The 72,089-nt window shown below is 34.9% G+C and overlaps 2 protein-coding genes across 2 annotated transcripts; one reads left to right on the top strand and one right to left on the bottom strand.

Annotated features, from left to right (window-relative positions):
- The first annotated feature begins 16,788 nt into the window (after nucleotides 1-16,788).
- LOC137402188 (medium-chain acyl-CoA ligase ACSF2, mitochondrial-like) lies at nucleotides 16,789-52,090 on the top strand. Its single transcript, XM_068088670.1, has 15 exons — nucleotides 16,789-16,914; nucleotides 19,457-19,619; nucleotides 22,992-23,120; nucleotides 24,762-24,934; nucleotides 25,230-25,277; nucleotides 29,935-30,052; nucleotides 33,837-33,932; nucleotides 36,566-36,714; nucleotides 39,252-39,343; nucleotides 40,320-40,396; nucleotides 41,406-41,513; nucleotides 42,835-42,983; nucleotides 46,897-47,045; nucleotides 49,152-49,255; nucleotides 50,944-52,090. The coding sequence occupies exons 1-15, from the start codon at nucleotides 16,802-16,804 to the stop codon at nucleotides 51,076-51,078; spliced, it is 1,803 nt and encodes a 600-aa protein (XP_067944771.1). The 5' UTR covers nucleotides 16,789-16,801; the 3' UTR covers nucleotides 51,079-52,090.
- LOC137401876 (probable serine/threonine-protein kinase clkA) lies at nucleotides 43,150-43,656 on the bottom strand (the record flags this gene model as incomplete). Its single annotated transcript, XM_068088350.1, has 1 exon — nucleotides 43,150-43,656. A coding segment is annotated over one exon (507 nt), but the record flags the coding sequence as incomplete, so codon positions are not given.
- Nucleotides 52,091-72,089: the final 19,999 nt, after the last annotated feature.

Below are 72,089 nucleotides of genomic sequence, written 5' to 3'. Positions count from 1 at the left end.
TTCTCTTTTAACTGTTAGTCAAACATATTTGGTCGACCGTGAAAACTACCAACAGCATGATAGAGGTCATTTATTAGCTGAGTTTCACTTTGCAGTTTAGTGTTGAGTTTATTGAGATGCAGCATCCTATCCACAAATCAAAGTCATCGAAAAATTGAGCATCATGAAACTCATGCAGCTGTTTCTCTTGCTTCTATAGAATTCTATTATCTCAGTTTGCATTTTGAAGGCTCAGAGTAACATCTTTCCCTTTGATAACTAAGGTACATGAGAAAAATATGGAACATCTTCAAATTCTGATTTGATATCATTGAGAAACTGGGGAAACTGACGATATCTCAACCCTTTCTGCGGCAGATAGATGACAACATCTTTGATAACACAACATGATTAAGTTGCATTACCTCATCAGCCAAGTTTAGCGGATGTATAATGTAGTGGAACTGTAAGGGAAGTGGATTAATCCTATCTTTGTAGACCTCCTCCAGCTGCACACTGCCGAAAACATTGACACGGCCAATCATGTCAAGGTCTTCATTTGTTGCTAAGGAACCTAATTTGCTGAGACCAAGATTTTTCAGTTCTCCCACTTGTCGTATTTTGGCAAACACATCTTTTCCTGTTGTACAACCATGTATGTTGCACATAGCGAGCAAATCTTCAGTAATACTGAGCTCTTTGTCTACTTCATGAATAAACACAGCTAACTGAGCAGTATCTGTTCCATCTGTCATTATATCTACTGCAATGGAATATGCTGTAAACCTAGCAATTTATCTTGTAGCTGTCGTTACACATCCCGGTTCAAAACTTCAGTTTGAGGAGCTACTGTACGATGAGAAAAGGGTATACCTTAAAAAGTTTCCTTAATATTTCTATCAGAGCATATAACATCAGCTGAATCTTCAATGCACTCTTTGATTAACTTCCCGAGGAGATTAACTGTTAGAGGAGATTACCCATGCAAAAAAGAGATTTCATTTTGCTACAGGACAAGAGCAGGGTTAACCTATCAGTATGCATTATTACATCAAAAGGAGAAGCAACTTCTTTATCTTTATGATGCCAGATTGACAATCAATTTTTGAGTAATCAGATTAAAAAATACATTCAATTTTTTCTATCTTTAGCCAGCAACAAAAAGGCCACATTGAAGCGGCCTTTAGGCCACAGTGGCCTAAAGGCTGCACGTTGCCCTTGCCTAGTCTAGTGCATGTGTAAGTGTAAGTGTAAGTCTAGTGCATGTGTAAGATAAATTACATGAGTCAAGTAAGCTGAAAAAAAAACATTCGCCAAGTTTTCCAAATCTCCTATAGCAAATTTGTTTACTGTGATGACATCTGTCAAAGATAGACATGTCTTCTATGAAATTAGATAAACCTTAGATTGAGATTATATAATCTTCTATGAGATTAGATAAACCTACCTGGAGTAGGTCTTTTTTTATCTGATGTTTTTCCCAAATAGTGCCAGGGTCTGGAATTTCCCAATTCTCAGGGTCTGAAATTTCCTAGAAGTATAAAAACATGTTTACACACCATGAATGACTTTATCAAGTGTTAGTTGGTTGAAAACATATAGTAGGGTGCTGAAAAGAGAAACTATGTAAATTAAATAAGCCATAAAGTACTTATTAAGTCGATCGTAACTGCTGTAGGAGTTATCTGATCACTATGTTGGTCCCTTTTAAAGTTAGTAGACTCACCTTCACTATATCCTCTTCTGAGATCTTTGAATCACCACTCTTGGTAGTTTTCTAAAATTTGGCAGATTGAACATACAAGCTGCACATACATACATTACATGCAAGAAATGGTCAGAAGTTGCCATGCTGCCAACGCATACAAGAAAACAGTTTGCAGAAAGTGTGTTAAATATTTAAAGAAAGTTTATAAATTTGAATTTAGCTGTGACCTTCATGGAATATTTTCGACATCTAAGAACTTTTGCAAACGCTGAAGTCTAAATCATTCTAACCACCTGACCATAGGTGTCACGTTTTGTCAACAGACACAGGTGAGTAGCTGCTGGCAGTGTTACTATAATTATATTAATGCATTTAAGTATACCTATTTATTCAGATGGATCTAAGTAGGATTACTATACTAGTTAATATAAGTAGTTATAACATATCATGTACTTGAGATGTTGATGGTAACTACTCAAGAGTTAGATGTCTATTGGTGGCTGTTAATTATGATTGAAATGGCTTAAACTTGGGAAATAATATGGTATCAACGATTATAAATTGAAAGCAAACAAATCTAGAGCCAATTTGCAGAGTTCTGCTAAAGCTAGAGAATCGCTACTATAAGTATGTTTTACAGAATTTAGCTTGCCTTCTCCCTGAATGACTGATGTATTGTGTGGTAGAGTCCGTAGTACTCATCAGGAAAGTTTTCAAACTGGTTCATGAACTTTTTCACCAGCTCCAACTCTTTCCTTTCATCCTTAGCTTTAGAAGGAAATACAACCATGAAGGTCAACTCCAATGTACTTGACTTCCCTCTTAGGCAGCTTAATAATGACTTGCTTTGAAAGCTGACTTGTACTCTGAGAAACTTCTCTTTTACCTCACGTAAGATCTTTAGAACTTGGAGACTTGCTTCATCAGACAGCGGGTCTTTGAGCTCTGCTAAAGCAGCTTCAATCTTCTCTTTGGTGAGGACTTTAGTCAACAGCATCTCTCTCACTTGTTCGCAGATTAGGCTTAAATCAGGAAATGGTCCAAGCAACGACAAAAAACCAAATAACTCTACCACAGCCACTGCAGATCCACCTCTGACCTCACGAGCTTTAGCCGCAAAATTGTTGAGAATCTCGTGAATGCTATTATGTATTTCTGTAGCATCATGCATTACCCTGTTGAAGTGTTGCTGTGTTTTTCTTATTAGGTTTGTGATTGGCTCAAACAAATCAATGTCAAAGTATTCATCATCCCGCGACCGATCCATCTACATGCACATTGTTGCTATTTGTTAATAATAAGATTTCTATCAGATTTGATATGATTTTACAGCCAAAAAGAAGCCCATTAGACAACCCAATTTTTAATAAAAAGGATTTAAAGCCTAGTTATGAGCGGGTCACAGAAATTAATCTACCAACCCTTCTTTATAAAATAAACAGCAGGGAAATTTTCACACGCTAACACCAATTTATGGCTTTGGGCTTTTGTACAGTAGTTTGCAAGTCAAAATAATTTCTAGTTGAATATCGTAAAATATCGTTTTTATGGTATTTAATATTAAGAACTAATACCATAAAAACGATTTTTACGATATTCAACTAGAAATTATTTTGACTTGCAAACTACTGTACAAAAGCTCAAAGCCATAAATTGGTGTTACGTGTGAAAATTTCCCTGCTGTTTATTTTATAAAGAAGGGTTGGTAGATTTTATATTCATTTGAATATATATTTTCATTTATATTCATTAAATTTTATATTCATTATCATAAAAGGGTATTTTGATATCATGCATTTATACCATATTAAAAAAAGTATAATATTAAGAACTTACTTTTTTTAATATGGTATAAATGCATGATATCAAAATACCCTTTTATGATAATGAATATAAAATTAAAACTGCTGAGATAAATAATAAAATATTTTATATAAGTATTTTTTATGTGAAATAAAAGTATTGTGAACTAATACATCTTAACACCATTGCTATACACGGCTTTAAAGCATAGCATATTAACATATATACATTTTAATAAAATAGTTTTTCAACACAAATTATTCTTTGTTGTGACTTTGAGTCACAAATGTTCTCGTTGTAAATTATTGTAAAGGTTTAGTTGTATTTTAAATGATTCGTTAAGCAGAGTATTTAGTTGTATTTAGCAGAGTATTTAGTTGTATTTAGCAGAGTATTTAGTTGTATTTAGCAGAGTATTTAGTTGTATTTAGCAGAGTATTTAGTTGTATTTAGCAGAGTATTTAGTTGTATTTAGCAGAGTATTTAGTTGTATTTAGCAGAGTATTTAGTTGTATTTAGCAGAGTATTTAGTTGTATTTAGCAGAGTATTTAGTTGTATTTAGCAGAGTATTTAGTTGTATTTAGCAGAGTATTTAGTATTTAGTCCTTTAAAAATTACAGCTGTGTGAGTCAAAAAGTTTATTATAGCAGCAACTTTACTCATATGATCTGCAACAGAAATGAGTAACGAGAAAGTATAGAAACTAATTGGGTCTTTGTCTTTGTTAAGATCACAAATCTAACAGATGTGTTCACTATTTAGCTAAAACTGGTTTTCATGTAGATGTGGCCAATAATAAAGCAAAGAAAATAAGTTATATTTAGAAAACTATAGACAGCTTTAAATGAACTTACTTTTCGATCAGCCAAATAATTTTCAACCATCTTTATCACATCTTTCAAAATATCTCTCCTGTCTTTATACCTTCTGACCATGTCAACTGCTGCATCCAAGTCAGCAGCTAGGACAACTGGTTCCGCAATCTGACACAATAATAATAATGTATAAGTTTGATACTTGACCCAAAATATTAAGTTTGAGTTATTCGCCTCTGAATATTATTAAAAAAATATTTATTTTGGTTTTGCATCACCATTTACCAAGTTTTTCAAATCGTGAAGATATGAAAAAAAGTTAAACAAAAAACCAAATATCACACAAAATGCTTTGATAACAATGAAACCGATTGAAGGGGTGTTCTCAGCATTTCAAGGTTCATATCAGACGCAAAAATGTACAAGTTTGGATGCAGACTTGTAATCAAACAACTAGTGACGAGTATAAAAGTATTCTTACAACAACAAATTATCATAGCTCAATTTATTCACCTACTCGAATTAATCATGCATAAATGTACGTAGGCATAGATTATATTTGCGTAAACTTTAGCTGGAAATAATTTTCATCAGGAACCATTACTGTTTGCATATCATGCCATCTTCCAATTTTTGTTTTAATTAAAGATATCACTAAAAAAGTTCCAAAAACTTTCGATATTTGAGAAACCTCACACAGTTTAATGAAAACAATTTTTTGGCAGAATGCTGTACCACAAATTGGCACAAACCTGTTTACCCTCATAATGATGTAATCACCATGACTAATGAATTTTCAAGCAAGTTTTTCTCTATATGTGATAAGCATGCCCTTTAAAAATTATCTAGCATTTTTTTGAAGACATAAATTTAAAAAAATTATTGTTAATTGATGAAACGTTATTGATGGTGAGAAAAAAAGTCCCTATTGAAACAATCTTCAAGTTTCCTGTTACATTTAAAATTGAAACAAAAATTCAAAACCTTTTAAAACTTAGTAAACAAAGGACCACGTAATGTAAAACCCAAATTGAAAAAATTACTATAGTCAGCCGAGAGTGATAAAACATACTGGCCAACTTTAAATCAGCAGTTAGGTAAATCAATAGTCTGTAATGGCACTCCACAACCAATTGTACAAAACAACACAGAAATTCAGGACTCACAAGAAGTAGCCAATTGCTTTAACCTATATTTTTTATGTATAGGGGCTGCATTAGCTCAAGCCTTCAACAAAACTTCAACTTTAGCCAGCTGCAGGACAGCATAGCAGTATATCAATTACCAACAGGCCTAAACTAAAGTTTAGCAGTGTCAATAAAAATTATGTCGAATGTTTGTTGAAAAACTGAATGTAAATGAAGCCACAAGCTTAGATTCAATTTGAGCAAAGCTAGTGAACATTGCAGAACCCGCTTTAGTTTATTCTTTAGCTTATATTTTAAATAATACCTCACAACTAGATATATTCTCAGATAGCCTTCAAATTGCGAAAGTAAAACTTTTGTTTAAAAAGGATTCATCAAAGTTTTTTATCAAGTTACTGATCAACAATTATATAGCCAGTTTTTAATAAAGTTCTTTTAGAAAATTGCTAATATGAAAATATTTAGAAAATAACAACATAAAAATGTGGTTTCAGAAAAAATTAAAGCTCTAGTCAAGCATTTGTCAGCTCTATGCTTACAAATCTTTATTTGTAAGCATAGAGCTGACAAATAAAGCTTTACCTGCAATAGAGCTGACAAATAAAGCTTTACCTGCAATAGAGCTGACAAATAAAGCTTTACCTGCAATAGAGCTGACAAATAAAGCTTTACCTGCAATAGAGCTGACAAATAAAGCTTTACCTGCAATAGAGCTGACAAATAAAGCTTTACCTGCAATAGAGCTGACAAATAAAGCTTTACCTGCAATAGAGCTGACAAATAAAGCTTTACCTGCAATAGAGCTGACAAATAAAGCTTTACCTGCAATAGAGCTGACAAATAAAGCTTTACCTGCAATAGAGCTGACAAATAAAGCTTTACCTGCAATAGAGCTGACAAATAAAGCTTTACCTGCAATAGAGCTGACAAATAAAGCTTTACCTGCAATAGAGCTGACAAATAAAGCTTTACCTGCAATAGAGCTGACAAATAAAGCTTTACCTGCAATAGAGCTGACAAATAAAGCTTTACCTGCAATAGAGCTGACAAATAAAGCTTTACCTGCAATGCACCGAGGAAAAGCAGTACTAGGAATATTTCTTGATTTTAGCGAGGCATTTGGCACTATAGATAATCAGATACTTCATCATAAATTAAAATCAATGTACTTTTCAATGTCTTCTATTCACTGAATAAAAAAAAACTACTTAATATATAGAAAACAGGAATCGTTTATAGCAAACTCTAAATCTAGCTTCTCAAGTATAAATTGTTGAGTTCTTCAGAGTTCTATCTAAAATCAAACTTTATTCTTCATAATCTATATATTAGTTATTATTATTTTTATTATAATTATTCTCATGTTGTCTATAAATCATGTGAAATTGATTATTCTGTGTTCTGAAACAACCTTTTTTAGTTGATCTAATTTTTACAGATCTCATTAATAATGATCTAAAAATAATTGAACAATGATTTAAAACAAATAAATTAACTATAAACATGAACAGGACAAAGTTCAACGTAATGAAAAAATATCAAAATGAATTTTAATTAAAAAAGCCAATAAAATCACTTGATCTAAAGTCTCTAGAGACATATTTCTTCAAATTTTTAGAAATTCATTTGGACAGATACTTGGTATGGGATACAGATACTAATAAGTTAATTAAGCAGGTCAGGGCTATGTCAAGACTGACAAGAAAATGCTCCAAACTTTTAACCAAATGTGTTATGAAACTAAAATACAACACATTTATTAACTTTGAAATTACTTAATGTGTGTAGTCATAAAGAAATGTTCATTTTGTTATTTAAAAAAATAAATATTACTAAAGCGTCTGATGCGCATAATACTTAATAAACTACCACCAACTTTATCTCCTTGATAGCGCATTCAAAATTTTATTCAAATGACTATAAAGTAAAAATGATCCTCACTACAAAACTAAATTTTTAAAAACCAATCTACCGATACAAATTTTTTTTATTGCTTCCTGTCAAAAATAATGGAATATGTAGTTCAATCACAATGTTGCAGTCTTCAAATAAACTTCCAAAAAGTTTCAAATTTTTAAAAGCTTTAAACAAAATGTCAGTAGCCACCTGTTAAGCTTAGATTAATCAAAACTGGCCTACTATTCAAATTTCGATGAAAATTCTAAATATTTCTACCTACATTAGAGGCCAAAATATGCCAACTTCTGTAAACCCAGACCTAGACTGCAGTGCTACTATGCATGTGGGCCTTATCATATGTTAATATGTAGAAATTAGGCTTTCATTTATGCCTTTAATTTTATCAATATTGTAACTATATTTATTCTCTGCTTAATATGATGAAATTAAGCAAATTGATGATTGATCTTCTACTAATTGATGAATTAAATCATCTATGAGCATGCACGCGTGCGCACACACATATGAATATGAATACTTAATATTATATTTCTACTAATACATCAAATAAAATACCTGTGCACTAACACGCGTGCACACACATCAAAAGAGTTCATCTCAGTAGCTTTTTTAGATGATTAAAATCTCATATATGAATATATTATTGTATTAAGAAAACAAACGAATCAACATTGTTAATCTACTAAATACAAATTAAAATGACAAACATTCTACTGGTATTTAGCACTGGTAAACTCAAAGTCTGGAGCTGCAATAAAGTTTATGGTAATATTGGAGAGTATTTAGTACCTAGTTGTTACTAATCTCCTTGCATTACCTTTAGATTAAAGTGATACCATACTATAGGGCCTTTAGATTAAAATGATACCATACCATAGGGCCTTTAGATTAAAGTGATACTACACCGTAGGGCCTTTAGATTAAAATGATAACATACCATAGGGCCTTTAGATTAAAATGATACCATACCATAGGGCTTTTAGATTAAAATGATACCATGCCATAGGGCCTTTAGATTAAAATGATACCATACCATGGGGCCTTTAGATTAAAATGATACCATACCATAGGGCCTTTAGATTAAAATGATACTATACCATAGGGCCTTTAGATTAAAATGATACTATACCATAGGGCCTTTAGATTAAAGTGATACTATACCGTAGGGCCTTTAGATTAAAATGATACCATACCATGGGGCCTTTAGATTAAAATGATACCATACCATAGGGCCTTTAGATTAAAATGATACTATACCATAGGGCCTTTAGATTAAAATGATACTATACCATAGGGCCTTTAGATTAAAGTGATACTATACCGTAGGGCCTTTAGATTAAAATGATACCATACCATGGGGCCTTTAGATTAAAATGATACCATACCATAGGGCCTTTAGATTAAAATGATACCATGCCATAGGGCCTTTAGATTAAAATGATACTATACCATAGGGCCTTTAGATTAAAGTGATACTATACCGTAGGGCCTTTAGATTAAAATGATACCATACCATGGGGCCTTTAGATTAAAATGATACCATACCATAGGGCCTTTAAATTAAAATGATACCATGCCATAGGGCCTTTAGATTAAAATGATAACATACCATAGGGCCTTTAGATTAAAGGGATATCATACCATAGGGCCTTTAGATTAAAATGATACCATAGGGCCTTTAGATTAAAATGATACCATACCATAGGGCCTTTAGATTAAAGTGATACTACACCGTAGGGCCTTTAGATTAAAATGATAACATACCATAGGGCCTTTAGATTAAAATGATACCATACCATAGGGCCTTTAGATTAAAATGATACCATGCCATAGGGCCTTTAGATTAAAATGATAACATACCATAGGGCCTTTAGATTAAAGGGATACTATACCGTAGGTCCCTTGTCAATGTCTCCATAGTCAACTTGACATTGATGATCATCTCGTATCTGAAAATACTAAAACAAAGTTAACGATTATGGTTATGGTAAAATGAGAAAAACTATTTTAGAATATACCAAAAATATATTGCCAAAACAGTTTGTCTACAATTCAGATGCAGCTGTCAGTTGAGGCTAATAACACTTTTGAGCTAAAAAGATACAGAAGGGAAATTGTTCATTTTTTATAGCATAGATTTGGTCAAGATTACTCACATTTTAACATCATAATAGGAACACCATACACTCTCAGTAATTACCTGCTATTATCATGTTAGTATTCAGTGTGGTAACTATACAGTGCTAGGTTTTGACATAAGGTTTAAAAACAATAACAGAAGAAAATAGCTTGCATTACTTTTTCTTCAAAACAAGTTTCAACTTGTTCCGAAATCGGTTACTTTATTGATAAATCGACTACTAACCTCATAAATCAGTCATTGAATTCATAAATTGGTTGCTATATATATGTAAATTTGTAACTATAATCTTAAGTTGGCTGCTGCATTCATAAATAGGTCAATATAATTATAAATTGTTCACTATAATAATAAATAGGTCACACTATCCATAAATAGGTCATTCTATCTATAAATTAATCATTTAAAAAATATAAACTGAAAGTCTTTAATAAACTAAACACACTGCTACCATTCACTGCTTACTTTATAACTACTAATCATATTTACCATTTGTTCCTCTCCTTCACCTTCTGGTTCCTCGAGCATTGCTCCTGGAGAAAACTGGAAAATATATTAAATCGTTTACAATCCTGAGCTAACTCGTGAAAACTTAGAAACAAGGGTGAACAATAGACAACTTCTATCACGCTAAACGATTTGTTTTGCCATTAGATATATTTGGGCTAGGAAAAAGTGTCTGTTTTTTGTGGACCTAAGTTTGCATTATCAAAAGCACACAAAAAATCTCTCATTGCTATTTTTCATTCCTGACTAGATGACATTATCATTTTGATCCATAAAATATAAACATAATATCAAGCAGAGAATTTTTTTAAATTGTAGCCAAGGCCAGACAACTTCTGGAATATCAAATAATTTGCCTTTTGTTGCGAGCATCTAGGCTACTTTTTCATATATCTGGTTGTATATTTGTTTGGCTCTAGATTTTGCTTGTTTTAGAAAAGTAAGTAAACATGCAAGCTTTTCTTCAGACTATATTATATCATCCTTTTTTTCTGTTTCCTGAACCTTGACCCTGAAAATTCATTGTAAAATGGGGTCGTTTCCCACAAGGTTAAGTGATAGCTCAAGCTATTAATGCATTATTTGTAACAAATTACATTACCAACTTGGTTTACAATTATCAAATTCTTTGTTCAAGAAAACAGAGCAGGTTTTGATAAGTTTTCGATTGTTGCCTCTGAAGCTGAACAGATTTTTAGAAACAATCTTAAAAATTCTTTATAATTTTTGGGGCAACTTATCCCTTGCAAAATTTATAAAACAAGACAAAGAAGCGCCTAACCATCTTTCGTATAACTATATAACCACCAATTAAAAACTAATGCAAAATGTATACAACATAATTTTTCAGTATTTGTGTAATGTGCTTTAACTTGGAGCTTAGGTACAGAAGATTTATATCACCAGAAAATAACAAACTTAGAGACTACCAATTTACATGAGTAAGTATAACGGTTGGTAATCATATTTTACAGTGAGTTATTATTACCATGAATATGCATGAGCCTATAAAATACCTGGTATGATGCATTAGAAATTATGATGAGCCAAAACCTCTGGAATTTCCTTATAAAGTAAATTAGGAAAATAGCCGCATCAGAAGACAAAAAATCCTTAATCTTTGCATGAAGTCATGTAGCGTAATGTGAGTGCAAGACCATGATTACAATGGCCAAATCATGAAGACTATAAATACAGTCACACTATTATTAATAGTACCTTTTACTTTATTGGATGACGGCATATTTGGATCAGCAGTGTTTATTGAATAAAATCTCTTTCTATACAAATTATTAGATCAACTGAAGAGTAACTTTGTGAAGGTCTGTGGTCACTTTCTAACACCTGCCACAGTTTAATATATCCATAGGGCGTTTATTAGGACAAAGCTGCTAAACAACATCATAACCCCTGTTAATACATAATAATTTGCCTTGTGTTTGTAATCTATCAATGACTAATAATTTGATAACAATAGATTAAGTTAGGGTAGAGTGAGGTTTGTAAAAACAATACAATTTTTTGCATTACATAAGCTTGCTGATAACATAACAAGCCAACTGAAAACATTTAAAGGTGTTCATGATATAAAGAATTAGGCAAGCAAGGAGATTAAAAACAGCAAAGTTTGACTATTTTTAATAAAATGCCTCATCATCTTCGACCAGTCAACTTCCGTATCTAGCAAACAACACGAAATGCCAAAAAGTTCACTGGAAAGCCAGGAAAAAAAATCAGCCTATCAGCAAGTTTGAAGCATTTGAACTATCTTTTTGCACATACTCATCTGCCCGTATGCGCGTCATATGCAGTTTTTATTTGCACAGCCAAAGAGAGATAACTACTGGCTATTATTCAAGAGCATTAAACATCAACAGGAAACATAGGCAAGAGGCTACTTACACTGAACTTGATGAAGCAATTTTAAAGTGCTTAAAAGATTGAGTTGTTACGCTGTTATCAATGTATCAAATCTGAAAGCTAAAGGCGAGGAGTCGTTTGCTTTATACTAACTGGAAATGTTCTGGGTGGTGGCTGAACAGATGGGAAAAAGCCTGCAGGGTTCCTTTTTCTGGTTCCATTTTAACAACCATGAACGCCATACCAAATTTCTATGCTATTACTTCTGATACCTTGATTAGCACTTTGCTTAAAGGTTGACTTGCAACAAAATTCACATTACATTTATTTGGTATCAAAAAATTCACCATGTCTTACTCTGTGGTGTTGTAGGTGTCAAATATGTGATAATGGGATTAAAAGCTCTTAAAATCTCAAAAATGAACAGCCATCACGAAAATGCCGTAGGTTGATATTCCTTTTTAAAACGGCTCAAATGGGAGGTAGATGATCACTATGGCTTCTGTTTACATTTTCATGCAACATCATTCGTTGAAATATTTTCACAAATAATTATACTTCACGCATTCAATAAAACCATGTCTATTGTCATTACGGATCTATTTCCTCATCGTTGTAATGCTGCCACTTTGAGCACTGATATCTCAAGAACCTACCATAAAAATTGGTTTAAATTTTTAACCTTAACTCGAAGGAGTACATATCATTGTCTGATAAACATGACGAGCCTGTTAGTCACCTGTGATAGCACATGATCAGATCACGGCTAGATGATTTGACTAGGCCGAAACGAAACTAAAATAGCGAGATTTATATACGATAAGGGCATTCGGGTAGAAGTGTATGACAAACACTTCGGGAACCCGAAGTGTTTGTCATAAACTAGTGCTATGAAACGTTTTATATTGAGTCTTTTATTGGTCTTTCATTTTACGTGATAACAGCACGGGTCCAAACAATAACCAAGTTGAGTTGAGTACGTCATCAAAATAAAGAGATTCCAAACAACGGCGGTTTCGTGATGGCTGCGATTAACTGTTCGTTTGTGAGCTTTTAAAAGCTTGTAATCACATTTCCACATATTTTGCACCTACAAAACAGTAGAGTAAGACATGGTGAACCTTTTGATATCATATAACTGTAACGTGAATTTTGTTGCAAGTCAACGTTTAAGCACAAAATTTTTTTTATACTACAAACTGTTTTGTTTCACACCGCATTCTTGAACAATCAGCTCAAACCAGCTATAAAACCATGCAATGCTTGCATTGAATACGAGACGTACATCCCAACTTAAAAAAATCAAGTTTAAATAATACTTGATAAAATCTTTTACCGAAGCACCATAAATTATTACATTGAAAGCAGGTAAGATGATTAAAATAAAAATGATTTAATAAATCAGAGATCCTCAAATTAATTTTAAAGTTCTACAGTATTGCTATAATATATTGATATATATATATGATATATTGATTATTGAAAGCCAACAAGGGAGAGCAGAGCTAGGATTATTTATTTAGAGTTATCACTGTGCACTAATAAAAAGTTAGAAAGCCTAAGTCTCAGCTATCATAAACCTAACTTAACAAGTGATACAACTAATTTAAGTCGTTCAGCATTCCTTTTGCTCTTTGTAATTCTTTAACAAAGGTCATCAGAGATACTCTGTAAATAGGAGAGATCCAAAGCTCTAAATTTTGTTATACTTTTCCAGAAGGGGTTTGGTCTAATCTCTCGGAACGATAAGTTTGTTATACTACTTTAGGAGTAGTTTTAAAAAAGCCTGATGGCTTTGATCGACCGTAAAATAAGCGAAAATATTTATCATTATTTCTTTTTTTAACTTTAAATGAGTTAAACACAGGGATAATAAACAACTATTTAGAGCTTGTTTTTATGACTGACTGCATTTCTATTAACATATTATATTCGCTTAACAAAATAAATCTCACTCATTTAAAAAATAAATTTTTCTATCAAGCCCATTGACAAATCTCTAATACTCTGGTTAAGCTTAATCAGAATTATTTTTAGCGAAATTTAGGCCATTAGTAGGAAGTTACCCAGGAAATCTTCACAGTTTTCTATCAAGTCCATGTATATATCTGTACATCGCTCTAATACTTTAGTTCAAGTTAGCCAGGATTACTTCTAGCTGAAAGTAGGCTGCTAGTTGAGAGTTTCATTTGAATAAAAGAGCTTACGTGTACTTATGGTCAGCTGAGAGTAATTTCAATCAATGAATATTCACCTATACTTACCCAAATTTATTCATGTGTTATTTTGACCAGAATTGGAGTATATCCTGTTTGAGGCTTGGCTTTAGGGGTTTGATCACTTGTATTAACTCCTGGAAACCAAGCAGTAAACAATGAAGCTGCAGTAACCTAGTAGCAGTAACCTATAATGACAACTTTTCATATTTATTAAATACACTTTATCAGCTCAGAAATAGTTGAGTTAACTCAGTATATAATGCCATTAATATGAGATTCTTCATAGCAGGTGGTTTCGATAATCTATAATCAGAATATTCCACATTTACCAAAGGTGTCAATTTATAAGTCCGAACTGTCAAAACCCTCAAACCTGACGTCTCAAAACCCAACCACTACCAACAAAGTTAGCTTTGAATCAACCAATAATTTCAAACCATTCTGATATTACCTACATATCTAACATGTTGCCATTATTCATTGAAAGCTTAAAACAACATGAAATTTATTGAAAGCATTGTGAGCTTTGTGAGCTTCTCTGACCAGAATAGACCACGATCTGTTAGTTTATTATTCATTTTTTTTGTATTTTATTTAAGGGAAATTATCCAAGGAGGATGATAAAGCGTAAATTCGCTAGCCAGCTGTCAATGATACATAAAAAGCGCTCTCAGTCCAACGAGTGAATTGAAAGTGTTAGAAGTGCTGCATCACAGGAGCGACCAGTTAACATGGTTGCACGCAAAATACTTCCTGGTGCATACATGACACCCAACCTGCTGAGAAAACTACAGCTTGATATGGAATGCTTAATATAACAATCAATCAGCTGATAGTGTTAGCTCTGAAATTTTCTAAAAATTTATGTGGGATTTACATTTATTATCATATGTCCTAAAAAGACGTGCAGCGAACTTGTAGGCAATCCGCTTTATCATGAAGTTTTCTCTTATACTAGTTGAGCACATGTGTAAATGTTAAGAGACATTCTCAGACAGTTTGAGAAAGTAGTTTTTTGTGAGGTAAAACACAATGCAATCTTTTTTTGAGGGTATAATTTATAGTTATATGTTTTGAATTTGCTTTCAAGAGTTCATAGGCCAAAGGTCAGATGGACCAGAGCCTTCAATATCTTGAAAAGGTAAGACGTTTAAGTCATCGTAAATAGTCACAGCATGTTTTGGCTGACAAAGCACAGCCCTCGGTCAAAGTAGCACATTTTATAAAACACAACTAGAGACTGAAAGAACTATCTGTTTTGTAAGATCTTTTCTTAATACTTTTTTAATGTAAGAGGCTAGATTTTTGTTTGCAAGTTTGCCTTTGCTCAGTTTTTTTTCATTGTGTGCATGTCGTATGCCTCACAATGATCTCCATTTAGAAACACCCGGATGGAGAAATTAATTGGCGTAGTTCACAGAATTTATACCTGGTTTGTTATAGGTTTGCTGTGTGTCACTGGTCATACAACAAGCATGCCTTGTGAATGAATATCATAGAATAGCATATTTATGATTTAGTGCAGTACTTGTGAGAAGTGGTACTACCGGAGATGTATAACTCTCGAGACAACAAATATCATCACTTTTTTACTAACAAATAAACTGATGATTATTTCTGTAGCATCATATTGACAAGGACAGGTGCTTGAAGTAGATGTTTGGATTTCATTTGGCAGATTTTTCATCATTTTCTCTAATCTATACTGTTATGCTGGTCTTCTTGTTAAAACAAGTTACATATATTTGATTTTATATACCCACAAATAACAAGTATTCATTGTGTTTTATGTCTACTGTAGATAGTGATGGCATACTCTGTGTTGTACATGCACACTTATTATGAACAGGTACCACATACTTTGTGTTGTAGATCTAAAGTCAATTATCATACATGTAAGTATCACCTACTTTGTGTTGAATACATAAAGTAAACACACATCACATACCCTGTTTTGTTGTAAACCTACAGTTAATAATCAGTATGACATAGTCTTTTTGTGGGAAGGAAATATGGTAGGGTTACAAAAATGGTTACAAAATTTTGCTTTTGTGTGTTGAAACAAAATTGTGAACAGTTATCACATTGGTACTTTGTATTGTTGTACACCTACTACTGTTTAGTACTAAGTTACTAAATACTGTAATTAATATTACATACACACTACACAGTAGTTTTGTGTTACAAAATAAAGGGCACACTTTTACTTTTTAGAATCCTGTTAAACTTATTGTTTAGCCCAGTGCAAGGAGCCAGGCACACATTATTGGTTTGATTTTCAAACAATTTTTTTCTAAAATTAAATTTCATCGTAGCAAGAATAGTGTTGCTATAACGAAACAACAATCAGTTAACACCATAAAGAAGGTTAGTAACAGTGAATTTATATTCAGCTTGCGTTTTGCGATTAAGCGCTTACAGGTATCTATGACAACAATGAGAAGCAGTGAGTCAACTAAGGAACCGTGTTAGTACGCCTAACGGGACGCTAACGGGACTTTAAAAAACTTTTTCCGATAGAACTGTACTATATATCCCAATATCTCGATAGAATAGTCAATGCGAGGGGACTCGTAAAATCCATAAAGTTATTATGTGTTTTCTCTGAACATAAAACAAATTCATTAAAACAAAGAACTCGAGCCATCCAGGCACGTCCGGCTACCTTCTACCCGTGTGAGAGTTGCGTGTAAAGTTTGCTATGTCTTCGGTTACTCGCCGTTCGTTTGCTCTTTTTCCAACACCTTTTCGACTGCAGACAAGTAATTGCTCAGGATTTTCGAGAAAACTCTCCGTTTTTCATACGCAGCGAAGGTGATAACGAATAATTCACTTCGAAATATTTGCCACTGTATTTTTTAACCAGAAAAACTAGTACGATTCAAAATGATAGAAGCATTTTCTTAACCCTTTCAGTCCTAATTATTTTCTAGTTGACCGCCTGCCATGCCTAATTAAATTTTCACATTCGTTATTTAATAAAGATGTTGTATTAGATTGTGCATAAATAATGTTGTGATCAAGATAATTTAACATGTTTTTTTGCAACTTGTTTGTAGCATTCTTAGCTGCAATTTGGTACCAATATATACACATCAGGTTAACTTATATGAGATGTTATTGATGAGATTCAAATCGATATACTTTTTGGAAATCGAACAGTCTATGTTTAGTTGCTACTACCAGTCAATTTCTTTGTTGATAACACTTCAATAACATATTAGAATGGCAGGAAAATGTGTTAGGAGCAGGTTGCAAAACGATTTTTGGAGTTTTAACTAATAAAACTAAAGTTATCAGCCTATATGCAATATCATGTCATAATAAAGCTTCCCATTCATACCTCAATCGATTGGTCCATTATGGCTATATATGATGAATACATTCTATATCTATAGACAACATTTACATTCTAATGACTGCAAACAACAATTTTTACAATTATGATAATACGACACACGAAATGCAAGATACTTGAGTACAAAACTGATTTTATCTAGAAATGCAAGAAAATGACTAAAAAGAAGTTACAGCATAACGATAATAAAAATAATTATAAAAAAAAGGCATGATTTTCATGTTTTAAACCTCTTGCATGTCAATATCTAAAAGTAAATGCACTTACGATGTCATTTGTATCTACTAAAACTGAAAAAATGTATCAGCTAAAATTTTTTTCGAAATGAAAAATATAATAGGTATAATTCAATAATTCTGCTGTGGTACATTTGAAACTTACCTTGTGCTGCTAATAAATTATCATTCTGTTGTAATGAGTCGTTTTTATAGCGAAATTCTTCACCAGAACTTATAACTACGTTGGATTAGCTCAGAAATCAAGCTCGGCTTTCGGTAAATGTATTCAAAATGGCGACCTTCAGAGTTGAAGAAGTTTAAATCTATTACGGGATTTGTCTAGTAAAATGTTTTTATTCAACCACATTTCTGGTATCGAAATAAACATCAAACTGTTATCTTTCGAAATAAAGCTTTAAAGGTTGACTTGCAACAAAGTTCACATTACAGTTATTTGGTATCAAAAGATTCACCATGTCTTACTCTGTTGTGTTGTAAGTGCCAAATATGTGGAAATGTGATTACAAACTCTTAAAAGCTCAAAAACAAAAAGCCGCTGTAGATTGGAATCTCTTTATTTCGATGACGTAACCACGAAATTTGGTTATCGTCTTGTCACGTATGTTCTCACGTGAATTGAAAGGCCAATGAAAAGCTCAGTATAAAACTTATCGTAGTACTAGTTTATGATAAACACTTTGGGCTTTACCGAAGACCCCGTATCAAATATAGATGCTCGCTACTTTACAGTTTTGTTACGGCATTATTCAATCGTCAAGTCGTAATCTGATCATGTGACCCAATACTTTGCAAATAATTTTTGCAGCACTTTTCGATTATCACAGATGATCTACAGGTCGTCATGATCATCAGACAATGATATGTACTCCTTCGAGCTAAAGTTAAAAAGTTTAACGATTTTTTACGGTAAGTTATAAGATATCAGTGCTAAAAGTGACAGCATTACAATGACGATAAAAGAGACGCGTAAGAACAATAGACATAGTTTTATTGAATGCGTGAAGTATATTTGTGAAAGTATTTTGACGAATAAGGTTGCAAACAAGTGTAAACAGAAACCATCTTTCACAACTACATCACATTTGAGCCGTTTTAAAAAGGGAATCCAAACTACGGCGGTCTCGTGTTGCTGCGATTTTCTGTTCGTTTTTAAGCTTTTAAGAGCTTGTAATCACCTTTCCACATATTTTGCACCTGCAACACAACAGAGTAAGACATGGTGAATCTTTTTCATATCAAATAACTGTAATGTAAATTTTGTTGCAAGTCAACCTTTAAAAAAACGATATACATAAAATGAATATCAATAAAGTTACTCAGCTTGTGTCCCGATATAGTTGCGTTAAGGCCCAAGTGAACAGAACTTCTTCTGAGATAGTCGGCATCAGAAGTGAAAGGGTTTAATGTGCAAAATATATTATTGAATGTAATTATGCATCGACTGTTACATACAGGAGATTCCAAGTTGTTTTGAATATATACTTCACGGTGAGAGAAAATGTTTGAAATGGCCATTTCCCTCTTGGTTAACGCATTAAAGCTTGGCTGACTACTTTGGTTATAGTATTCATTTTTAGTAGCGCTTCGATTGAATCGTGTGTATTTTTGGGGTGTGTATGCAGAAATTGATATGAACACAAGCAGTTAACATATCAATTTTTATGACCTAATTGTGATTACTAGCTAGCTCTATACTACTTTTTTGTATAAAAAGTTGGAAATGTTGTAAAGTTATAAAGCGATGAATTAAATATTTCAGCTATATACGACCCAGCTATGAATGTAGCAAGAGTGCACATGCTTTAAATGGCTCCACGATTGGTGCAATGTTACAACAACAGGTGGAGCGGCAGCCGGATCGTGATATGCTTGTCTGTCGCGAGGACAACGTCCGATTGACTTATCAAGCGTTCAAGGAAAAGGTTTGTTGAACGCATTCCGTCTCTCTTTTTAATGGACTGTGATTTATTTAAATACATTTTCTTCGATATGTTTTCAATTCCTATTAGACAAGGTTTCAAATGCTCTGACAGTGACATAAAGGATAAAGCTAGCAATAATTAGAACGGTTTTATAAAATCAGCTGACTCATCTACTAAAATGCCTACTTTTTCAGTCAGACCTTTGCTTGATTAGGCTTCTTAGATCCGGGCTCCTTTTAAAAACACTATATTAAACATCTTGAGAAGCTACAAAATAAAGCATTACGCTTTATTTTCGACATGAAAAGACAGATAAGCATTACAAAACTGAGAGAAGATACTGGTAATGGGTTTCTGAGGGAGAGGAGAAAACAGGGAAGGTATTGGGCCACCTTTCTAGTGTGATAGCATAGGTTATAATACTCATCAAAGAACGAACACTTTTACAGTTATACCTCGATTTTTGAGCTTAATGCATTCTTTGACTGAACTTGTATTTCAATTTACACATATCTCGAGGCACTATGTCCTATATAAAATAATTAAATACAAATTAATTCGTTACCGCACTATAAAAAAAAACAGAATATTATGGTGGAAAGACGTATTTTCACTGTTGTAATTAAGTACATACGCCTAAAAGTAACAAATACCTATTTGGTGAAATATGCGATAAAAAGTACGAACACTACTGTAAGTTATTACTTTTGAGACAGATGTAGTGGCTAACGGCGGTCTGAAAGACTTATCAGCGATTCGTTCGGTACATTAAACCTTTGTGACATAATTTAAGCAAAACCTAAATAAGCTTAACCTTAGCTCACTAAATACCCGAATGAAGCTAATTTTTAATCTTACTAAACTTACTTCAATTTGGACGCCTCCATTTTTTATTATCCGTTTCCGATTTGGTGGTTTTTGTCTTGTGTTTGCCATAACTGTTCACTGACCTTTCGAAAAGTTTTTTCTAACTGATTCGAGGAGAAAGACAGCGATGCTGTTCTCGAAAGCGATATCTCGCGTACTTGGCCATATAGTGATCATCAAGAGCTGGCTTGTTAGCTCGCATCTCAAAAATGACTCATATCTCGAAGAAGAAACTTTGCTCAAAATCCTGCTCATATTTCAATTTTCTCGTTAGTTGAGCTCTCGTATGTTGAGGTATGGCTGCACACTATATATAAAACTCAATGTGGTTTTATCAGAACTTTTTGGCCTCATATACTAAAGGAATTGTGATCTTAAAAAAAAGATTTTACATTCGGCGATAAAGTTAGAGACAGTAAAAAACAAACACTTCTAAACAAAGTTCTTATTTTGAACTGCTTACTTAGTTACTAAGATATTGTGTCCCTGCACGCTATTACGCAGTCGCTAATGACAGTCCTAGTGGGAACATCCAATAGTAATAAGCTACAGAGATCTTTGTTTTTTTATAACTAAAGTGGCTTTTTCAACTTGGCTTTCCCTTATCAAAGTTTCTGATAATCGCATATTAAATCCAAAGCTTGCAACATGTTGTCAAATGTATCTTGATGTCTCAGTGATAGCAAGGAATACAGTAGTTGCCTTTGCTAATGATAAACCATCTACTCTTTCTGAAAAGCATTGCCATATCAAAAAAATGTTACCATTATTTAAACGCTGTATTATGTTTTCTCATGGTTCTATTGTTGGTGAATGAAAGGTATAAACTGAGGAGACAGCAAGACATGTACAGTTATTTTCATTAAACTGTCAAATCAATCTTGAGCAGTTGACAAGTATCCAATAAGTTTTGGTATTTTTTATAATTGCTGTGAAAGCTGTTCTGTTCAGATTTATAAAACAATTCATTGCAAACATGCTAATTCTTTCTTGGCAGATCAGTTGCCAGTTCCTACACTGAGTTCATCAGTTCCTTATACTAATGTCATCGGTTCTGTGTCAGCAAGCACCCAGCTAACAAATAACTTTCAGGTTCAATATAACTTGATAAAGGTGTTATGATACCTTGATATAAATACTGAAATCATGTTATGTGTCATTTTGAGTCGGAAATAAGTTGTTTATTGTTGTTTGATATTTATTGTTTGGTGATTGCTAGTTGCCTAATATAATTTTATTGATTGCTGGTTGATTGGCCTTGAGTGTTTGCTAATTTTTGATTGCTATTGGTAGTTTCCACTTGGTTGTTGCTACTTTCCGATTGCCACTTGAGGGTTGCCAATTGTTGATTGTTAACTGCTGATTGCTAACTGCTGATTGCTAATTGTTGATTGCTAATTGTTGATTGCTAATTGTTGACTGCTAATTGCTTATTGCTAATTGTTGATTGATAATTGCTGATTCCTAATTGTTGATTGCTAATTGTTGATTGCGGATTGCTAATCGTTGATTGCTAATTGTTGATTGCTAATTGTTGATTGCTAATTGTTGATTGCTAATTGTTGACTGCTAATTGCTGATTGCTAATTGTTGATTGATAATTGCTGATTGCTAATTGTTGATTGCTAATTGTTGATTGCTAATTGTTGATTGCTAATTGTTGATTGATAATTGTTGATTGCTAATTGTTGATTGCTAATTGTTGACTGCTAATTGTTGATTGATAATTGTTGATTGCTAATTGCTGATTGCTAATTGTTGATTGATAATTGTTGATTGCTAATTGTTGATTGATAATTGTTGACTGTTAATTGCTGATTGCTAATTGTTGACTGCTAATTGTTGATGGCTAATTGTTGACTGCTAATTGCTGATTGCTAATTGTTGATTGATAATTGCTGATTGCTAATTGTTGATTGCTAATTGTTGACTGCTAATTGCTGATTGCTAATTGTTGATTGCTAATTGTTGACTGCTAATTGTTGACTGCTAATTGTTGATGGCTAATTGTAGACTGCTAATTGCTGATTGCTAATTGTTTATTGATAATTGCTGATTGCTAATTGTTGATTTGCTAATTGTTGCTTACTACTACTATTATTAGTTACTATTGGTTGTTGCTATCGTTTTTTGTTATTCACTTTTCCTACTTACTGATTTCACCTGTTTTCTATTTGGTGATTGCTAATTGCTGGTTGTTACTTAGTGGTTGTTACTTGATGACTGCTTGTCGCTGATTGCTAGCTAGTGATTGCTATTTCATGGTTGCTACCTGATAATTTCAGCAAGAAATTATTTTTCTTTCTGAAATTTTCTTTCAGCAAGAAAGAAGAATACCAGTTTACTCATTAGTATTCGAGTATTCGTGCCTTTCAATACCATTTTTCTTAGATCACTGAAGTAGTTCAAGTGTAAATTTTAGCTGCTTGGCATCAATTATAGCCTGACTTCCTCTTTTCCCTGTTTGAGCTGCACTATTTACTATCATCATTCTTTATCTTTTAGATGGACGACCTGGCTGCAGGTTTGATAGCCTTAGGTGTCAAGCCAGGTGACAGGGTGGGCATTTGGAGTCCGAACCGCAGTGAGTGGGTGCTAACACAATTTGCAACTGCTGCCATAGGAGCCATTCTGGTAAGGATACGAGTGGGCTAAGAGTTGCTATCTCATATTAATCCTTTTGCAATATTTGTTTACCCAGATGGAGATAAAGGGAAAGAACTTTGTTAAAGCTAATCCATTTCATGACTGCTTTGACTCTGTGCTAGCTATTAAGTTCAACTCGTTGAATTCCAGAATAAAGGTAATGATAACACCATTGATAATCTGCACAGTAGCCGCTCCTATAACGTAAATTCCAGATAACGTGAAGATTATGTGAAGTTTTTACTTCGTAGTAAACAAAAATTCCATATAAAATGAATGTTGTATAAGTTCGGGGGGATAACTTCAATTTCGATTTTAATGTTAATCTATTTCGCCACACTTGCGAGAGAAAAAATGACGCGCGTATAGTGCTATATATATTATATATATACAACTTCCATGACATTTTAGTTCGTCGTGATCTGTCGTCAGATGCGTCGAAAAAACGGAGAATAGGTAGCTGCACATTTGTTTATAAATACATAGAGGTTATCAATTGGTGCGGTGGTAACAGTGTTGGCCCACCAATCTAAATGTCTGAAGTTGGAGTATCTTTGAGAGTTATTTTATATCCTAACCTTGACCCTTGGGCGAAAGATAGATGATGAACAGTTAGTATCGCTTTTTATAGCAAAATTATTTTGTTGTTTTGCTTTGTTGTAGACATATAAAATATTTGTTATTAGTTTTACTTTGCAGTATATACCTTGCTGTTTAGAAAAAATAAGCGAAAGGTTGTAAATGAATGTCAAAGATGTCAGCTCCCTAACAACTTATTGTAAAATTACCGCAATCATGGTCTATAAAACCAGTGAGACTGATAGCGATTATTTGATTTTAGCAGTACTTAATAAGATTGCTGTTAGCTATAGTATATGTGCGAACTTGTTTTACTCAGAAAATAATCAAGTTCTTACTCAATTTATTGTTGTTGCTGTTGTTGTCAAAAACATACAAGTTGTTACTGTTGTTGTCAAGAACATACAAGTCGTTACTGTTGTTGTCAAGAACATACAAGTTGTTACTGTTGTCAAGAACATACAAGTTGTTACTGTTGTTGTCAAGAACGTACAAGTCGTTACTGTTGCTGTCAAGAACATACAAGTTGTTACTGTTGTCAAGAACATACAAGTTGTTACTGTTGTTGTCAAGAACATACAAGTTGTTACTGTTGTTGTCAAAAACATACTACGGGTTGTTATTGACAGTTGAGCAAGTGACTGGAAAAGAGCTCATTCTGTAATATTTGTAGCCTTTTTATGGCATCAACAGATGTAAAATTTTATGTTAATTACTTTAGTATCAAAATATTTTTCTTATACTTTGTAATTTACACGTTATGACAACTTATACGGGCCATTGTCAAACATTATGTTTTACCAAATATTTAATTATGCCTAGTAAAAAAAAATTAATTTTGTAATTTTACATTTGGTGCGACAGACTTGTTCAGAAGCTCAATATAATTTTGGTCATGGACGGCAATGGACTGAGCTGATAAACCCTTTGAAACATTAGCCGACAAGCCCGACATCATATGTTCATTTAAAGCTCACCAAACATTCGTAGTACAGTAGATTTAGTCCGCTGTGTGGTTAGGTTGTTGGTCTATTCTGTTGGTCTGTGTAGGTGACCATCAACCCTGCATACAGGGTGCATGAGCTGGAATATGCTCTTAACAAGGTGGGGGTGACAACTCTGATCATGGCCGAGTCATTCAAAACCCAAGACTACTACAATATGGTGTTTGAACTCTGTCCTGAGCTCTCAACTTGCTCACCAGGAAAGCTCAAGAGTCAGAGGTAGACCCTTCTGCCATTCCCTTGTGTAAAATGGAGAACATCTAGTGCATCGAAACACTTTTTGTTATGGGTATCTGTTCAACATGCTTAGCAATGACAGCTTGTAGCAGGTAGATTGTATAAATGTCTGTTTTGAAAAATCTTGGGTGCGTTTATTTTGACTGTTTATATTATTGAATATAGACAATATTTGTGTTTTAAATGGTGAAAAGTGAATGCACATTCCAAGCAATAGTACTAAATCACTATTTCTGTGTTTATTTTGAGGTTACCTATTGGTATTGACTGTTTATAGGTTACCCACTCTACAGACAGTTGTTGTTATGGGCGACACAAAAAAGCAGTGAGTTCTCTTTTGTCATTTCTAAAGCTGATGTATCGTTAACTTTATTGAACGTCTATTTATATATATATATATATATATATATCAGTGATAGGCATGTCATAACTGATCTGAAGGGTAGTTTTGACTGTTAATGTGTATATTAAGGTATATATAATATGCATTGAATGTGTAATATATGTATATATATCATATACATTCAATATATGTGTGTGCAAATATGTTCGTGTGCGTGCAGGTGCATGTATGCGTGCATGCATGTCATGTTCATACATGTATATCTACATGTATAATAGCAACCTGTCAACTCAAATTGTTCAGTGATGCAATATCTGGCTGGTTTACCTAGGTATGTATTCTGTCAAGATTTTAAAGTTTCAGAAGCGCTGGCACAGCTGCTCTCATTGACCTTATCTGGATGTTCCCGCTAGTGCAATGGCTTATTGAGGCTATACCCATAGGCTTCTGTACACGAAACTTGCGACCTTATTATTCCACTCGGTGCGCACATTGCCTGCTCACTGCTCGTATCCACTAATCATTTGTTGGATGGTCTCTGGTGCATGCTTGCACAGTCTGCGTCTAGGACCACTAAAAGTTGTCGTCAGTTTGCTTGTTGGATTTTCCATTTCACCTTATTACGCTTGCTGAGTACCTCGTTGCTCGCACTGCAAATGCATTTATTACCATGATATGGTTCCTGGCATTTAGCTGGTTTCCTAGGATATGACTGTTAGATATGACTGTTATAAGAAACAGTCATATTCGCCGAATGTGACTGTTTCTTATATTTGGTAATAACATCATGGCGCGCTTCGGGTTCATCGGTAATATGATTTTGTGCAATTTCAAATTATTTATACATATTTTACCTGTCTCTAGGTCCTTTCAAGAGGATTAGCCTTCCAAGTTCTTCAAAGTTTGTTCCAATGTCCTTGCCTTAGACCTGGGTGTAGTAATGAATTAATGTCCATTTTCTTCTTGGCATACAACTTTATGTCATCCATTTAAAATGGGTGGTTTATCTTGGTACCCTTCTTAAACTGGGACCCATATTGGTTCTTCCCATATATTGCTTAAAGGTTGACTTGCAACAAAATTCACATTACCGTTATTTGATATCAAAAGATTCACTATGTCTTACTCTGTTGTGTTGTAGGTGCAAATATTTGGGAATGTGATTACAAGCTCTTAAAAGCTCAAAAACGAACAGTTAATCGCAGCCACACGAGACCGTCGTAGTTTGGATTCTCTTTCCAAAACGGCTCAAATATGACGTAGCTGTGGTAGATGGTTTCTGTTTACACTTTCATGCAACCTTATTCGTCGAAATATTTTCACAAGTATACTTCACACACTCAATAAAACCATGTCTATTGTTCTTACGCGTCTGTTTTATCGTCATTGTAATGCTGTCACTTTTAGCAGTGATATCTTATAACTTACCGTAAAAATTCATTTAATTTTTTAACCTTAACTCGAAGGAGTACGTATCATTGTTTGATAATCATGACGAGCCTGTTGGTCACCTGTGATATTTGAAAAGTGCTGCAGAAATTATTTGTGAAGTATTGGGTCACGTGATCAGATTACGACTTGACGATTAGTTCAAGCCGAAACAAAACTGTAAAGTAGCGAGCATCTATATTTGATACGGGGTCTTCGGTAAAACCCAAAGTGTTTGTCATAAACTAGTGCTACGATAAGTTTATATAGAGCTTTTTATTTGCCTTTCAATTCACGTGATAACATCACGTGACAACACAATATCCAAACTGTCATGGCTATGTCAGAGAAATAAACGGATTCCAATATACGGCGGCTTTTCGTTTTTGAGCTTTTAAGAGCTTGTAATCACATTTCCATATATTTGGCATCTACAACACAACAGAGCAAGACATGGTGAATCTTTTGATACCAAATAACTGTAATGTGAATTTTGTTGCAAGTCAACCTTTAAAGTTTTTAGGCCTATGTGGCGATGTGGAGTCAGCTTGATAGATATCACATTTGATTTGGTTACTCACCGGTTTCTTTTCCTTAGCCTCCAATGGGTCGTCATCATATTGATGAGCGCCATAAGGGCAGTGCGGGCATTGTACAGCCTTATGCACACAAATATTCAACTATGGGCATGGAGTCATGTCTTTTTTTAGTCAATCCAAGCTATAAAGAAATTGGTATGCTTTGTTCCGCTGTTTCCCAAATCTACTCTTGTTTGGCTCATTTGGTGAGTCCGATTTCTTTCTGAGCACTTGTCATATGTAGACTCATGCATTATTGGAGCTTGCCTGCAATTATCCTCGGAGGAGTTGCCAGATGGTGAGAAAGCATGTTATTACTCGGTGGTTCTCGTGACTCCGTTGCTGCTTTCAGTCTTTCATCAGAAATACAGTTTGCCTTTTTGTCAGTCATTTTGGATTAACATCTTTTTCATCACACATTCTCTCCGCTTTGCCATTTTAGTGTGCACAGATTCAGTTTTTTCTACAAGAAAATTTGAATCACATCCGGTTCAGTTGCTGCCCAGTTCATCATACCATGAACTCTACACTTAATGTTCATGTCGATGATGGTGAGTCCTTGCTGGGACACATTTGTTAGCAGCTTTCTTTGAGCTTTTTCAGCCAACCTGCAGCAGTAATATGATATCCTTTCAAAACTTGAAGGTGCTGAATTTGGGAGGATATGCCATTATCATCGGCAGTTAACCTTTGAACTTGGAATATACTCTTATTGGCTTATAAATGAACAGTTTATAAATTAATTAGAACGTTAAATAAATTCATTATTTTATCTTGGTCTTCGGTGTACCGCTTCAGTTACGCTAAGAGTGTTATTAGCTTCTGTTTGGCAAGGGTCTTGTTCAGAAGAGGACGCGATCTTGGACCTCACAGTCAAGAGCTACACCCATACTAATTATACTATTTTTTCTAAGTATAAATGGATTTAGATAATTTGTGTTAGGTTTAAATCTCTAAAGGATTTCTTAGCAGATTACCTACAGTGATGATACGAATTGTTATTGATATGTGTATGTTTGCATGTGTGCTCGATCACGCTCTGACCAGTTATGAGAGTTTTTATGACGGTAGATTCGGTACTTTATGGGTCCACACCTATGAGACAACTATATGGTTTACTCACTATGTGGTTAATGTTTTTAAGTTCTATGTTGACATTATAATTGCTTCACTCTATGTTTTTTGTTGTACAAGTTATCATGCAGATCACTCTACAGTTAGTCTTTTCAGATACATCTATGGGTTAAGTGAGGTTTTTATGTGTGTAGGTCACTTTATTGTCATAGGTGTTGACTCACTTTGATAACTCTAGAATCATCGCAATATGTAAATACTCTATAAAGAAACAGTTAAAAGAGATCAAGTATAAACTCTAGTCAATAGATGTTTCATTCCTTCTACATGTTATTTTCATTGTCTTATTCACTCAGAGGTCATTCTATGCCCTTATTTAACTGTTCTCCCCTTTATCCACTATTTACAGACTTTGCTGCCTAGTAAGTCCTGCTTGTTGTTTGCTACTATTCAGTTTGGGTATGTTTAGTGTGGTTGCTGCTCACCATGGTGTACTCCCAATCACCCTTAACAGGCATCCAAATGTAACCGTGTTGTTTGTACGTTCCCTGTTCTGAACCGTAACTATGATTCAAAAACATTTATATTAAACTAATAATTATTCATTTTCATTCATACACATTTTTTTCCACCGTACTACACTAGGTTTCTCTTCATAAGTATCAAGTGAGAATTTAGTCAGTTATTGGAAAAAAATAGTGTATAACGAAATGAAAACTCGTGCTTGTTTGCATTGTGACCGAAATAAATTTCTACAATTTTTTTTGCAAGTTTACCTATGTTGTTACTAAGGCTTACCAAATACAGCGTCTTTTGTTTCCACTTATCATTTAATATTCTACTAGTTATATGGTTGCAATTACTAAGTTTGCGGACTTTCCAATAAAATTCACACGATAGGAAACTGTACTTCATAGCAAAACCAGTTTTCCATTGTCTGACACCACCCATTTGTTGGTCTAGCACCGCCGATTTGTTGGTCTGGCACCGCCCATTTGTTGGTCTGGCACCGCCCAATTTCTTGCCAAATTGGAGGTTTATATAGTTATTCATATCTAAACATTGCCAAGGTATTCTGTTGTGGTGCAATATGTGATTTATTACAATATAGCACCAGTTCGAATTTTTCATAAATCAGTAACGCATATCATTGATTTATTAGTTGCTATTGTTTAATTAATTTTTTTAGAATATTCTTTTATATATACATTGTACTTTGTATAGATATGAATTACGTACTGCTATACAGTTATGTTATACATAGATTATGTTAGGATTTATCCTTCCCTGAACTATAAGAGCAGCAATTCACCTATGTACCTAGTCGATAATTTAAGTTTAATTGGCTAACACATATCAACCATGGAACGAGTTCCTAATTTTAGCTTAGGAGACTAACACGTATTAATCATGTGTCAGGGTGAATATAGATGTCTAACTTCTAACCTATAAGTCCTCCCTTTTGTTCTAACCCGTCATTGTTACATATACACTGTATATTTTTATAATCCTAAATGTGTAATTTATGCGCTACTGTGATGGACTCATTGTTGTTGTAGGGGATCATTTTCATTCGATGATGTTTGTCGTCTAAGCACCAAGGAACTCCGGCTAGAAATTGAGAACGTAGAAAAGAAGCTCAACTTTGATCAGCCAATCAACATCCAGTTTACCTCAGTAGGTTATTTTTTGGAGATAATAAAGCTTGTTTCCAATTTCCAGTTTTTTGTTTTTTTTACTTTTTATTACTCAGTATTTTTGTTAAATATAAAGTAACTTTAATTGGTAATTGATTCTTTGCTCGGAAATTTGTTGTTTCCGCTTTTAATTTCTACGCTTCCAGGTCGAACTTGCTCTATAGATTTCTAGGAGTTTTAAGTATTCTAAAGCTAAGCTGTTTAAAGATGTAGTTGCGTCAAAAATGAAATTAGGACCCATAAAAGGCTAAAACATCAGCTACAATTTGATGCCATTTTTGTCTTTGTAGACCAACCCTGTCCAGAGATATATGCGTTTGAATGAGGCCCTCTTTTAAAAAGCTCACGTTCCAGCGGGTGGCTATTTCGTGACGTCACAAGCTTGTTATCTGAAACGAAACCACAAGCGATAAATATGAGGTCGATTCGTTAGCCAATCATGCGTGCGAAATTTTTATATAGGCCGTAATAAATGTTATCACTCGTAAAACGCGTTGTCTGTGATCTCGAAGATTCTCCCAATTAGATCTCATTACTCGTTACTGATTCAACGCGTTTCAACAATTACTAAGTTATACATAGTTTTAAAATGGCTTCAAGTTCGAGCGACCGCTACTCAGAGTTATCTGAGCAACTTTTAGTAAAAGATTAGAGTAGACAGCCTATGGCCAAAGCTGACAGGCGTCAGCAGCGTTTTGCTGCAGAAGAAGACAGAATGGAGGTAAATTAACTTAGTCTTCTATACTTTAGTAAATGTAATATTTTTTATAGTCATAAATACATATACTAATTAATAAAATGATAATTCTTTGCTATCTCCAATCATCGTTTCATAGCTTATCTGCCGTTTTACTTAGCTGTAATATTTTTTTCGAATTTCTTTTGGTAAATTAGAGTCATGATTACAAATTATTTTCACTCGTAGGAAGTGGGTAAAATCGATTGATCATTGCAAATCTTTAATTTCCAGAACCAAAGCTTCGAATCGTTGGCTTGGCGTACTTGTGCCTTTATTAAATGTTTATTCGTTTTTAAAATTACACTCGCAATCTATTTAACTCCCAATTTGGAAGCTGTCAATAGATACGCTTTAGAATGACATATTTATTGCATTTTTTACTGATTACAGAATGTTTATGTCGTCCCACCAGCCGAAGAAGCTTTGTCAGTGTGGAAACTGCCATAAAGTGGAAAGAGAGACTTGAATGCGTGCTGCATAAGCCATGATGTTTTGTTTGAGTTTGTTGCAGTAGATGAATTTGTCTTATTGTATCAGCTAATACTATCTGAGTGGCCACGACTTGATGAATATTTTTAATAAAAGTTTTATGCCGAGATGAAAATATTTTTGCTTGTAAAAATTATATAATAAAATAATATTGTTGAAGATAATGCAAAACATGATTTGCAGAATATTGTAGTGTATCGGATTTGGTATATGGGTGTCCGCAGAACTGGAGAATGTGAGTTCAAATCCAGTTTGCAGCAGACTTCTCATTCTTAAAACTCTATCCCTGTCTATATTCTTTTCAAAGAGGTGGCTTGCTTATTTCACTTATCTAGTATTCGGTAAGAATACTACTAGCAAGAAACGAGTACGTAGGCAATAGGTAATAGGCGACATAATGTGGGCGGGGCTTATGGGAGGCTGTATATCGTTTGTATGGGTAGATGCAGAACTGTGCTGATACAAAGACCGCGTTCTACAAAAGTGACTTGACAGAATTACTGTAGACCGGTAGAATTGGTAGTCGGTACCCAAATGTTTACACAACATTTGGAGAAAGTGAGTAGAACAAATTTTCAATTTTCGTTATTTGAGGCCTTTTAAACATTCATAATAATGCATCTGTAGCAGGATTTAAAATTTTATTCTAGCCAACATGAGCAAATACAAAATAAGATATATGCCAATAGAGCCGCGTAAAACTAGACTTTTATCGCAAATAGCCGATGTGAATACGAGAGATAGAGACAGGTTGCCAAACGCGTGACATCATTTTTGGCGAGGCTGGGCACGTTTTTGTGGCCTGAGCGTTTTTACGGCGATCAGATTTTTTTGGTTTTAATCTTCAAATATCTTGGCAATGCGATCGCGTAACACAACAAACAACATATCAACTGATAGAGAAAAAAAAATGCTTTCTTTTAAGATCAACTTAAATTTTGACGCAACTACATCTTTAAGACGTCTTTTCTTTAGATATTCACCATAGGCTACATAGACGCATAGATAGTACATAGATATACATGCCTACAATCTATATATATACATATTGTATATATATATATATATACATACAATATGTATATATATAGATTGTAGGCAATACATACATGTAGATGCACAATTGTTGATAATGACAGTAATACAGTCAGAGGTCAGTATATTAAGTTACTGACCTCTTAAAAACTAAAAAGACTAACAGTTAAAGAACTGCTCGTTTTTGAGCCTTTAAGAGCTTGTAATCACAGTTCCACATATTTTGCACTTACAACACAGCAGAGTAAGACATGGTGAATCTTTTGGTATCAAATAACTGTAATGTGAATTTTGTTGCAAGTAAACTTTTAAGGTTAACTTTTGCAGTTTGCGTACTTCGCTTGAAAAAAATATACATAAAAAATTAACAATTAACGAAAATTGATGGAAAAAATAAAGTGCAATACATAAAATACATAACATATTTTTTGGACTATTAATCACACCCCTATATAAGCTGCATCTGCTCTATTTAAAAATTGATAATAAAACATTACATAGGCAGCACTTTTTGTATAGGCGCACCTTTTGTATAGGCCGCAGGACTTATAACAGTACTTTTTAACGCGGCAGCAACTTTGCTTGTTAAAACCAAACAGTGCCTTCAGGCACTTGTGTATTAATCGCCGCTTTTTAACTGTTCAGTTTTTTCTTTCACTGCTAGAGGTGCTATTCTCGTTAGTGCTATTGTAGCAGTGAAAGGAAAAACCACAGAATAATTGCAGCCTCTAAATAAGCTGCATGGCTCAAAACGTCTGAAAAAAGTAACGGCTGATAGTTCAAAAAATACGGTAGATCTCTCTCATACTCTGGCCCAGTGACATCTTCAGTGACGGCTGCTAGCGCTGTCGTTGCGCTAGCAGCCCATCATAATCAAGCAGCCGTCACGGTTTACTATTTTTCTGTTATGTTAGGTATCAAAGTGCATGCGTTTGTGACGAACGCCCTTCACCACGCTTCTTAACCCCCACAACTCTTTAAATGTCTAAGGAAAAAAGAAATAACTTATGATCAATAAAAATGTGACTTTATTAGGTGTGAGTTTTATAGTTTCTATTTTATAGATTTTCACTAATTGTGGGAGTGTCGGTCTAAAGAAATCACGAAAAGTGGGGATTACTGTGTATTAAGTTCATAGCAGATCATGTTGTCAGTAACTGTATGTTGAATCTTAATTCTGATTTTTCCAATCAAAAGAGGCAAAGTTGGCATGGTCCTACTACTTGCAGCTGCTTTCCAGAACACCTATGAAACACTCCTTTGATTACTAGGTTTTATTCATGGTTCAAACGGTTAATTATAAAGTACATCAACTATAAGTTTGAATTAGGCACACAAGTTTTCACCGATCTTGGAAGAGGGCATTTCATTCCCTGTTGTTTCAAACTAACATGATATCCTGCAGGAAGATTCATCATTCATATTAGCTTTTCAATATCATACCTGTTGTAGGCATTTTCGTGTCTCTAGCCTAAAATCTTTTGCCTGTTTATGTTTGTAGGGTACGACGGGTAACCCTAAGGCAGCCACCCTCACACACCATAACATTTTGAATAATGCTAGCTTTGTCGGTCACAGAATGGGCTATGATCAAGAGGTAGGTTTTAAAGTCACTCTAATTTTTTTAGTTATAATTGACTAGCATTACTTACCCAACTTGGCCTGAATTTTTTTTTCCTGTTCTGTCAAATAGCTTGTAGCATGCGTGTAGAGTTTCAACACTAACTGTTGCATTACTGTCATGACAGCAATCCATGAATGCGTTCATTGAGGACAATTATCTTTAATGCATGCAGAGGCATTTTCATTAGTTGCTAATCAGTAGGGTATTAATTAGGCTGGTTCCTAGGAACCAGACAGAGTTTTAAACCAAATATTTTTAGTGAACCGGCAGAAGGCTGGGGGCATATACCGTAGTTGTGAAGTTTGGTTGACAATCAGACAGAAAATGTGGCAGACACAGCGTTTACTCAGACTAACACAGACATAATGGGATTTATTAATAGAGATTATTTACTAGTCTATTTTTAACATTTGTTCAACCTTGACCTTTGTAACTAACCAAAGGTACGGTGAGTAGTGCGCTGTGTTAGCTTGACGTTTGTAATGTCCTTTAATAAAAATATTTCATGGAATTTAATTTGCTGTAGAAGCTTAGTTGTCTATCATGTATACGCTGCCCTCTTCGGGCTGGTAGGTTGCTCTGCCTGTTAAATAGTGTCTAGGGTGTTTCTGATTATCCGCTTTGTTAGAATGTAAACGATATTTGGTGTTCATAAAATTGGTGCAACTACCTTTTTATGATCCTTCATGCTTTCATTTGGTTATACTAATTATGAAATTACACAACATTTTAGTAAGTTTTATGCGAAAGTATCGGCATATTCCTATCAGTTGCAATTATTTTTGATGTTGGAAGTGATCTGAATGACAAGATGTTTTGGAATTAAAATTGACAAAACTTCATCGTGGTAAAATGCCCTGAAAAAATATGACGTGCCAAAATGACGTCACTGGCTGCTAAAGCTGCTATAGTTGATATCATCTGTTTCAAGTTACAGTGATACGCATCTCTATCAATGTCGGTCTCTTTGCAACTATAGCCGTCTAATCAAACTTTCACTTGATCCGACCATTTTAACCTTGATCAACTTTTTCGACTTTAATCTTAAAAAATCCTGACAGTCAGATCACCTCAAACATAAAAAGGAATCACAAATGATAGAAAAACACTGATGGTTTCTAGTAAGATCTACTAAAACTTGGTGCAAACTCATCTTTGATTCCCCAATTCAGTTCCATCTAAACATTTTGTGAAAGGATGAAAATCCATATAAATTGTCCGGTGGAATTCTGTCAGGACACAAAAGAATTTTCGGTCAGCTATTGACTGCGGTGCATCGCACAATTATGTTGATTATGTATCGTGTGGTACTCCTGTCTCTGTATTTGTTTTTTCCTGGCCTTGCTGACCAGACACACAAAATTAGCATCATATTGGAAATATTTAACGGAAATACTTTAATAAATACTTAATATATTAAATGTTTATTTAATATATTAAATATTTAGAATTTAGACATTTAATATTTTTTGCTGTGGATATCAATATTCTCCATAAAGTGCCAGCAAACTTCAGGTTGGAACTTGATATCAACTAACCCATTAGCCTCAGTTTTTATTTCTCTGTTTATCGTAGCATTTGATCACCCAGCAAATAGATGACTATTAATCAGTCATTTGCCATTGCAAAAAATGCTCTCAAGTTTTAAAGCAGAGACACTGTGTAAATTAAATGGTATTGCAAACACTCTGGCCTCCTAAAGTCTGTAATATATTTCTGAAGGTAAACTTGCCAAAAGTTAGTAGGATTATAGAGTCATACCTGGATATGCGAGTGTCCCAACATATGAGAAACTCGAGATACAAGCAAACTTTCAAGCAGTATTTCGCCTTGAGATAATTTAGATATACGAGCAGGCGATTTTCGATGCGGCTGCTAGATGACTAGTATACTTCGGTTGCTTCGGAGAGCAACATCGCTCAGTCTTTTTTGTCAGATCAGTTTGAAAATGTTTTAAAAAGGCCGGCTTTAAAAAGTGATAGTGAAAGTCAAGGAAAAAGTTTCAAGCCAGCAGATAACAAAGAATGAAAATAAAGACAAAAGTAGAATTAAGTTTAGTGTAAAAGTAAAAATTATTTTCAAGTGTGTGTTTAGTAAACTAAATTCAAGTAAATTAAATTTAAAGTTTATGTTGTATTACGCAGCATCAGAAAAATGTGATGTACCAAATGTGTTGACGTGAAGTCTCTCACACTTCCTTTAGCCTTTATGTCTGTCTTGGATGTAAGAACTCCATGCAGTTCTGGACGTAATAATGTGGCATTTTATTGCAGATCATGGCCGCTGAATAGATATTTGTTACTTTGGAAGCATATGTAGTGAATTAAAACAGTTAAAAACTTGTTTTTCGATGGTAATATCCTGTTTTAGGTGTTTTTTTCATAGGTTAGGAATAGATTAATTTGTGTTTAGTTATTTAAATAGGAAATATTGCCTTGAGTTCCGAGAAAATTAACATACGACCTTTCTTCCAGATTTGCATTAAGCTCATATCTCGAGGTATGACTATAAAGAGCTCTCCGGACTGACTGAATTTTGTACCTTTTTGACAGGAAATCTACTTCCACCCCTGACTTGTTCTTAATTTATGTGTCCAATGTTTTCAGCACGCCACCATCTGCATACCAGTTCCTCTTTACCACTGCTTTGGAATGGTCTGCGGAGTCATGACAACTCCTGTGTTTGGGTCAACTTGCGTCTTACCTTCCAAAGCTTTTAATCCTGTGGCCAGCTTGGAAGCAGTTCAGGCGGAGAGGTAGGTGGCTTAGGTGATATAACTTTGTGGATGTCTCTATGACTGGATGGGTAATAGAGAGTGATCAATTTTATGACTGACTGTTTATATTTTATGACAAGACAAGTATGTTAATTAATATCAAATTCATATTGACCTTGGGTGTTTGTGTAACAATAATCTCAGGGGTTCTGTGCAAAGAATTCTAAATACATAACTAATGTAACAAAGATATGACGTGTTTAACCCTTTGAACCCAGCCTTTTTGGTCAATGCATGTCAATAACCCTAAGCAATCTCTCCAACGATCCAAAGTTTTTAAACTTTAATTAAATATATTTAAACGTGCTCATAATACAATGATATTTGGTAAACCACTAGTAAATGTCCCACATCCCCCATTAGTAAATAACCCACATCAAATGTCATCAAACCGAAAAAAATAGTACTTTACCATTATTTGGGTTAAAACTATAAAAGTTCGACGATTTAAAAAAAACTCAGAAAAAACATTTACAGCAGCATCATATCCATTGAACACATGTTCATCATCATTTCATGAGTGAAAATATACTGGAAAATTATAGTTAGTATCATAAAACTCTTCATTTGCATCAGAATCATTTATGACCTACCAACAAATGGGTCATATCAATTTTTTCGCGATTTCGCTCTAATAAAATTTGTTATTAAAACGAAAGAAGTAGGTAAAGACATTTGAAAACTTACAAATGGAAGTGAAATTTCTGGTCTAACATCCTGTGCAAGAATTGATTTGATGGAAACAGCTTTTGTAAACAAAGCCATGTGAATGCCGGAATTCTGGCTGTTAGGGGTTTTGACACACCTTCCGCAATGCTGGAAAACCGGCCATTGGGGCTCAAATGGTTAAAGGTTGACTTGCAACAAAATTCACATTACAGTTATTTGGTATCAAAATATTCACCATGTCTTACTCTGTTGTGTTGTAGGTGCCAAATACGTGGAAATGTGATTACAAGCTCTTAAAAGCTCAAAAACGAAAAGCCGCCATAGATTGGAATCTCTTTATTTATTTGACGTATTCATTACAGTTTGGTTATCGTCTTGTCACGTGATGTCCTCACGTGAATTGAAAGGCCAATAAAAAGCTCAATATAAAACTTATTGTAGCACTAGTTTATGACAAACACTTCGGGTTTTACGGAAGACCCATATCAAATCTAGATGCTCGCTATTTTACAGTTTTGTTTCGGCTTGGACTAATCGTCAAGTCGTAATCTGATCATGTGACCCAATACTTCGAAAATAATTTTTGCAGCACTTTTCGATTATCACAGGTAACCAACAGGCTCGTCATGATTATCAGACAATGATATATACTCTTTCGAGCTAAGGTTACAAAGTTTAACGAATTTTAACGGTAAGTTATAAGATATCAGTGCTAAAAGTGACAGCATTACAATGACGATAAAACAGACGCGTAAGAACAATAGACATGGTTTTATTGAATGCGTGAAGTATATTTGTGAAAATATTTTGACGAATGAGATTGCATGAAAGTGTAAACCGAAACCATCCTGTAACAAGTACGTCCCATTTCAGCCATTTTGGAAAGCGAATCCAAACTACAGCGGTCTCGTGTGGCTGCGATTAACTGTTCGTTTTTCAGCTTTTAAGAGCTTGTAATCACATTCCCACATATTTTGCACCTACAACACAACCGAGTAAGACATGGTGAATCTTTTCATATCAAATAACTGTAATGTGAATTTTATTGCAAGTCAACCTTTAAGTTTTAGATTTTTGGTCTACTTACGATTCCTTTTGGTAATAATAACCTTGGCAGATTTGATCAGTTGGTAGACAGGATAAAGTAATGTTCCAGTTCCTGGAAGTGAACCATCACCCCATTAGGGCGCTTCAGCTGGTACAAATTACATGTATAACAGTATATTTTGTTGAGGATGGGTTGCTTACTTTTTTTGTACACTGAGCGAATAACTCCTTAAAGATAAACTTACGCAAAATTTTAGTAGATTTTAGCGAAAGAAATCGGTATTTTATAATTTAGGATAGTTTTTGACCTTTCAGGTGTTTACTGCCAGAATGTTTCAAGATTAAAATCGACAAAACTTGATCGTGGTTTAAACACTCGGAAAAAATTTGTGCTTAAAGGATGTCACTGGCTGCGATGCTCCTGTCTCTCTCGTTAGTCAGAGGCAGCATTACGCAAATACCAAAGCATTGAGTCATAAGCTCCTTTTGACTTCAAGTATGCACCTGCTCCTATTGTGCGTCACTGACAGCATAGCCTCAGGTCTTCACTGTCCAATATTAAAAAGGCCTATCTGCTGGTCTTAAGTGAAGTCACAGCTTCCTAAGAGCTGAAATCACAAATAGGTGCATGGACATACTGTACAACCTCTCGGGTAGAACCTTCGCATCAACAAGCACGTTCAAACGTATTGTATTGATGGGCCATTTAAAAAGTGTTGAACTATAGAGAATAGTTAAGTATAGCCAGAGCTTTTTCAGATCTCTAATGTTTATTATTAGCATGAGGTTTCTCTTGGCAGATGCAACACCCTATACGGGACACCTACTATGTTCATCGACATGCTGCATGTACCAAACTTTGACACTTATGACAAGTCATCATTAGAAAAAGGTTTGTCTACCCTTGGCTGTTGTCATTGGAAGTTACTTGCCTTGTAGTCAAGTCTTCCGTAGTTGTCCTTCCGTAGCCTTCCCTCCGTCCATCACTGCTGTACAGGCAGTATTTTTCAATATGACTAACTACTTCACTTATCAGGGAAGGGGTTGCCGAAAGACTAACATTTTGTAGATGTCTGTAGCCAAGTGTTTATTGTTAGTGTGGAGTACAGTTGTTAACACTTTAAAGCCTTACTCTGAGACCATTTAGGAAAATCATTTCTCACCTGATTCTATGCCGAAGTAAACTCTACTGCGTAATTGTGCTTTGTTGTTCTGAACTTTTGGTTCATGTAGGACTACCATTAGTAAACCACCAACATTTTGGTGTTTTTGTGTAAAATGTTTTTTTTGTATAATTTCAAAGTTTTAAGTCATTTGGATCATTAGTTAAAGAGACATCCTTGAGATACCAGGGGTTCGTATTACTGACTGAGAAATGAAAAATGGTTACTGACTAGACATACTGATTGAAATTCTTAGTAATGAAGGATACAAAGTTGAGAATGTTAAAAAGTTTTTCTTCTCAGCGCCAAGAGATTTACACTAAAGGTGTTGGTTTTCTATTCATAACAAATATGCACTCTGACTTGGTCTAGTGCAATCTTTACATTTTTTCAGTTACGTCTAAAAGATCACCTCTTTGAACTAGTGTGAGAAAACCTTTTTTAATTTGATTTTTTTTAATGTTATAAGCCTGTAGCTGTAAAACAGTATTCAGGCCAACAGGAGTTATGCTATCCTGAGTGCTTTCACTGTTGATGGAAAGATGTTAATGTGGTCTATGAAGGGGGTCCTGATTCTATATTACGAGAATAAGCTTCAAAGTATTAAGTGACTCCATATATACAGTACAGTATATTCTTCTTAACTGATTGACTAAGTCTGGTCTCAGATAAATGATGACTACTATATGTAACATTTCCTTGTAGGTATTATGGCTGGCGCTCCTTGTCCTGTAGAGGTCATGAAGGATGTTATTTCTAAGCTAAATATTCCAAAGGCTTGTGTAAGTTTTGTCGTGTTGCTTTAGAACAGGTGTAAACAGGTGTGAGCAGGTGTTACCAACTTCTAAACTTGAGTGCACTAACTTCTCATATGTTTTATACCAAAACTAAATTGAGATCTGATTCCCTTGTCTCTTAGATTTTACTTTGTTGTGTTTTGGTGCATTCTTACATGTAGTGCCCATCTTTATGAAAAAGAATAAATTGAAAAATTGGGTTTTCGTCTTAAATCAGATAATGTGGAACATTCTACCATTTTTGTTTAAAAATTATAAAATATGATCAGTTGGTAGTTGCACTTGCTTGAAAAATTCTCCAAAATATGACAGTTTCTTAACAAACACAAATTTCCAGCTTTGCACCAGAGCACCATGGTTGAAAAATACTGGTACCGCTTAATACTTGCCAATCAAAACCAATAATTGGAATTGCTTAAACAGTAAAAAGTACTTCTAAATACTATAATAGCCGCAGTAATACTGATAACAGCAGAAATAAAAAGCTGTGAAACACTCAAAATATTTTTGAAATTGGACTGGACTGTCTTTTGCGAATCATTACTCTGTGGTTGAAATTGGCCAAAATAGGTCAGTTGGTAGGGCTGCCATTTATGACATTCCCTTTGACCATATGATTATATAAGGTAATATTACCATATAAGACAATATTGCCATATAAGGCTATGTTGTTGTACAAAGCTCTATGAGTAATTAAGGCTACAGTGAAGCATATAAGGATACATATAAGGGTCTACTTACGAAATTATTTCATTCCGGGAGCCATTTCGTAAGTAGAAAATTGTGTAAGTAAAAACTGAATTTACCATACAAATGCCCTAATCTGTTCTAAGTCAGCGCAAAACTTGGATATAACATTTGTATAAATTATAACTACACGTAATGATGCTATATTCCCATATAAGACAGACCTAAGTATATTATCTAGTGTTATATTTCCATATAAGACAGACCTGAGTATATCAGCTGTTATTACATGACTTGCATAATTTAGGTTGCGTACGGTTCAACAGAGACCAGTCCAGTGTCTTTCCTATCCTTCCCAGACACTCCTTTAGAGAAAAGATGTGACTCCATAGGCTATGTCCTGGACCATACCGAGGTAAGTAACACCACTCGTGCCATCTTCACTCTCTATGAATTTCTGAATGATTTACGTTTGAACTGTGTGTCTGTTTGTCTCAGCCTGTCCGCAGAGCTGGTATAGACATCCGTAAGTATTATTACACTTATCTGTTCCTTAAAGTGCAACTCTGTTCTGGTGAACATCTCCGCACGCTTTTCTTTCACGTTTCTATAATGATGAGTTGAGCTTAGCTTGTATTGCTTGGTGGTTGGTGTTAAAATACAGTTGGTTTGTGGTTGGTGTTGAAATACAATCATTCCTTGAGGTTATCTGATCCAGGAGAATATGTCTTTCAAAGCTTCACAAAGAATGCATATTTTTGTCATATTTTATACTTGTGCCGCAGCTGTCTAAGTCTTTAACATTTTGAAGCCCTATCATGTATACACGAGCAGGTCCTCTGTTCCGGGATTGTGTTGACAACTTTCAATTGACTGTGAAAGTGCTTAGGATAGCACAACTCCTTTTTAACTGAATATACTTTTGAAGCTCCAAACTTGTAAAACTGAATGAAAAAAGCAAATCAAATATAGTAAATAGTTATTTTCATACTCTTTCAAAGAAATGCGCTTTTGAAGGGGACTGTAGAAGCATAATGGTTGATGTACACCGAGTCTGGTAGAGTGGGTATATTTGCTATGAATAGAAAAACAAATTGTTTGGTGTAAAGCTCTTGTGAGGAGAAGCTTTCTAGCTTTGTTTATTTTATCATTCATTACTAAGGAGATCGATCAGTGTTTTTAGATACTAATGTTCCATCAGCAGCCATTTTCACATTTCTTGGTTAGTTAAAAGTACTCTCAGTATTTCGGGAATATTTCACGAAATAATTGTTCAATTGGCTTGGAATTCCGCGATACCACTGAAAATGTATACCGCAAAAAACGACTTAAATTTCAAAATCCTACATAGAACCAAAGTATGAAAAAGCATCCAAACTACAAAGCAGAGTTTAGTCGACTGAAGGATCAGGTGGAATAACATAACTCCAAATTATCCCACATTCAAGTTTCAAACTGTTTACAAGTTTCAGCTTTACAATTTTTATTTAACAATAAAATTGCAACAGATTAAACTGAGTGTGGAGCTTTTCAACCAATAGAGTTGTCTAACACCTTTTAATGTCAGCCAAAATTTAAGTTCATTAGACGGAAGGATCTGGAACATTTTGTTTGAAAAGAATTCATATCAACTAGAATATTTTGTTGCATATTCTTTAGGGAAGTAATTGGTATAAAAACTTTGGCTTAGGTGATTGACGCATGTCCTTTTTGAACTCGTCTCCGGATGATTACAGGCTAAAATAGTAGATGAATCAGGTCATGTTGTGCCCCGGGGTGAAAATGGAGAGTTGTGTACTCGTGGTTATTCTACGATGTTGGGTTATTGGGAGGACAAAGCTAAAACAGATGCTGCTATTTCACCCACTCGTTGGTATCACAGCGGGTAAGGCTTCATTGTTGTTTACTTGATTATTGTACGCTTGAATGTTGTACACTTGATTGTTGTACTCTTGATTGTTGTACGCTTGATTGTTGTACGCTTGATTGTTGTACGCTTGATTGTTGTACGCTTGATTGTTGTACGCTTGATTGTTGTACGCTTGATTGTTTTACGCTTGATTGTTGTATACTTGATTGTTGTATACTTGATTGCTGTACGCTTGATGGTTGTACTCTTGATTGTTGTACGCTTGATTGTTGTATACTTGGTTGTTGTATACTTGATTGTTGTACGCTTGATTGTTGTACGCTTGATTGTTGTACGCTTGATTGTTGTATGCTTGATTGTTGTACGCTTGATTGTTGTACGCTTGATTGTTGTACGCATGATTGTTGTACGCTTGATTGTTGTATGCTTGATTGCTGTACGCTTGATTGTTGTGCGCTTGATTGTTGTATACTTGGTTGTTGTATACTTGATTGTTGTACGCTTGATTGTTGTACGCTTGATTGTTGTACGCTTGATTGTTGTACGCTTGATTGTTGTACGCTTGATTGTTGTACGCTTGATTGTTGTACGCTTGATTGTTGTACGCATGATTGTTGTACGCTTGATTGTTGTACGCATGATTGTTGTACGCATGATTGTGGTACGCTTGATTGTTGTACGCTTGATTGTTTTACGCTTGATCGTTGTATACTTGATTGTTGTGCACTTGATTGTTGTATACTTGATTGTTGTATACATAATTGTTGTATGCTTGGTTGCTGTACGCTTGATTGTTGTACGCTTGATTGTTGTACGCTTGATTGTTGTATACTTGGTTGTTGTATACTTGATTGTTGTACGCTTGATTGTTGTACGCTTGATTGTTGTACGCTTGATTGTTGTACGCTTGATTGTTGTACGCTTGATTGTTGTATACTTGATTGTTGTACGCTTGATTGTTGTATACTTGATTGCTGTACACTTGATTTAGCTACAAGTGATTTGCTCATACAGTGCAACTTTGGTTGGTTTTTGACCACGATCCATTCCAAAAGCCTGTTTGACAATTTCTCGGAATTCTGATAAGATTATTTTCATTAAAAATGTTTTAAATAGTTTTAAGTTGTTCAAAGGCTAGCAAATTGTTTTTAAGTAATGTTATAATATTTTACAGTAGGCTATAAACTGTGTACTGGACGAGCCGCTAATATATAAAACACAATGAATTTATCATAAATGCGCTATTAATAGATTATGATAGGATGGGCAATGTGTTAGTTTATCTCTAGCAGCTCATACCCCTGCATCAATTTCCTGGAATTTTGTGCAAAATTAAAAATACAAAATTAACTTGTTTGTTATTTTAATATAATTAAAAATAGATCGATCATAATAGAGAGCATCTGCTCGCATCTGCTATTCTTGGTTCATATTCGGGTGAAGTTCCAAAACAGTTTTACTTTTTGGTTCAAACGCTGTTCTGTTTGATATTTAAGATGTTCAAAAGCTGAGGTAGCTGTCAAGTTAAGAGACTGCCACAATTTCATTCTTTAACCTCTTAAAGACGAACTTTCACAAATTCTTATTAAATTTTTTCAAAAATTATCAGTATTTCACTATCATTCGCGATGGTTTTTGATGCTTGAAGTGATCTGACCAAATGATTAAATTTGCCAAAAACTTGATCGCGAGTGGTTCAAACGCTCTGGTCAAGAAAAAAGGGTGATTACGACTTCTATATTCGCTTGGAAACGCTTCACCAAAAATAGGTCCTTCAAGGGTTAGATCAACCTCAGTATATTACTGAGAATTTTTAACACCCTTTTTTGGTCAGGTTTTTGGACTGCTTCAATACTCCGCTACTCAAAACTGTCTAAATAATCCTTACTATAATAAAAGCCATGCCCCTCTGTCTCAAGCCGCGCTAAGAGCATTAAAAAAAAAATGCGCTACCCAGGAATCGATCCTATATACGCGTCTTTACAGCCAATGGTGCTACCAACTGCGCCTCTGGACCACCATGGAGCATTATGATGGTAATTGTGTACATAGCTAATACACATGATGATCTCTCATGGTGTACAGAACTACTAGCGTACTAGCAATAGCATTATGAATAAATATGAAACTGAACAAGAATATATAAGTAATGTAAATGTTGTTGCTGTAAAAATCAATCGTGTCTTACACGAAGTGAAAATTTACCCAACATGCACCATGATTTGCTCTGAGGTTGATTGTATCACTAGCCTAGCCATATTACTGAGATCTAAATAAATACATTTAAAAGGCAATTTAACATTATATAAAAACGGCAACACAGAAACGATACTTCAAGTTGGAATAGACATTTTTTCCTGATACTGGATCAAACCTTTCAGCTTTTTATAGCAAATCAAAATAATGTTAATAGAATTCAATAACTGTTGTTTGCAGAATCCCCCTCTTTTATGTATTTATGCATATAACCTTGGTCGTTCCAAAACAATAGTAAAAAGGTGTTGTGCACCTGAATCTGTGCTCGAGTTTGGTGTATTGAACATTGATTTCTGTTGCCCATCAAGTGACTACATAGGCTGTCTTGAGCCAGCCCCGTTGTGTTTGTTGTGTATTTCTTCCTTTGGTTACCTTTCATTGTTCAGGCTAATACACCCCTATTTTCAAATATTAGACAATTTTATTTTGTATCCATGTTATTGACATTGAACATCCAATTTTTCCTGTGATAAACAAAGCGTTGGCCACGGTGTTTAAAGTTTTGGTCAAGCAGAAGAAATAATTCCATCGGTTGGACTAACTCACTGTCGTTAATAAGCCGTCTGGAGTGGTGACGTTCATTCAAAGCATAAGTTTAACTATTTAGGCTGCTGCTCGTTTTAATGCACGCTATGACTCATACTTACATGTAGGTAATATTATCCAAAAAGCTACTGAGAGTATCGTCGCTATGTCATGACAGAGCAAAAGCCTTTACTTTTATCTTCTGATGTCTTCAAATATTTCCAGGTCATCTTCATTGAGTTCTTACGTTTGTCGTTGTATTGGTTTATTGGTAAACGCTCAGCTCATGTAGGTAACATCCATTAACTCTGAAATGGGAATAAGTAAAACGCTGAGAGATATTAACAGATCTATATATAACCAACAGGTATACCCGTTGGTTAACTTGGCAGATAATACAATCCTGAAAATTGCTTGAAAGTTGGTTAACAGAAATATTATGAAGTTGACTATGGTGTTCAATTTAAGTATGAAATTTTTAAAATAAAACAATATTTCTGTTTCATATATTACCTGTTCAATCTAGTTGCCTGCTTAAATCACACAACTTTTTTTTTTTTCTCTTAATACCCCTGTATCATTCTAAGAGTTATAAATGTTGGATTAGTGCATGAGCCTTTCTTCCCCATAACTAAACACAGCTGTTTTAATGGAAAACTCTGAGCTTTGATGCCTATGTCGTGATTACAGTATTTATCCACAACACCTTCAGCTGTAACATTCAGCATCATTGATGAACAGATAACTCGAATGATGCCAGCAACCATTTCTATGTTTCAGACTAATTATTTTCAAAACTCCCACAAATGAGTAAACTTTGGGTTCATAAAGACACTCCCTTACTGTGTGCGAATTCAGCAACAATCATGAGTCAACCGTGCTATCGGCAAGGCTCGTCTATGTATTCGTTCTTTAATTTTTAGCGAATAATTCTTACCCTATGAAGTACTGAAACCTCAGAAGCTGAACTGCAGAGTATTGAGTGATTACTGTACTGCCAGCAAGACTCATGGCAGCTGAGATACTGTTGAGTGTCTCTATCTAGAGATGACAACTCTTACATAGATATTGATATTTGGCCATACAGTAATTTATTGCGGAAGAAAAGTCAATCAATCCAAAATCTGATTATATCGTTTCTTTGCAGGGATATCGGTTCAATGGATGAAGACGGGTATGTAAAGCTGAATGGACGCATGAAAGATATGATTATTCGAGGAGGAGAGAATATCTATCCAGTTGAGATAGAGCAGTTCCTCCACACCCATCCTTCTGTTGAAGATGTTCAGGTGGTCGGTAGGTACTCCAAGTTTTCCTAGGCGTTTCCTTCCAACATACTGACTATATGAGCATTGCTTTAGACGCTTTCAACATATGAAAACAAGTCATACTCTAGAGAAAACATACTAAAGTTGAATTAGGTCATGAGGTCATGAGGTCATAAGGCTTGGAAGCTAACAATATCTGTCATTATTTAAATCATGTCAAGCTGACTTGAGAAGTTTTAAATTTTTCTATCAAGATGAATGAGATGAAGGAAATTGCCGAATTGTATAACAAGAATGTAATTAATTATAACAAGAATGTATAATTATTTGGCTAATCATGTTGTATAATTAGACTCGCTATCAAGTTATTGACTCCACGTCTAGCTGTTGTGTGTGACCTGAATGTTCACTGTAAGTTAATGGTTTCTAGAAATTTCCGATGAAACTTGTAGAATATCAGTTTATTTACTCAACCAAAACATGCTGTGAACAGATTCATTTCGACTAAAAACTGCTTTTTCAGCTCCAATTTGATAGATTGATAGTAGCTGAACATGGTTCTAGCTGAAGCAGGGGCTGACAATTCCAGAGGTCTACTTACTAAATGATTTTATGATTATAAGTTATCATCTACAGTAAGATCTCATTTCCAAATAGACAATCCCAAATAGTAGCTGTTAGATTTGATATATATAATTATCAGCTGCCGATAGTTAAATTCATCAGGTTGATGCATACATTAAAAGCCGTTTCAGTGAGTCACTGCTGTAGCTTTTTTGGAGTGACAATCCAATTTTCCTATAACTCATGCTAACCGATAGCAAGAAAGAGTTACGAGTAGTCTTTGTAAAACTAAAGACAAAAAGTTAGATTTATGTTCTCTTTAATTACGAGTGAATAACTCTAATTTCTTTGTGTACAGTTTTAACTAGCGCTGTCTTCTAGAACAACATTGTACCATAATCAGCAGTTGTCAGCTTTTTCACTAGTCATTCAATAAGTATTAAATACTCTTAGAGTGGCATCCACTATTAATATTTACGAACCAATTGTCTAAGTCATAGGTGCATAGACTGTTTTGATTGCTTCACAAAATTTTGTACACTGGCAGTCCCGTGCACCCGAGAGAAATCGTCAGCTGTAGTAGCTATACATACAATTATTTCAAATTGCTACAAGGTGGCAAGTGCCTGTCAGCTAAGTTGCATATCCGAGTTTGAGCCAAGTGCGATGGAACTTTTTTTCAAAAATCTAGTCCTGATTTAGGACAGACGGACATTGCACTTATTACAGTAAAGATTATGATGTTGTAAACAGTTTTTAGCAAACTACTTTACCACGAGCATTTTGTTAAGACTAGATGCTTGTTCAAGCCTAACTAGATTGGATGATAAACCAATCACAACCCTAAATATGGAATCTGTTTTTTGGGCCAGCGAGACATTGTCACATTCACTTTACTATTGCTGGTTTCGGTTTAGCTGAAGGAAAGTGTGTAAAAGCTTTTAGCGAAAAACCAAATTGGCTGAAATTGTCGGTGTGTTAGCAAGATTGAGTTAGATGTCTGCTTAGCTTGCTGCAAGTGGAGGCTGCGGATGTTTTCAAGAGCATTATTACACAAACAATGGCTGTGTGATCCATAATTGCTTGGCTGGTCATGTCAAGGTCGGGATCAGGTTGGTCAGTCGGGATCAATTGGATATCATTCCAGTCACCACTAGTGTCCTTTTTTGCGAATCGATCCCCAACCTGTTGTGTGCATGTCAGGTGTTATAGACCACTAGGTTACGGCTTCTTTCTAATTGCTAGTGCTGTAAATTTATTACTTGTTAAAAGAAACAAGAGACAATATAACATCATCGATGTACATGTAGATAGGGAACAATGCATTGTCATCTGTCATCGTGGGGTACACCTTGCAAGAATGTGTCACCTTTTCGCATTTAGGTTTGTAAGCCTATTATTTTGTCTTCAGTTCCAAAATATCTCTGCGAATAGATATGATTGTTTGCTCAACCTCATGGAACTGGTAAAGCCAGTTTAATCCGTATTATTAGCTTATGCACCTGCCCCTTGATGTCACCCTATCAGCTGACGGGTAGATTGTTAATATACTAAAGTACTGGTTTGTTAGGTTTGCCAGACAAGCGAATGGGAGAAGAAATTTGTGCATCTATCAAACTGAAAGATGGAATGACCTTGACAGAACAAGAGGTCAAAGATTTCTGTAAGGGAGAGGTAAGCAAAACCTCTTGACATAGAACAACCATCTTAACACAAATGCCCAGATTAGACCAGGCGCTTAACATGGATGCCACTGACTCAAAGTAGGGGTTGCTTTTCATACGCGATGCGTGTCTCAAACCTGTCTACCTAACTTTGAATTTGAGACTTTTCAATATTTCTGACAGAAAAATCTAACAACGTCCTTAAGGTTCAAAAAAACACAAATGTTGTAGTCTCTGTGTGATCTCAAAACTTGCTAACAGAGAATTATAAATCATGAATGAAAGGTGAAATGAGTGATATGACCTTGGCCCAATAAATTATAACTGGTTGACGACAACTCCAAGTTTCAATTTGGAGTTGTCGTCAACCAGGCTTATTTCTTTTTGAATTGTATTGAAAACAACTTATCTTAAGGAATAACTTTAAAATTAATTTTTCTAATATATATTATTGTTATAGTAATATTTTAAACAAGGAAAATTGATGTGAGATAAGAGAGAATCGACGTAAGAGTTCGGTTGGGGGCTCATTAGGCTCGTATGTCGTGGTGCGACTGCACGTAGAAAAGATAGCATCTAATTTCATTGTTATTATTATTGTTAGCTGTCAATTGATTATCATTAACTTTTTCGCTACCAACTTAGTATTTTTTCGCCCCGTCTTAATTAAATATTCGATGAAACTTAACATTTGACAAGGGCACATATAAATTACCTTAAGTTTAACCCGCATGGTCTATGCAAAACGATTCTAATAGAAAATTAATCAGCATAAAATTTTGCATCAGCTGATGCCATAAACATGTTAAAACTTTTTGCAGAAAGAGCTCGGAAACTTTTTGGTCTCTTCTACTACTGAGTTCGACGAGTTATAAATATTATTATAGATTGATGCATTATTATTACTGCTAAAAATAAGTTACTTATTGTGATTGATATCGTTGTTGAATAGATAATCATTAGAAGTCAATTGATCTTCGATGAGTTGAACCTCGGTAGCTGTAATATGTCTGACAAGCCTGGTCATTGCTAAGATTAAGTTGTGATAACAAAACTAAATGGTTACAAAGTGAAACTAAGCTCAGCTCGGGCTGTAAACATGTTTTCTATTGGCTCAATGCAGGCAGATGATTGGACAGATATGATAGGCTAGTCGATTAACTTCTCACTAATCAAAACCTTTGGTAACGGTGCATCTTAGGTCGGTACAACGCACCTACAAGGCACTTGCAGCGCACCAACATTGTGGATACAATGCGCATACACTATCATCACAATGCACATACAACGGTCAATAGAAAATAAGTAGAATACTTTGTGTAATGTTATAGACCTGTTTTATTAACAAACTATAAATAGAATTTTGAATAATAATATAATATTATTACTACTATTATTATTACACATTAATAATATTAATAATTTGCAACGCGTTGTACGGACCTACGATGCACCGTTACCAAAACTTTTTGTATGAACCCTGCTAAAGCCCAAATACTTGACTCTTGGCTATACACAATTGCTGTGCCAAGCTGCACTATGCTGCTCATGGTACACAAAATGTTAAAGCAATTAGGTTATGAATCATATAGTATTATTAATGTAAGTCCTTGAATGTCTAATGTGATAGGCAAAGTTGATAAAACCTATTGCTATTCTGTTAAACATTTTATCAACTTATGAACTCTCTAATTTCAGATCTCTCACTTCAAGATACCGAGGTACGTGGTGTTTGCAGATCAGTTTCCACTCACCGTCACAGGAAAAGTTCTCAAGTACCAGATGAGGGCTGAGCTGATTCAACAGTTTTCACTAGAGAATGAGAATGCATAACTGGGAGGAGCTGAGTACGCTCCGACTTTTAATGCTTAGGAATTTAGTCTACAGAGATTTTCATCCTTTCACTTGTTCTTTGGATGAAACTGTATCAGGGAATTGAAGATGAACTTAGGCAAAATTTTAGCAGATTTTATCAGAAAGTATCAGTATTTTTTTACAATTTGCAAATGTTTTTGAGGTTTGCAGTGATCTTACTGCCGCGATGTTTCTAGATTAAATTCAACAAAACTTGATCCCGGTTAAAATGTTCAGATTGAAGTAACGGTAGGATTATGAAGTCTTTAGTTTCACTTCGGCAAACAGACTGACAGAAAAAAATACTGGTAATTCTGCCACGTGAACGCAAGAGCCGATATCAATAAGAGGAAAGGCAGCAGCGAAACTACTATCATTATTTCGGCACGTATTTTCTTCTGAGTGTTTCAACTATGATCAAGTTTTATCGATTTTAACCTTGAAACATCCTGATAGTCGGATCACCGCAAACAAAAAACAATCGCAATTGATAGAAAAATATCGATACTTTCTGATAAAATCTACTAAAATTTTTTATAAGTTCATCTTTAACATAGTTTGTTTTATTCAGGTATTCATTTAGATTATCATAATAGTAGATACTATCATTTGCTGTGAAATGATAAGCACTGGGCCAGTTAGCTACGCTATTCTATCCCGTTATAGTTGATCAGGAATAGAATTGGATTTTATGTCAATCATTAGTAGGAAAATTGTCAACTTCTGTGTGACTTACTCGTGTAAGCCATCTATGAAAGTCGTCATTTTCCTTTTTATTATGTAAGCTATAAATTTGTTCATTATTTTTATTCTATATTGTCCGTAATATTTCTATTTCGGTATTTTTAATATAACTCTGACATGTTTGTCACCAAGCATTGTGGTGAGATAGTATCAGATTTTACACGTACTCATGTGATATGATTCCAAGTTCTTATCAAGCTGCTGATTTGCTCATTGTCTCTTTAGAAATATAATCTGGTCATTGGTGCTTCAGCGAATAAAGGCTTCTTCTTCCTTTATTTGCTTTAACAATAATTGCCTCTTTTGAATACAAGTGGTACAGGTACGAATAGTAAGTTTTCTGCCCTGCCTTGTTTATCATCAGCAGGATGTAAAACCTTAAAGACAAATTTGCACAAAATTTTAGTGGATTTAATCAGAAAGTATCAGTATTTTCGATCTATTGGATGCTAGAGGTGGTCTGACTGTCAAGCTGTTTCAAGATTGATAGCGACAAAACGTGATCGCGGACCAAAGGCTCAGAAGAAGAATTTGTGTCAAAATGACGGCACTATAGTTACGCGGCTGCCTGTCTCTCTCGTTATTGATATCGGCTATTGCATTGAAGTTGCAGCGTTACGCATCTCTATTCCTTTCATCTGGAGGCCGAGGCGCAACTATAAACAAAATAATTACAATTTTGCTTGAATCTGATCGCTCTAAAAAAGAATCCCATTTAAACTATTATATCTCTGGACTGGGTAGCTCTAGAAAAAAGTTACATCAAATTGAAGCATGATGTCCTAACATTATATTGATATTATTTTCACTGCATCGCGGCTGAAGTAAAATGGCACTTAGGAACTTAGTCTACACAGATTTTCATCTTTTTATGTGTTCTTTGGATGAAACTGTACCAGGGAAATAACGATGAACTTACACAAAATTTTAGCTAATTTTATCAAAAATTAATTATATTTTTCTACAATTTGCGATGGTTTTTGAGGTTTGTGGTGATATCACTGCTAGGCATTTCAAAATTAAAATTGAGAAAGCTTGATTGCGGCTAAACTGTTCTGTTTCAAGCAGCAGTATAATTATGATGTCTATAGTTACACTCCAGCAAAGAGGCTGACATAAAGAAATATGGTTAATCCTGCAACTTGACCCAAGACCCGGTATGAATAACATGAAAGACTGGTGACCACGAAACTACTTACATCATTTCAGCATGAACTTTTCTTTAAAGGTTTCAACTATGATCACATTTGGTCTAATTTAATGCCGAAACATCCTGGCAGTCAGATCACCTTTCAAAGGCTTTCAACTATGATCAATCATCATTGTGAAAATTGTCAACTTCTGTGTGACTTACTCGTGTAAGCCATTTATGAAAGTCGTCATTTTCCTTTTTATTATGTAAGCTATAAATTTGTTCATTATTTTTATTCTATATTGTCCGTAATATTTCCATTTCGGCATTTTTAATAAAACTCTGACATGTTTGTCACCAAGCATTGTGGTGAGATAGTATCAGATTTTACACTCACTCATGTGATATGATTCCAAGTTCTTATCAAGCTGCTGATTTGCTCATTGTTTCTTTAGAAATATAATCTGGTCATTGGTGATTTTGAAAATAAAGGTTTCCTCCTCCTTTCTTTGCTGCAAAATTAATTGCTTCTTTCGAATACAAGTTGTACAGTTACGACGAGTAAATTTGCTGCTTTGCCTTGTTTATCATCAGCAGGATGTAAAATTTTAAAGACAAAATTACACAACATTTTAGTAGATTCAATCAAAAAGTATCAGTATATTTGATTTATTTGATGTTAGAGATGATCGGATTGCAATTAAAACGCTAAAAAAACTTTGTGCTAAAATGACGGTACTAGTTACGCGTCTGCCTGTCTTTCTCATTATTGATATCGGCTATTGCATTCAATTTGCAGTGTTTTGCATCTCTATTCTTTGTTCCATTGAAGGTTCCATCCACTCTGGTGATCTGTCATCCCACTCAACTCCTGCAGGTGCTTTTCTGATTAACACTTCTCTACATCTTCTGCAGCAACAAAATATTAACTTAAATTACATCATTTGTAACAATGTGGCATACTTGTGTTTTGCTAACTACGCTAAACTATTGTTAGGATGGATTGTAAAAAGTAGGCGGTGGCATAGTAATTTGGAGCATGTAGCCTGAGAACAGCATGTTAGAGCTAAAATCCATAAACAGCGACTGTTAGTGATTGTGAGGGTGTCAAATTTTTAAGCCAGCAAAAACTTGTAATAGAACAGCATTTCTCAATTTGTTCTCATTGTCAAAACCTCTACGACTGACGAGGGCAATCTCACACTCCCTTGTTTAGAAAGAAACGAAAATGGCTCAAAACATGGCAACAAGCAGACACATTCTGAATATGTGAAAACATTACGTTATTGGAAGGTCATTCTATAGAGGCTTACATTTTCATGCAACAGCAACATATAAAAACAACTTGCTTCATGTTCTTGGATCCATTTCCTGCCTCCTTTCTGCTATTATCTATTTGAATTGTTGCTCCTTGTGGTTGAGTGATATGAGCTGATCATTTTTGGAATTTGTGGCATTACAAATTACATTTTTGATGTACATATGAGAAGAAAATACAGATTCACACAGCCAGATCATTGCAAATGGAGCAAAGATTTTCAATACTATTTTCAAGAGAGTTGATTGAGCAGTCTTTGGTACAAGCTTCTATATCTCAATTTTTACAAGTTTTGTCATGTCCGGTTTGTGTAAGGAGAGTAACAGAATATATATTGATAAACTTTCTTTTTGGTATGATTGTGAATATGTACACTTAACAGAAATTGTATTGCGCCTCATGTAAGTCTCAATACAATATAAAAATAAGACAAAATTAATTACAGGATGAACTTCTACCTGCTATTTGAAAGCAAAAGCAAGCTAATTCTGTGGCTACAAAGACCACTAGAAATTATTTTCTGAAAACAGAACTTGTAATCTTTTCATATGCAGTTTATCGGAATCCATCACATGAAGATAGTGTAATTTTTTTAATTTAAATGATTAAATAATTTAATCATTTAAATTATTTAAAAAACAAATTATTTGTTTTTTACTAATTGAAAAGTTAATAGGTTGATTTTCGTTTTTGGCCAGTTACGGTAACTAGAACACTGACAGTACCATGCACTGTGAGAAAGATCATCAAGTGTAATAACTATGTGCACAGTTATCCTCAGCTGTGGAATTGTAGTAAAGTAAACCAGTGGTACTATGCTTGGCTCTAAATGCAAATGTCTGATTTCAATTTCTGGAGGGGTCCAATAATTTTGTTTAACACTTTCAACAAGGCGTCGAGCAAGAATGACATCCAACCTTAAGTTGCTCTTTGCAACTGGGCATGACTCCAGTTTTCATGCCCAAACAGTCGCATTCACAGAGCTATTGTCTTTGTAGCAATGCTCTTAACAACACACACAGCCTCTACTTGCAGTCAGCTAAGGAGACATCATATTTGGTCTTTGAGGGATTACTTGGCAATTGCTAAAAGTATGTAAATTACTGTACGTATTTACAGCACACATGCAAATTTGATTTGAGGGTTCATATTCATTTTCTTCAATATATTTTACCTTTTTACAACATTCATGCAAAGTTAAGATAGAATATAGTTGTGCTTTTAGCTTATAGATACTTGTATATTACACCTACAATATGGGAAGCATAATTAGTAGCTTTTTTTTTAGAATTGTCTAGAACTTACAATGAATTGTCTTCAGCTGCGGACTATATTTAGACATTCATCTTGAGCTAACTTTTTGACAGATGTAACTTTTCTAGTTACAGTAGGTGAACATTTTTTTGATCTTGTACACGCTCACATAGTTGAGAGAGTTTATTTAAAACTTTGACCTCTGATTATAAATGTTAGATGGTCATGAATCACTTCTGTCTTGTTAAGATTACCATAGTGTATGTTTCTAAATGACGACATACGATGGAATAACTATGGCGAGAAAATGATTTGTATTTCAAAAATATGGGCATGTGATTATCTAGATTGGTAGTGTTGTAATATTCTTGTGCGGATTTATAGGTATAAGAGTAATGTGCAAGATATAACGTTTGTTAGGACTTCATGGTCTAGCAGTGATTCTGCAAACTGTTTTTATACTCCATAAGACTTTAAAACACAACTATCTACTAGTTATCACATAGGTCATGCAAAAATGTATAGGTCATGTCTATCGCAATATGTGAACGAATAATAGGAAAGACAACTCATAAATTCACAGTCAGTTTGCAATGTTAGATTGTTACTCAATATTTGTGGGTTTGCAAAAAAGTTACATAAATTACATAAGAGCCAACTGCTTAGGGAGCCGGCGATGAACAAATGCTCCTACTACGTTTTGAGTTTACTGTTATACCTGTACATCGTTTGAAGAAAAATATATTTAAGCAGACTCATTATTATCTCTCATTTTTACAAAAAGGCTCGGGTTTTATAGAGGACAAACATTTGAGTGATTGGTTAGCTGCAAACTAGTCAGTTACTTTCTTGAGTGCATACAGGTTGGTGTGCTTGTGCTAGGTAAAGGTTTAGTATCCTGTTAGACCATGTCCTCACGAAGGCAAGGGTATCAGTCCTTTGCAATATCAGCTTCTAAATTTGATAAGTTCCGGTAAACTATACTATGCATCAATATTGTGAATACAAATCTATTTTCATTTGATACTGTATAGCCTCTCCAATGCACAAATTATAAATCTCTTTTGCAGTTTTGCATAATCTAAAGAATGCCAGTTAATCATCTAAGCAAGTCAAACGATTGACCTATCTTGGTTTTTTTGTACAATTAGCATAAAGTACAGTTATTAAAATGTAAGCTCAAGCAATTCATATCTGGTTTATGCCCTATAATACTCATTGTTTTGTTGTAGTTAGAGGAGGCACACATAGGAGCTCTATCTTACTTGGTAGGCCTATAGAATCTTTGTTGGCTTAGAAACTGTTCAGTCTACAGCTCTTTAGCTGTTGTTTATGTATATGTATTATCTTGATGTATTATGTTGTCTCAAAACATGTCTATAAATACATATAGATATTTTTGTGAAATACCATAATTTGTTGTTTTCTTGTCTAGTTAACATCTGAGATCATCTAGCTCATATGTTATGTCTTTTTTGCTAGTGTTGTTATCATCATTATGCACAGTGGCATGTGTATTTCCACCAAATAGTCGATTGGTTTTTATCGAGTGTTGATATCTAACTCAAATATTTGTAATGCAGAGCAGGTAAAGCTGAACGCCCACAGTGATAAGGCTGGCAGCTAGGGGTAGATCACTTTGGGAACTTCTGAAAGAAGGAGTGAAACTACTCATACATTGATTTGCAAGGTAATCCAAGAAGCTTTTGTAGGTAGGCTGCTACAACAATATCCACTTAGATAGCAGGCTGCTGTAAATAAAGATACTTGATACTTGACAAGTACACCAACAAGTCACTGAACTTTAACTGATTACGACAGTAGTAATTGTGTCACTGCTCACCTGTCTATATACTGAATAGATATTAGACAACGAATGCAGGTGGCTGCAGATTAGTGACAGCTTTTGGTTACTTAAGGTGTGTATGTAGGAATATCTAGTCACAAGAGCTGCCTCTTGTGTTTCATTGTTCTATTCGCTGCAATCTGATGCCATAGCAAGTACATTATAGTGGCATGCTGTGTGAGTTATTCTATTTTGGAACTCTTCATTTTCGCCTCAAGCGTATCATTTTCTCATTTTTTCACAATGGTAGAGTTTCAGTTCCTTAACCCTTTCACCATGTAAAAGTCTCTTAAAAATGTCCGAAAGTTGTGTGATTTTTCGTTGACACTTCAATAAAGTCGGTATTCTATGTTAATACATGGCTCTATTTACTGGATGGCTTTAAATTCGATGCTTTTCATTGAAGTAAGATATCTTGTTTGGATATTTTCACGAAACCTTGTTAGGACACAGTCCTATAATTGCCGTTCATTGCTACACTGAAGCACTTTCCCATGAACCCAGTTTGGACCGTGGTTGCAGAACTTCAATCTTCACATATGTATATACTTGTAATACTTGTTAAATTTGCTACTATAAGCTTCTACAAATTATATCAACCTCATGCAGTAAGATGGAAAAAGTCGTCAAAATACATTAAAGGAGGAGTATCAGCGATGGTGTGAAGTTGTGCTTTGAGAGAAAAACTGTAAAACAATGAAGGCTTGTCACCGCCTAAGTCAGTTACATTTTATCAACGATTAAAAGTCAGTGTGATTATGTATGCTTTACTCTCTGAGCCCTATGTAGTAGTAACTGGTGTGGCAGAGCTAGTAGTACGGTTGTTGCTTGTATTGGAGTTGCTATTATGAGGCATTTTAGTGTGCACAGCAACAGCACAAGTAGATATAGCATAGCATTATCATCGTCTGAGCTACCACAATCTTGACATTTCTCCATAAAATTATATTTCAAGTTTTTAGAGTTGACGTCGCTACTATTGTGTGAGTTATTATTGTATTGATCAGGCAAATGATAGCTAACCCCTGCAGAACCAAATAAAAGTTATATTCCTTTGTTTCAAAAGACGACTCGCATGGTAACTGGTTTTTCCATTTACCACTTTTTGCAATGGAACTGCGATTTCGTTTTTGCTTGACTTGTAGCAATAAGAAAGGTGTTTCAGATAATCGTTTCATACTGTAATTTATTGATAAATATCTTAACGCCCATATTTTAAACTTAACAGCATTCTTATGCTTTTTAATTTTTCTTAGAGATGGCTTCATAAACTTTTATCGAAAACAACATATATGTCATTTCCCCACAAAACCGATAAACAAAATTCATGCCGTTTCCCTAGCAAAAGGGTTAACCTGAAAGTTCCAGATTTTAATTTTGCTTATAAAAAAGCTTTTAGATAAACCTGTAATTGCTATTAAAAAGCAGGGATAGACTAAGTGCACACACACTCTATCATATTAATGTATAAATAATATATAAGTACAATTAATTCTGATCTTTTACCAGCTCTTATTTTTGAGAGGGTTTATTATTAACTCGGACCGTTTATTATAAGTGTCTGATGATCATGCATCATTTATGTAAGTTTGTGATAAACATAGTGTATATTTCTAGATGAGTACATACAATATAGCTGTGACAGCAATAAGAATTATTTTTAGTCAAAATTTAACATAATTTTATTGTCTGGATGGGTAATGTTGTGATAGTCATATTTGTATTAGTATAGCCATCATACTATGATAGTCGTTATAATAACATTTTATAGCTTTGGTAGGATTATGTCTCAAATGTGTAGGACATTTCCATAGAGGAACTTTTCTGTGCCAAGCCCTTTTTTGTCTAGCAAGGTCTTTTTCAAACTACCATAATTTTATAGCCCAACTTTTTACAAGTTGTAACAAATGTAAAGAAAGAAGTTCAGACCGCTATCGATCACAATGTGTTAAGATAAAATAGAAAAGGCAACTCATAAATTTTCAGTCAGTTAGTATTGTTAGATTGTCTCTCAATACTCATTACTATTAAAAATATTCACACAAATGATCACTTCGTCAGGTAAAATTTGAAACGCAATGCAAATCTTTTGGCTATTCAATACATTCATGCTCAGGTATGTTAGTGATATTTTTATTTTACTGTCCAATCAAAGTAAAGAGAAAAACACAAAAGACTCGAAAGGCACATATTGTTTTATAACAAGACATGATATTCATGCACATTGAGAACATGAGGAAACTCTAGACATATTTTCTCCAAAATCAGAAGGAATGTTATCTTTTATTCTAAACTCTTATAAATAGTTAAGATAAACAGTTGAAAAAGAAGGATCATATATTTGAATTTAGAAAGGCAGATTATGGGCAAAGAGTCTTAATATTGCGTGTCATATCATACATGTACATGTATGTCATGCACATGTAAACAATTTGCATATCGTGTAGTTCATTTAGATGTATGGTGATTATAAAACTATGACAGCAGGGACCTGAACTGCGAGTTGGTTCTTACCATAGATATATTGAATCAATAACATGAATGCTAGGTGTAACAAAGAAGCATGTGGGTGTCAGTTTTGCTAGCTTTTATATAAAAAACTGCAATTTATTTAAGAAAATGTACTCAAATAGTACTTGAAGACATGTTTAATTACAAACACATGTCTAGTGCAGCTCTAGTAATTATGATTGGATAAAGATATAAATTCTGCTAAATCAAAGTATGATGTTTGGATATTAAATACGTTAATGTTTATTTATAGTGAGGATCTTCCAATTTAATTAGACATAATAGATACTGTAACTTTGGAGAGTATAACATATACAATTGTATTTGCTGATCTATGCTCAGTTACTGAAGTCTTGAGTCTGTATGAAGTGGCTAGACTAATTCATCAACATAGCCCTCAATCTATCATACTGGCGCCTTATCTGACTCATCGGCCCGCTCCATATATGCTGAAAGAGCAACTGTGGTTATATTCTTAGACACACTCACATGTTTTAACATTACTGAAACCGCTCTAGCCTTCATTCTTTAGGAGTAGGCGGTACAAGAACTTGTTGTTAAACAATGACACCAGTTGATTTTGATCTATCGCAGCTGTAAAACAATGTATACCGAGAATGTATTGATAATAGTTATTTAACATATTAGTCGCTGCCACATACTTCTTTGATTCAGATTTGATTACTTTCTTCTAGTTAACCTTAGTGCAGCCACCTGGTTGTTATCTTTATACTGTCTACATGTTTTCTTATCCACTACCACTCCTGGTAATTTTCCACTGTTACATCCAGTAAGAACCGGTTTGATGTCCTGCTATTACTACTCAGTATCCTCTGTCTTTGCCCTTTTTCTTGTTAGTCAGTTGAGGTTTAGCCGAGCTACAGATTGGTTATATAATAAATACTTTATTATATCACATGAAATATCTCAATTAATAACAGAATGTACTGGTAAAACTTTCCATAAACCAAAAAATACTGACAGGCTGTTTGTCAATAGCAGCATACCGCTCTTTCGTTTCAGTAAAAATCTGCTATCAGCTGCTACAAAATGTCACAAGTCATCTCCTCAATATCAGTGAGTGTCGCTTCCAGACCTAAGTCACTTACATCACCAGTTAAACTAGCTTCATGTTCAGGTAAATTAAGAGATAGAACAGAAATTTTTTTGAAATGCTTTTTAATAACTTGAAATGAGTCATGCTGTGTACTAGTCCTTACCCATAGCGCACCCACTTTCATGAAACATCTGAACGATACAAAAGCTTTGACTAGTTGATCAGAGAACTTAACATTTAGTTTACTAAGTCTACTAAATTCGGTTATTGACCAGACTGGAACATGCGCATTTGAATTAAATGCTTGAAACAGCTCCGGAAACAGCATGTTTATACGTTTAACGACGTTGTTATGAGCCAATGTGTTTACACATGACGTGTTTACGCAGTATTATTTTTTAGCCAAAAATTTAACAAACTAGAAAATGTAATATTTTAATATTATATTTATTATTACACTATCATGCAAAATTTTAGTTTCGTTCTTGACAGTTACAAACACATGTTTAATGAATGTTGTAGTATAGCTCGTAGTAATTATATTGGGATAAAAATATAAATTTTTCATCTTAAAGTATATGAGATTATTTGGATAATGTTATTGTAGTGTATCAGGGTCATAAGTATGCAACCTGAATCATACTGTCAACAATTGCAATAATGTGGCAATATGTTTGTTTCTTTGTGCTGTTGTCTTTGCACCTGAAATCGTCACTATAGTGAATTATTGATGACTTGTATACACATATATATTGCTTGTAATGTAAAAGTAAAACAGTCTTGAATTAGCCAGCCACCAGAAGTCTTGATACACTAAAGTTATCTTATATTATAATAAAACATTTGAATATCAATATGTTAATCTCTTGCCCAGATATCAGCATCTTCTTACAATGGTATAGAGCAAAGAAATACATGTACTCTTAAACTAATATAAATTCCAGTAACTAATTCGTACTAAAGAATCAACATAATTAACTTGGATGTGAAATATTAACCGTGAGATACAATGTAATTTTAAACTATCTTGCATGCAAAATTGAATTTGTTTATAAACAAGTGGTGTTTTCTGTGTAACGGTTAAGGTGCAGATATTTGCCATATCTTTAGCATACTCACCCCTTATAAACACTTGTACCTTATTCTCCACAAGTAGCACCATTGCATTACATGATTTCCTTGGTTGTTCAAAAGAATAGTGCAATGACTCGAAAAGTTTTGTGGTTTGCTAATTCATTGCTTACTGAAAACCCCTAGTTTTTGAGCAAATACCCTCAGCAGTTTCTTGGCTGTGGTCAAAAATTAAAAAAGAAAAACTGAAGTCTAAAACTAAAGACATAGCTAAGTTTACAAGCCATTAGGTAGCTGCCTATGAGTTGACAGCTATCTAAAACCTAAAAAACATTTGGTCAAATCAATGGAAACCTCTTAGATATATTGCAAATACTTTCAGAATTTACATGAACTTTAAAAATACTTAACTGTGATAGCTACTGATGAATACTAGTAGAATATTACACATATATTATGAATAACTGAACTATCCTGTTTCTCTATACATGTTAATTTCTGTAATAAAATTCTAATACTTTGTATGAGTTGCCCTCAGCTAGAGACTTCATTTAGACATATTCATCTTGAGCAAAATCTTTGACAGATATAGGTCTTCTAGTCATAGTAGGTGAACAATTTATTCTGATCTTTTACAAGCTCTCATGAATGAGAGAGTTTATTTCAACTTTTACCACTTATTATAAACATTTGATTGTCATGAATTACTTCTGTTTTGTTAGGATTAACAGTGTGTTTTTCCAGATGACTAAATACGATAGAATTGATATGACAGGAGAATTATCTATATTTCATATATATAAGCATGTGACTATCTAGTTTGGTAGTGCTGTGATATTCTTGCATAGGTAATAATATGTGTTATAGCTCTCATAGCAATGCATTTTATATACAGTTGCAATAATGTTTAATAAATCAGTTCCTGTTTGTGAGGCTGTAAGATACCTTTTACACATTAAGGTTATCTCGCAAGTAAACAACTTTTTCTAATCCGAACACTATAGTCACTAAAATTTAATCCGAGTCATTTTGCATAGATAAAACATTAGAATCGACAACATAAAAGACAACAACTTATATCAAAAATGAAAAAGCAATGAGCAATATTAGACATACATGTAGAAGTAACTAATGCAACACCCCTTCTCTAGTCTCACAAGTTGCCAAACTTTACAGATTCAAGCTGGTATATTATGCCTAACTTGAAACAGGCATATGTAAACAGATTGTCTGTTCTTTGATTGCCGTTTGCGTTTGTCAGCTTTGGTTTGCTACACCTTCTAATGGGTTTCTTTATTTTTTCAATCAAACTTTTTCTATAAGCATTTTCTACTATTTATAACTAACACTCCTCTAATACCTGCTCTGTTGCACACCGACTCCTATCCTTTTGTTTGTTTTACTACCTGGTATGACAACTCCTCAAATTCAGTCCCTATCTTACCATTTGTCTTCGATGATCTGTCCACAAATCTTTCGCTTTTCTTAAGGGTTTGTTAGCAGATTTCCTATCATGATTGTTTTTATCTTTTGTTTGTATTTGCTATTTGCATTGACTATAGTTGAGTAGCACAATATTTTAGTTATTTGGATGGGTCACTAAAGTGGCTCTAAGCTTTGCATCCAGTGACAACATGTCTGTCGGTAAGGATAATTCAAACTGTGGTAATGCCAGTAGGCCCAAATACAGGTCACTGTCCTCCTTCAATGGCCTCTTGACCATCTGAACACTTCTCTTTAGAGCCCCTTCAGGTCTATAATAATGATGGCTGCTGGTAACATGTGTGAAACGATAGTCAAGTACAAATCACTACAACCCCTCACTAGCATAAGGCTGTCATTTATCTGAGATTAGCAGTTCTGGAGTAGCATGACAGGCAAAAGTGGTCATAATGTGTTTCATAACATTACTAGAAGAGAAATCTGCTCTCTCTAGTAGTGTAAGTTCACAGTATCTCAAGTAGTAGTCAACTACTAGCAGAGGTATTGGACTGTTTAACTGAAATAGGTTAGTGCTTAGCTTCTGTCATAGCCAGTAAGAAGTTGCAGTTGATTCTAGAGACACATTCATTGGGTTTCAGGTTAGAATCTACTAAACTCTATTAGTGGAGTTAGCTCACTTTTACATATTAAACAACTTTGGAGAGTATGACATGTACTTGCTTATTCATACTTAGTAGTCGCTATATTGAGTTCGCATGATGTCGATAGACTAGTTTATCAACAACGCCCTAAATCTATCATACTGTCGCCTCATCTAAAACATTGACCCGCCCTGACTTGCAGTCAAATTCTTAGACCCGTTACCATGTTTTAACTACTACTGCAACTTCTTTAGCCTCGATTCTTTGAGGGTAGACAGTCTGTATGGTACAGCAATGTGTTGCCAATTAATGACAACAGTCGCTTTTGGTCTGTCTCAGCTGTAACACATTTTATACCAAGAATGAGCTAGAAAAATTTGTCCGTAAACCAGCAGACACCCAAAATACTTTTCTCAGAAGCAATACACCACTGCTTTGACTCAGTAAACAATCTGCTGTCACCTGCTATCAAATGTCACTCCTCAATATGAGTGGGTGTTGCTTCTAGACCTGAGTTGCTTTCTTCACCAGTTATGATAGCTTCACGTCTGGGTTAATAAAGTGCTAGAACAAAGATTTTCTTGAATTGCTCCTTGGTACCATGAAATGAGTTATCCTGTGCCTAAATCCGTACCCATAGCACGTCTGCTTTTATGAGACATCTTAAGGCTTCAAAGTGTTATTTTTGGTTTAACCTGCCAAAAAACTGTCTGATAGCTGTGCAACAGTGGTATAGCAAATAGTAGTAGATTCTGACTATCTATTTGGGTTATGTTGGGATAGTTTTGCATATTAGTACCTTTTATGGTTTTTGTAGTGTGCCATGCAATCGAGTTTGTGCCTGTGGTCTAGCAACACTGGCTTTTGTAACTTGCTTTTGTTTAATATGCTGAATATTGTTTGTGAAGCTGGGAGATACATGTACTTTATTACGCCATCCGATTTACTTACAAGTAGCCAACTCTTTTCCTAATCTATATACTGTACTTACTACAACCTAATATGAAATTATTACACAGGTAAAACATTACGGATTTTAGTATAAAAAGGCAACAACCAATATTTCAACATTTTTAGAAAGGTAATAAACAATATGTTTAGCATGAGAAGATAATAAGCAATATTTGAGCATGGGAAGGTAATGAACCATAATAGACATGAACATAACTAATACAACAGTTTTTATTTTTATTTAGACTCAAAGCATTAACTATATATAGGATATGACAAATATAGAGCGAAGAAGTATGAGGCGTTATTGATCACATCATACTAATGCCAAATAGAGAAGACAATTCATAAACATACAGTTCCAAAGCTAAAATTGCTAAAACATCGCATATTATGATCAAGCTTTTTGCTGTGTTAGTTTTTGATCACCTTCTGCTTATTCAATACATTCAGGCTCAGAGATGTTACTATTCTTTTATATTTTACAGTCACAAGTAGAGTATGGCTGGCCAATTAAGAGATGAATGGGAGGAACAAGTAAGTATGTCTAGATTAGCATGTATGTACCTGCATGCATCTAAGGTGTAGCATACAATGTCAAGTTGAAAGTTAGAACTTCTAGAACTACAAAATTCCTATAAATTGTGAACAACAACAGACTCAACCTTCTTTCTTGTCTAAAAGAAGTTGGGCGTTATTGCCTTTGTCTGGTTATTAGCATGGCAGTTTCTACCATACTTGTAGATGTCAATAACTTCCATGAACTCCTGAATGTTAGTGTTAGTTTTAAACATGCTAACAAAATGCAATTTCTTGAACACACTGACGAAAGAGAAATTTTAATGTAATTAATTTTACGACCATTCATTCTCAAAGAATATCAAGTTTTTCACTAGGTTATAAAATGTTACACTTGAGAAAGAATATTAACTAAAGTAGTTAAAAGTTAGATTAACACTCCTTTTTGATATAATTTTCTAATAGCCAGTTTATGCTTTTGATCTAATAAGCCATGGCGTTTCAATGAATTGTTCATCGCGAGTTATCTTGCTTTTGATTTTCGGAGTTTTGACTCATCGCATAGTAAGTGATTTGGCCCTGGTGTGTGACTGATAGTTATGTGGTGAACTCTATAATTTGTGTAAATATTTTTGTATGTTATATCTTGCATGCTGCATTGTTCTTTTTATTATATCATTAATAATTTGTCCATATACTATACCGCTATTATGGTTTCGTTTATCGCTGTATTATAACAATGCCAACGGATTATCGATTCTGTTTATTACTATTGTTATACGGTTTTTACTTGGTTCGGTTAGCCAAAACGGGTGAGTTCACTGTATGTAAAGGAGCACGCTCCCTCAGTTAGGCAATTGACTAGGTACAACCCCAACCCCTGACCATCCATTCGGGAACTACCGTAGGCACTTACACTAGTGTGGAAGCACCTCTCTCAATTGCTAGCACACCTATCTTCAAGGGAGGCTCTGCCATGCCGATCATCTGAATTGAGGCCAAGCAACAGATCCCCAGCATCTCCAGGAACTGTACCAGGCCACAAGACCCTCATACCAGAATGCAGAGCAGGCTAGGAAGCTGGCTTCTCTGCTGACTAAGTATGGTTTCGTATTTAGCACTGAAGACAACGATATGGGTAGAATGTTTCTTGTGGAGCACTCCATACCCGTAAAAGACGGGACCCGACCTATTCGTCAACCCCCATTGCCTAGGGCCTGAAAAGGAAGCGGAGGCCGAGAAACAGGTACAGGACTTGTTGGCTAGAAGGTTGATTGAGCCGGTGGGAGGAGCATAGAGCTTGCCTATTGTATAAGTAAAAAAGAAGGATAAAAAATAGCGGTTCTGTGTGGATTACCGAGAACTCAATGTAGTAACAGAACAAGACGCCTATTCCTTTCTCTGATAGACAAAAGTCTTGATACATTGGCTGAAAGCCGATATTTTAGTACCCTCGATCTTGTCAGCGGATACTGGCAGGTTCCATTGGCTGAAGATGCCAGAGAAAAATGGAGGACTATGAAGGAGCCAGTTATCTGGAGGATACATGCCATGACCCACTCCGGGGTAGGAAGGAAACCGCCTCCAGCTTACTTGATACTGGCCCTGACTGACAGCCGCTGTCCGCAGGTTAGTACATAGTTGCGAAGTGTGCCAGGCCACCAAACACAGAGTGACTAAGCCGGTAGCGGTTACATGCTGGCCGACTCTGGCAAAAGGTCGCCATTGACCTGTTAGCCCCTCTCCACCAACGCGAGGGGCAATAAGTGGATGTTAGTGCTCTCGGACCACTTTACCCGTTGGCAGGATGACATCCCCATTCCAGAAGCTCGGCTCCAGTGTTGGCCAGTGCCCTCAATGAAAGAGTGTTCTGCTACCTGGGGCTTCCAGAGCAATTCCATAAAGACGAAGGCGCTCAATTTGAGAGCCAACTGGTGGAGGATCTCTACCATCTTTGGAAGGTGAGCAAGACACAGACTAGTCCCTACCATCCCCAAGCAAATGGGATCATGGAGAGGAACAATCGAGGCCTGGGCGACTCTCTGAGAGCCATGTTGTTGGAACAAGGTCAAGAAGAATAGGATGAGTTTCTGTCCCAGCTCATGCGAGCATACTGGGGCACCCCCGCACAGTGACAGGTGAGACGGCCAACTTTATGATGTTCGTCAGGGAGTTGCGTCTGCCTGATTAGTTAGAATGTTACCCCCGCCCCACAAAGATGCAATCCACTAGTGACTACGTGCTGCAGAGCCAGCAGAGGCTAGAAAAAGCACATGAGGCCCTCACGGAGACACAGATGGAGACTAGGCAGTCAGACCAAAAAGAGCCACTGCTCTTCGGACCTGCACATTGGGTGTGATTGGTAAACAGGTGGCTGCAAAGGGGGACAAACGCTAAGCTACAATGTAAGTTCATGGGCCAAAATCAATTCATAACTGCCTGGTCTAACCACACCTATGTGGTGGAAAGACAGGGCCAAACCGCAACTCAACACGAGTCAAGGTTAAAACCCTATCATGCCTGCCCAAAAAACCCTGGCCATGCTCCGGCAACACTTGAGCCTCGAGGAGGGCAAAATGTGACAGGGGCCAGGAGGGCTCGGCCTCCGCGAAGAAACTGCCCGCAACCTGATGAAGAATTAATGGAGCTCCCCTCCCAAATGAGTCCAGCTGATAAGCTCAACGAAAGGAAAAAGAAATGAAATGGGAAAGGCAACTCCATAGGCCAATGCCAAAAAAAAACAAAATTGGCACGAGGGTTTGAACTCCAAACCTCCTGCATCACATCCTCATATTGAATATAGATAGAAAATAAACCCTTCCCCTCTAGAAAGCACCGGTGAGTTAAATGCGGACCTGGACTCCAGACACCTAGCGATGTCCTCCCAGGCAGATGAAAACCCAATTCCTGCTACAGAAGATCTAACTCATCATTAGTCCCGTACTAGAAAAAGCCGGAGCCGTACGGTGATTGGGTCTATCAGACAACGAGTGGATACGAAAACCTAGCCATAGACAAGACGACCCGGGAGCCTAGTACAGACTGTCGGGTCACTCTATTAGAACCGCCTCCAGCTAGTCACCCGTGTTCAGGCTGCGCAGCGATAACTTCAGGAAGAAAAAAGACTGTTTAGACAGGCAACCCACAGTACCAGAACCAAGATACGCCAACTACTGACGGCAAACATTTGATTGATCAAATATTAGCCGCGTTGAACACCGTGTTAAGCAGCTTGAGTTGTGTTATGTTATATCTTGCATGCTGTGCTGTTCTTTATATTATATCGTTAATAATTTGTCCATATACTATATCGCTATTATGGTTTCGTTTATCGCTGTATTATAACCATGCCAACGGATTAGCGATTTTGTTTATTACTAGGGTTATGTGGTTTTTACTCGGTTCAGTTAGCCGGAACGAGTGAGTTTAGTGTATATAAAAGAACGCGCTCACTCAGTTGGGCAGAGTTATATTCACCTCTACATTCATGAAATAATTTTGTAAAATTGTCCCGAAAGTTTATCCTTTTTAGAGTCATCCCATTAAAACCTACAAAATATGCTCTGTCTTTTTGAGTAAGTACTTTGAACAACATGTTCCAAAATAATCCAATTCAAACGTTTAGGAATTTTAAAAAATTTTTATGCTGTGGCAATATTTGGAAAATAATTCACAAAATAAATTGATTCTTTCTGTCAATTTTTGCAATCAAAAATGCTGGTGTAACGGCAATTGCTGGAGGTTGATCAAAACTCTATTAGAAACCCAACATGGAATGTTGTTTGATACTGATAATATTTTAATATTTTGACCTGTTAGTTAACATTTAGTAAAAAAAGCACTTCCACAATTCACAATTTACAGAAAATTTTCTTGTCGTTGACAAGTAGAGACAAGTCTTGTAGATAACTCGAGAGCTCAGGATGTTTTAAAAAGACTGAAAGCAATAATGTAATTTAATTTGAAAAATTCATAAGTGTTTTTTTACTTCTCTGAGAGCTGAAAATATATAAACTGATGCATTCATTCATATCATTTGTAACAAAGATGCTTGCAGCAGTAAACAAATTATTTGATATTGCAGGAGTAGTCTAACTTCTGCTACTACTTTACAAACGTTCCTTGCCAGATCAATTATTTTCATTTTCGAGAAGGTGAACATTATCATATTTATGATAATGTAATCTCCTTGAAAACTAAAAATAGTCATATATGCTCTGTTAAACTTTGGGCGATGCAAACTTAGGTCCACGGAAAAGCAGATACACTTACCAGCGCATAAATGCGCGTAATGGCAAATAATTGCTCAATGTAGTAGAGGTTGTCCAACATTCATCATTATTTCTATGGTTTCACAAGCTAACTCAGAATGATCAATAAGTTCTTATATTTGACAGTTTCAAGGAGCTGCGGTTCAGCAGCCAGATGATGAAGGAGACAACATAGTAAGTATATTTCATATTTAATATGTACTTACATGTGTCAAAATTATAGCGTAAAACCCGAGTCTCTAATAAAGCCATTTTGCATGATGGTAAGATGTGGTACATTTTTATGATTATACTAGCTGCATTACTCGCCTTTGGGAGCAGACTCACGTGCAGCATAGGGTTTTTTGAGAGTTGTCTTTCATACTGTAAAACAACTCCAAATATGCAGTCTACCGAAATTGTTGTCCTGATCAGAGTATGTATGCACATATGCATGTCAATGTTTGGGAGAACAACAAAAATCTGCAATGTGTCTTACAGCTAGGTGCGTGTAAAATCTAGTAAATATTCCAGATTTATGCATCCGTTCATACTCGTCTATATTTGCAGTTGACAATCGCGCACTTCTGCCGCTGAACCCCCGCCTCGGCTGACCAGTCTTTACCCGCCGAGCAGTTGACAATCGCGTTTTTGCACTCGCAATCAATCGCCTTGCAATCAATCAGCCCACACCCGCCTCGCAATCAATCGCCTTGCACTCTCTTCGCAATCAATTGCCTTGCAATCAATCGCCTCGCACTCACAATCAATCGCCTAGCACTCAATCGCTTTGCAATCAATCGCCTCGCACTCTCCAACTCATTTATCCGGAAAGCCACGCCGAGAGACTCTCGCTGTACTCAGGGCAAAAAAAGGTCTCCCGCGCATCCCCGAGTGATGCCACGGCCCCAAGCCTAGCTGTGCTACTTGGCGTTGCTTGGGTAGTAAAAAGAGTCTTTGCACACCAAATTGATTTGTATTTAACATATAACAACATTTGTCATTCTAACTTTCAAACTACATATCACGAAAGAAGTGTTTTGTGTGGTTGAAATAAATTAAGAAAGAAAATAAAACAACTGTAAATGTTTTCAAACTTTTTCAAACAACTACAACTTTCAAACTTCATATCATGAGGAAAGGGTTTTTGTGCAAGACAATTGATTTAAAAATAAATAAAACAACTGTAAAGGTTTTCAAAACAATGTAAATTAAAAATTTTATAACTTTCAGCGACCTCTATCTTTTGATAACATATGGTGGAACCTCAATTCTCCAACTTAATCAGTTCCAGAAGGTTGTTCGAAAATCGAGTTCTTCGAGATCCGAAACAATTTTTCCCATTAAAATAAAATAATGTAAATTCTTATTCGCTCCAAGGCAAGAAAACAACTTCGGTAAAATATTTTTTCAACATTTACACCATAAGCTGTACTTGTACCCGGGTAATGAAAAGTCTTTGCACAGAAAATATATTTGTATTTAACATATATAACAACATTTGCCATTCTAACATTCAAACTACATAGGTAACATGAGAAAACATGATAGGTAATCTATCATGAGAAAAGAGTTTTGTGTAGTTGAAATAATTTGAGAGAAAATAAAAACAACTGTAAAGTTTATCAAACCTTGTCAAACAACTGTAACTTTCAAACTTCATATCATGAGAAAAATGTTTCATGCAGATAAAATAAATTAAAAAAAAAAACAACCATAAAATAGTTAGATGTAACAGTAAAATCATTAGCAAGTAATAGCTAAATTGAGTCCGTTTTGCTATGATTACAATATGAGATGATTCGGTAATGGTGCAATTAATACGAACTGAGAAAACAAAATAAAATTTGTGAATATGTTGAATTAGTAATAACAATTCTTGAATAGAAGTGTGTATAAAAAAAGTTGTTGTTCCACCAACAGCTATCCGTCAAAACTCTGAATACGACGAAATGTTATGTGAAAATGAAATATTGTCGTGTCTTTGTCTGATCGAAGGTGAGAGAATCTAGATGTTATTCCTACTCGAGATAATGCAATTGCCCGCGTGAAAAGTAGTGACCTTAACAGCAATTTAGCAATTAAACCTTAAGAAAAGCCAGAAATAGAGGTTCACAAAAACGACATTGTGTTTTATAGAGTTAATAAAATTTAACCGCCAAATTCTAATATCGAGAGAGTCTATTGTCGATATCGTTTCGCCGAAAACAAATTAGCCCTTATACGCCGAGGACAAAAAAAGCATCGTGTGTC

Source organism: Watersipora subatra, chromosome 8 (genome assembly GCF_963576615.1).
Source record: "Watersipora subatra chromosome 8, tzWatSuba1.1, whole genome shotgun sequence".
Classification (NCBI taxonomy): Eukaryota; Metazoa; Bryozoa; class Gymnolaemata; order Cheilostomatida; family Watersiporidae; genus Watersipora; species Watersipora subatra.
This window is presented reverse-complemented; position numbering and strand designations above follow the sequence as displayed.

Excerpts from the sequence above, each read along its gene's own strand:
- LOC137402188 (XM_068088670.1), top strand. The coding sequence starts at position 16,802 with ATGTCTTCGGTTACTCGCCGTTCGTTTGCTCTTTTTCCAACACCTTTT. Across the intron at positions 25,278-29,934 it reads ATGGGCGACACAAAAAAGCA|GGGATCATTTTCATTCGATG; the intron begins GTGAGTTCTCTT and ends TTGTTGTTGTAG. Across the intron at positions 40,397-41,405 it reads TAAATATTCCAAAGGCTTGT|GTTGCGTACGGTTCAACAGA; the intron begins GTAAGTTTTGTC and ends TGCATAATTTAG.